Consider the following 72089-nt stretch of genomic DNA (forward strand, 5'->3'; position numbering starts at 1 on the left):
AGCAAAGTGAGGTGTCCTAACACCACTGTGAGGTCAGACAGCTTTATTGAGAACATCTCAGACTGACAATGGAGTCATATGGTCAAGGAATGGCCCTGTATAGGTGGAGGAGATCCAAGATTTATTATACTTTCATTGCACCCACGCCTTGATGTCATAACATTTTATGATTTTAGGGGTGAATTTTTTTTAGCACATCTTTACCAGACCACAGAGATATAACTCACTTCTGGTCGTAATTTACTGAGGCAGCGTTTCAAAGCATTAATCTGAACCTGCTCCTACGTGAAACATAACGGCACGTCCATCGCTGCTTCTCTTGAATATTTGGTTCTGGTTTGGATTTTTTCAGGGGGTTGCAGTCTTTAGCTAGGCCTACAGCGTGAGTGAGTCACAGATTTACTCTTCCCCAACAGTATTCAATAGCTACTAAAAATCAGCTCTAATAGTTCACATCTCTTGGACTTTAGCTGAGCTCAAACGACAGGGAGAGATTACAGTTTGTTCTTTAGTGTGTACACCTCAACTAGCTCCCTATCTCCTTACCTCACCAGGTTATGATGGACACACACATACAGTCAGTACAAGACCATTAGAGAGAAAGCATTTGGATCAGGAGTCTTAAGTCGTTTGTCCTAATCATGACGGATGGTCTACTCTCTATCGTGGAGAAGTGTACAGGCCTCATATTTAATGATGATGTCATTTCTAAAAATTTATCTTGGTTTTCCGATTATTCAAACAAACGGTAAAGCACACAAAGGTTCAGATCATTTTAAAAGGCTTGACCAGGGCCTAAGATGAATGCTTATGGAGTCTACTGATAACAGAGAGACCGAGAGCAAACTGTCTGATGAAGAGCTCTACTTTTACAGCCTGAATTAGTAGGGGACTGTGTGAGGGAGTAGACCTTTTTTAACTTCATACTCCATACTGTCACTGCTACTGGGTTATGGTGCACGAATTGCAGTGCCATAAAGTAGACTAACTGGCTCCTACACAGAACATATGTAATGGTCCCAAGTCCTATCTTTTGGTATACAATTGAATCTCTGAATATTTCTATGCTCTATGGCTTTTCTGCAGGTCCTACATGCTGTATTGAATCTCATTATCATAGCCTATAGTGTTCATACTTACTCAACCGATCATGGAATTCAATTAAACCTTCCCTAGCATTGCTTACACTGTTTAAATGCTACAAAAACACAGCATTGTCTGCAGTACATCTTCAATTGTATTAGTCAGTCAGCGATTTCTATAACACCAGTGCAATGGCTGCCCGTGATTTGGTGCATCAGTGCTCCCTCTAGTGGTGTTAAATTAGCTTTGACACACCAGCACTGAGCTGAGAAAAGAGCTGAGGCTCAATTCCATCCAAACCGCAGTTATTTAATTACAGTATTTACACAGTAATGGTCAAATAATATCACAGATTGGTTTTGTGTACGGTAAAAACCTTCTACAGTATAACTCATATTTCTAGTAATACTAGTACTACCACCAGTCTGTTACTTGCCTGCCTTGGCATTGGAATCATTTTATAAATATTTACCTCATAATTTAACTTATATTATACACCAGTCTGACATTATGAGTAAAAGCTGTCATTTATATCTGTCATAAAGGTGAGATAAAATGATCCAATATTAGGCTGCAAATCATATCTTCACCTTACCATTAAACATTTTTTTCTCCATGAAACAGCTTTCAAAACCTCTTTTCAAAGATTGCTCAACATTGAAACCCGCCATTAAGCAATATTTTCAGTTTTTTTCACTCTCTTCCAAATAGCTCAATTATCCGTGGGAGCTCTGATCCCTCAGCTCTTGGTTCTGAAGCCGGTAAACCTCCTTTGTTAATGAGCCGAGACCGAGAAATGACTATAGCAGCCTCTTTGAATGGCAGAATGGCAGGGTGAGACAGGTACAAAAGCTTCCTAAATGGAATGGATGGATCTAGGCCTTTACCGCAGGGCAAGCCTAGAGTTGGCCACCTTGCCACACACAGACTCTCCTGACTCTCCACAATCAAAGTCCCACACCCTACCTCCCCCACAACGGAATGAGTGAATTGCAGCATCCCGGATTTTGAATGGGGTTGAAGGGGGTGTTTGAAGGAGCAGGTAGCCTTTTCAGATGGCGGTGACTGTGGGTGTTCCCCTCTTGGTCGGAGGGTGTGTAGCCTGTTAGGGCAGGAGAGGAAAGCTCTGGGGCGGGGATGGCTGGGATGGTGGCCCCAGGACTCAGCGAGTATGGGGATTAGGTATAGGCCACTTGACAGGATAGGCCTGTCTGTCTATTTGTCTGTGGGCTGGGTTGATTTCAGGGGAAACGGTGATGAGAGGAGCAGGGTGCTTTAGAAAGTGGAGTGATGGAGGTGTGGTGGTGCCTGGATTAGGGGATTTGATTGAAAAGCGTTAGCAATCAGCATGGCTGTTTTTGCTGCATTACTTTTTTCTTTCGCTCTTGGATTTTTGTTTGTTTCAGTGGGGTATGGTTAGTATGGTTGTGCGTGTGTGTGCGTGACCATGATCTTTCAATAAAAGGATTGATCTACACTTTATATACTTTCAAATTAAACTAAATAAATAAACAAATTCAATGTGTAAATAACTAATAATTGGTTTGAGGGTCAAATTGATTTTGGTCGCATTGTTGTTATTAGCTCTCTATATTGTTGTTATTAAATAAATTCCTAGCATTTGAGATCTTCCTGCAGACATAAACAAAACCTGCTCTTTTGACTTTGTCCTACTTAATTAAGTCCTAATCACTTGAAGGAGGGGAGTCCTGTTTGTTTTCTATCACACTAACCCTGGGACCACACTCAATTAAAGCCCTAGGATTTGCCACGAGAGATCCACCAGTTTGATGGTGTCTCAACTTGGACACTGGTGTCTGTCACTCACAGAACAGTCTTTAGAAATGCTAGAAGTCAAAATGGGAAAAAGTAATAGGCCAATACAATACAACAGTAAGCTATAGGCTTCTGGATATAACATTTCCCTCTAGTGGGTGCTACAGTACCTACAGGTATACCATGTTTAGATTCAGACTGCTTTTTCAGCGATATTACAAAAATGGCAAATCAAAATGGGATGGAAGTAATGTAAAGCTAGGAAAGGACTTATGTTATGTTAGCTTATGTTACGATGGACATATGTGTGAGATATTTCTATAAAATCAGAGTAAAATATTCCTACCCTCCCAATGATCAATGACAGAGGCTGACATTCATATCAAGGCCAGATTTTCGCAATGTTTGCTCAAGGAACATCCTCTCAACCAAATGTGTTTGCTCATACTCCCCAGACATGTGGGCTGGGGACTGAAATATCAAACAGGACAACTGTTTAACGGGATGTGCATGACGTGCACACACGATGAAAGAACTCCTGTGCATATACAGACACAACACCCCCCACACATACATATTCACCCAGTACAGTTCCTAGATTGTGGTGGCCCTTATCTCCATTACGAATAGATTGTTCAAATCATTCAAGAGACACTGCTTTGGGTAAAAAAGGATCAGTCCTATTGTACCATGGGACGGAGGCAAAATTACCCCATGTGCCAGGGGGATCTAATGTAATTAGTAGTGTTGACTTAAACCATGTGTCCCTGCCGTCTGTGAAATGGCACTGGCTGCATCCACCGGCATCCTACCATTCAAGGCAGTGTTTGTTTTCAGAATTTGCCCTCCTCCCAAACCCCCTTCCCCCCACCTTCCATATCACTAATTAAAGTAAATCAATAGGAGTAAGAAAGAGAAGGGGGGACGGAAAAAGAGATGTGTTTGGAGAACAGATTGAACTCTACCGGCAAATCAAAAGTCAAAAGAGACATTGGGAGGCTGGCAAAATATACATTATTTATGAGGCGAGAGAGGAGAGGGCCACATAGTGAGTTTGTTTACAAGATTAGTGATTGGCCTGCTTATTAGCTTTAGCGCCCATCTGAGGAGCTTCCTTCCTTTTCAGTTGCCTCATTGGCTATGCTGTCTGTGTAGCAGTGCTAATTTATGTTAACCTCAAATATGATCAATTTAATATGAGAGGCTTTCACTCTAACTAATCCAGCCAGGAAAGATGGAGTTGTGTTGGTGAAGTGAAAGGGGATGAGGGGAGGAAGGGGCGGGTGCACGGAGGAACGTGTGTTTGTGTTCACCTATCTTCTCTAACTTCCAGCCTATACGGTTCTTCTCACAAACTGCTTGTTTGACTTTTTGATTTTGACTCTGTACCTTGGGACTGGAATGACATTCCCTATCTGTGTATCTTGTGCCCAGGATGATATTAAGCAAATCTGCCGATGCTCTAAGCGGGAATCTAAAAGTATAAGCAAACATGAACAGGAGAAGTTCCAGCTCACTCGAGCAGATCTGCTTTTGCTGAAACAACATGGCTCGGATAGAGGCCGGATGGGTTGTTGGTTTTCACTGTATGTGGTAAGAGTACTCTCCACATCCTAAAGTCCCCTGACAGAATTTCACATTCAAGAATAAATCCTTATTTTAAGGTCAAATGTGTTTGTGTTAAAAACATAACTCAAGTTGATTGTCCTTTTCGTGCTTTGCCTGAAACCAACCATCTTCCAAAAGTCATTCAATCTTTCTGCTGTGTTCTTCTCAAAAACGAATCAAAGCTAAGTGGGCCAGGCTGTAATGTATGCCTAGTTCCTGAACAGAAATGCCAGGCAACAACAACAACAGATCAACAACAAAGACATACAATGGGTGTATAGGCCTACCTTGAGCTTGAGACACCTCTTTGGCGTGAGGACAAGCTCAATTGAACGTATTGATGGTGTAAATTGTGAAATGTTTCTGTTAAGGCTGTGTATAATTGAAATCTGTGGGAGGCAGACAGTGAGTGATGGCCACAAGCCTCTGTAGCGTATAATTTGGGTTTTGTTTTGTTTTTACCATGACCACAAGCCAAAGTAACATTTCAACTGTATTTAGTTGCAACCGTATTTAGGGACGGGCGCTAATCCATTTTGTGGACTGGAAAAAGGCCAAGGAATAGTGTTTTGGGAAGCTGATTTTTGGACTACACTGATCTGTCAGTGGGGAATCCATTACTCACGATCTACTCATCTCAATATTTGTTTTATCGTACCACAATGAAATTAATTTTTGATGAATGTTACCAATTTGAGTGTATCAAGTGTCATATTTTAAAAATACAACTGTAATGCTTGCACACGCACACACACATACACACAAATGAGGGTGACAGGAAGCATACCGGTTAAGAGCGTTGGGCCAGTAACCGAAAGGTCGGTGGTTTGAATCCCCGAGCCGACTAGGTGAAAATGTATGTGCCCTTGTGCAAGGCACTTAACCCTAATTACTCCTGTAATTCGCTCTGGATAAGAGTGACTGCAATGTAAATTCCCACTAATGATCTTAAAAAACATTCCCCGTAATTAACCAAATTCCTGCTCTCCATTAAAAAGGGGGCATGCCTGGTTTTTGGATCTAAAGAAACACAGTATTCCCCTGGCTTGTGAAGTTCTTCCCCAGGATTAGGGGGTAAACACGGAAGGCTGAGAAAGCTGTCTTATCCCACTCCATCTCCCAACCACATGCTATGATGATGTTGAGTGAACAGTTGAGAAGAGGGGTTTACTGAGTAGGCCTATAGGCCATCATCATAGACTCCCTCTCTCATCTTCGAGCCTTTCAGGTGAATATTACACAAATGAGAAGATAGAGATTGTGGCTCCCAGAATGTTTAGGATTGGGATTGGGGATAATGCTCTTCGAAAGTCTCTTTCTTTCTCCAGTTTTCAGAGTGTTCTGAGAACACTAGGTCTACTCTTATAAACTTTCAAACAGCTCTAACCAACTTCAAGTCCATACAGTTGTCCAGCTCTTAGTTTACAAGGTCAAAGGAGAGTTGAACTATAGTTTTAATTTTAAATTAAAACAAATACTACATTTTAAAAAAGTACAGTTGTGCCTATGGTGGCTAGCTAGTTGGCTTTACTGTCGCTTGGTGTAGTCAGACCATATTGGGATCTAGCTAGTTAAAAACATTTCACCAAATCAGGTAAAAGGTTTGTCAAAAATAGTATTTTCTCACCTCACTCAGCAAACATCACTCTCAAACATCTTTCAAAATGACCATTGGAGATTTGAACTTTGAGTGACCATCTATCATTGCTAGCAATTTGGCTAAATTATGCTAGCTAATTGTAGTATTTTGTGACATTTGTATGACATTTGTGTGACAACTAAGAGTTATCAGATGTTTGTATGACAATAATATGGAGTTTGAGTTTAAAAATGTATTTGTTTGGTAATCATAGTTTCTCATATTCAAAAACATTTCCATTCAAATTGCATCTGTTTTTAATATAGTGTCTGTCATTTTGTGTTTTACCTATAACTTCTATTTTTAAACCGGTAAAAGCAAGTAAATATTACTTCATATTTGAATCACACTTTAAAATGTATATTAACTGTATTGAATGTTTTTTTTTATGTCCCCAGTATAACAAAAAAAAGGGAGTAGCCTATCACAGACCATATTGACAACAAGCCACGTCTTCAGGTGACTCATTATTTACTACGTCAATTACAGCGAGGGATAGGGATCAAACCAGACAGAGGCGTGGCACGGACATACAGTAGTAATCTCACAATTACTACTTTACTGTTGTTGACAGACACAACAACAGCTTAGCCTGTCATGCAGAAAAGTGTGTGTGTGTGTGTGTGTGTGTGTGTGTGTGTGTGTGTGTGTGTGTGTGTGTGTGTGTGTGTGTGTGTGTGTGTGTGTGTGTGTGTGTGTGTGTGTGTGTGTGTGTGTGTGTGTGTGTGTGTGTGTGTGTGTGTGTGCGCAAAGAGAAAGAATACGCATTGTGAAACAAGTGTGGGTTGCTATAATCCTGTTTAAGGCCTTTGTTGTCTATCCTTTGCTGACTCATAGTAAGAAGCTGACAGGCTGAAATAGGTATATCAAGAGTGGTCCATGCACAATAGGCTAAAGCTATATTCTGACAAACAACATAACAGACTAAACAGAATAGATATGACAAGAAATACACTCCTCCAATGTCCACGTCTTCAAAACAATCCAACGGCTTGACCTCACACGACACAGAGAGGCTTGGGTCCATTTAATTATAATTATATTCTATAATATAGGATTATATTCTATATTCTATCATTGTATTTCTATGCTCGGGCCTGGGGTTTCCTCCATTGATGCAGAGTGTGCCAGTGACAAAGAAGCTAAAGCCTTGTAACGGTCTAAGAGCAAGGTGGGGATGTCACAGGCTATGCCTGGCCTTAGCAGTAATGGCCAGGATCTGCTGATTAAACAGGGGCCTCCACTGCTAGTCTTTAGTGACTTAAATTGCGTGTTCTTCCATAGCAGTTGCGGCTTTGTATCCATCCCACTATCTCTCTCTCTCACTTTCCTCTCTCTTTCTTTAAGAAACTCTCTCAAACAGGTACATGTATTTCCTCCTCTATGACGATTAAGGGTGAGAGCTCAGTGAGTATGCTCTACTCCGTGTTCATTAAACATGTCACATTTGTTGTTTTACTTTGTGGGTTTAAGCCTAAAGGATAATGCAACAAAATTCAACCTCCATAAATATTGTTTTGGTGCTAAAAATCCCAGGCAAAATGGGTTATCTTTTACCACTGTGGATTTATTTTCCTAATCCAATCCAATCCAATCCAATCCAATCCAATCTGAAGACTGAACAATACATGTTCTTCACGTACCCATGTCTGAATTTGCATGCAGGTTTTTACCATATAGGGTCACACCTATCTGAATAACTGTGACTTAACTTTATCTTTAACTTACATGTAATAGTAGAAAATAGACAGAGACATTCATCAGAAGAGAAATCACCAAGGTGTGTCTACATGTGAACCACAACTAACGGCCTACAGTACCTCCTCTTGATTATGCTACATTGGATGCTCTTGTATTCATTGTCGTGCTTCAGTACCAGATGTACAATCACCACTGTCTGGTCAGTCATTCATCATCTTTCATAATTTACCCATTCATTAAAAAGATGCCGTTTCTATGGAATGTGGCATTAAATAGCCCACGTCTTCAAAAGAGCAGCAGGCCTGAACGTAGAATAACATAGTAAATGGGTCTTATGGAGTTTTGCACATCCTGGAAATGTGTGCATCTCACACATGCAATCATTGGTATGAGTAAAGTCTCATACACTGACTAACCCACACTAAGAAGTTCATAAGTACACAGTGCTCAATCTTTAATTTACATTTCTACTCAAAATCATAAAGTGCCCATAGTTTTGAGTTCTAGAACCTGGTTGGTTTGTGCCACCATCTGTGTCATATATACAAGAATATTCTAATTAAGGAGGAAATCTCTTGATCCCAATCTAAATATTGTGGAAGACAATGCAGCCCTTTGACATTTTTTTCCTACGAGGGTCTGTTTGTTCACCATGCAGTATTTACCCACGCTGGCATTTCTGTTGTTTGTAAATTTTCCTTATGAGTCTCTAATATCTGTCGGGAATGAAGCAAACACTAACAACACCTCGACTGCAGGTTGAAAGCTTGATATTTGTGGGAAAACAGAAAATATAATTACATTTCGTCATGAATTTTTATTTAAACATAGACTTCGAGTCCGAATGGTACCTTCCTCAGGATTGTCACTTCTCCTGTGGAAATACTATTGAAGTTTGAAATACATGTTCTACTATACTCATGAGATGGATTTACAGGCAGACATTGTAGATTGGTTCACTCATCATTATATTACAACTGAATGTTTTGATCAAGTAGTGAAATCATTTGTATTGCAATACAGTGCCTACGTATTCTCATAGTAAAACAAAAAAGACAGATCTCATAATTCACATGAAGATAAAAACATGGACGGATTGAAGGAGATCAGTGGTTGAGATGGTTGATGCTTTAAGAGACGTGACTCCGCAGCATATTACACAGAGAGATACATGATGAAATAGGGAACGAGATATGGCCCAAGTCTCTAAAACATGTAGTGCGGTAGTGATGTATGTAATCCAAACACCAGTTCCTTGGTGTATCGGTGTCTTAGCACAGTGACAATCTAAAGGTTGAGAAATTCAAACACACCCTAAAGAAAAGAAGACAGACTTCTAGACTTCAACATGGATATTTTCCCACAGATGAGACAGACACATAGACATTTGTCCCCAAAGCAAGCCTTATAAATCTGGAAGGGTGGGCTCATCCAACATTTATAAATGAGAGTGCCAAGTCACATAAGCACCTGTCAAAACTTGTCTCCTCCTTTCTTCTCTCGCCTTTTGATCTCTCTCTCTCTCCCCCCTCGTACCCATACCCCATTCTCTCTCCCTTTTTCTCTTTTTTGCTAACTTTGGAAGCTTTGGATCTCTGATTGATTACACACAGAACGCAGAGCTGAATGTGGAGAGGGGAGGCACCGGTTCATTTTCCATTTTAAATAAAGATGGAAAAGCAGGGAAACTGCCAAGGGTATTCATTTGATCTGAATGGAACTTCAATAAAGCACATTTCGAGACAGCTATTTCAGTTCATCATTGGGAGGCATTCCCCAAGCAACGTTTTGTCTTAGGCCCTGACAGGCTGCAACTGTTATTTTTTCCCGCCAGAGCGCTCTATATTAAATCAATATGTAATATTACCAAGGTCGAAACTATACCCTGGCCACATGAAGCATATATTTCTCAACCGCTGGTGACACTGTCCCATTTGTCTCTCTGTGGCAAAACATTCTCGCTGCTTCTTCCACCTTCTCCTCAATGCAAATGTATGTAATACTTTAATTTATTTGACATTGAATCCCCTTGGGGAAATTTGTCTTGTGTCTCCCATTAAACAAGCATAGCATTACGTACTAGCAAGCTCTATTAAGTGTTACATAGGGGGGAAAGTTGAAGTTCTTTGATTGTATCAAGTGAATAGCTTTTGCCTGAATTAATAGTTGAAAATTTTCCATGATTGAATAAAACCATTGATTGTCACAATTAATGAAGTCTCTATCGGTGACAATACTAGACATTTCAACACTGAGGCTCAATCAATTTAGTCACAGTAGGGTCTAATATATCCGTCAGTATTTGATTCATTCTCTGCTTGAGGATGGCGTCATCAGAGGCTTTTTGTGGGGTGTGCCTGCCATCTACTGGTAGATATAGCCAATGCAGGGACAACATAAAAATCAGCTGTGCACAGAACATGTAATGCATTTAAAGTCATGATATAACATATCTGATACATTTCACTCATAACAGAATCCCATAATAGAATCTGGACCCTTAATAGGTCCAAAGTGGAGTAGACCTACAACTAAAACAACCTGATTAAATAACAGTTAAATCAATACACATGTCGATACAAATATAAAACTATTCAAATCTTCCATTACAGTGAAATTACGGGAATACAATGAGGTCGGTATTGGGCATTTCCTAAGTTTCAGTGCACTTTGTAGAGATAATTAAAATATTTGGACCGTAGGAGCCTAGATAGTAATTAGAAGGTAGTTTATAAGCGATATGGCTTAACAAGCATATGGCTTATCTGAAGTCCCTGGTCAGGATAATAATCAACCTATGAAATTCATCTTCCTCCAGCTGGCTAAGGCTTGTCAGTACCACCTTTTGATAATTGTTCGAATGATAGACGGGGATGGTGAGAAAGTGGTCAAAGAACAAAAACCCATAGGTGAGCTAAAGAGCATTTATTTGAGACAGCTACAATGTATCACATCCTGTAATGTTTTTTTATTTATGTTTTATTGACCTGGCCAAGATAAAGCAAAGCAGTTCGACACATACAACAACACAGACTTACACATGGAGTAAAACAAACATACAGTCAATAATACAGTATTAAAATAAGTCTATATACAATGTGAGCAAATGAGGTGAGATAAGGGAGGTAAAGGCAAAAAGGCCATGGTGGCAAAGTAAATACAATATAGCAAGTAAAACACTGGAATGGTAGATTTGTAGTGGAAGAAAATGCAAAGTAGAAATAGAAATAATGGGGTGCAAAGGAGCAAAATAAATAAATAAATAAATAAATAAATACAGTAGGGGAAGTGGTAGTTGTTGGGCTAAATTATAGATGGGCTATGTACAGGTGCAGTGATCTGTGAGCTGCTCTGACAGCTGGTGCTTAAAGCTAGTGAGGGAGATAAGTGTTTCCAGTTTCAGAGATTTTTGTAGTTCGTTCCAGTCATTGGCAGCAGAGAACTGGAAGGAGAGACGGCCAAAGGAGGAGTTGGCTTTAGGGGTGACCAGAGAGATATACCTGCTGGAGCGCGTGCTACAGGTGGGTGCTGCTATGGTGACCAGTGATCGGAGATAAGGGGGGACTTTACTTAGCAGGGTCTTGTAGATGACCTGGAGCCAGTGGGATTGGCGACGAGTATGAAGCGAGGGCCAGCCAACGAGAGCCTACAGGTCGCAGTGGTGGGTAGTATATGGGGCTTTGGTGACAAAACGGATGGCACTGTGATAGACTGCATCCAGTTTATTGAGTAGGGTATTGGAGGCTATTTTGTAAATGACATCGCCGAAGTCGAGGAGCGGTAGGATGGTCAGTATTACGAGGGTATGTTTGGCAGCATGAGTGAAGGATGCTTTGTTGCGAAATAGGAAGCCAATTCTAGATTTAACTTTGGATTGGAGATGTTTGATGTGAGTCTGGAAGGAGAGCTTACAGTCTAAGCAGACACCTAGGTATTTGTAGTTGTCCACATATTCTAAGTCAGAAGCGTCCAGAGTAGTGATGCTGGACGGGCGGGCAGGTGCAGGCAGTGATCGGTTGAAGAGCATGCATTTAGTTTTACTTGTATTTAATAGCAGTTGGAGGCCACAGAAGGTGAGTTGTATGGCATTGAAGCTCGTCTGGAGGGTTGTTAACACAGTGTCCAAAGAAGGGCCAGAAGTATACAGAATGGTGTCGTCTGCGTAGAGGTGGATCAGAGACTCACCAGCAGCAAGAGCGACATCTTTGATGTAGACAGAGAAAAGAGTTGGCCCAAGAATTGAACCCTGTGGCACCACCATAGAGACTACCAGAGGCCCGGACAACAGGTCATCCGATTTGACACATTGAACTCTATCAGAGAAGTAGTTGGTGAACCAGGCGAGGCAATCATTTGAGAAACCAAGGCTATTGAGTCTGCCGATGAGGATGTGGTGATTGACAGAGTCGAAAGCCTTGGCCAGGTCAATGAATACGGCAGCACAGTATTGTTTCTTATCGATGGCGGTTACGATATCGTTTAGGACCTTGAGCGTGGCTGAGGTGCACCCATGACCAGCTCTGAAACCAGATTGCATAGCATAGCAGAGAAGGTGCGGTGGGATTCGAAATGGTCGGTAATCTGTTTGTTGACTTGGCTTTTCGAAGACCTTAGAAAGGCAGGGTAGGATAGATATAGGTCTGTAGCAGTTTGTGTCAAGAGTGTCCCCTCCTTTGAAGAGGGAGATGACAGCAACTGCTTTCCAATCTTTGGGAATCTCAGACGACACGAAAGAGAGGTTGAACAGGCTAGTAATAGGGGTTGCAACAATTTCGGCAGATAATTTTAGAAAGAAAGGGTCCAGATTTTGCAGGTCTTTCAGAACATCAGCTGACTGGATTTGGGAGAAAGAGAAATGGGGAAGGCTTGGTTGAATAGCTGTGGGGGGTGCAGTGCTGTTGACCGCGGTAGGGGTAGCCAGGTGGAAAGCATGGCCAGCCGTAGAAAAATGCTTATTGAAATTAAATTATAGTGGATTTATGTGTATATGTGTTTATGTGTATGTGTTACCACATACAGTATTGTATTGATGTGGAAGTTCTCCCTTATGACTTAATAAAAGGCAGTCACTGAAAGACTCCATCCTCTTTAGCCAACAACTAAAGGCACAACTACACTAAGACATAATATGAGTTATTTGTAAGTAATTCTACTCTACAACTCCTGCTCTGAAGCTGTGATGTAATTATCCCATGTTAAGTATGTGGGACATAACTCAGCTATCCAGTGACTGAGCGCACACACACACACACACACACACACACACTTTCAGAACCCTCACCTCTTCCCGCTGTGCAGGAGGTCAAAGGCCTCATTGATCTGATCCAGGGACAGAGTTCATCCAGCTTCAGTTTCTTATTCATGTACTCCTCAATGAGTTTGGGGACGCTCTTCAATAGCACTAACAATGTTTAGATCAGCTAAACTTAGTCTAGATTTTACATGTCTCTCCTAGTCAACCCCCCCCCCCCCCTTTGCCCTCAGAACAGCCTCAGTTCGTTGGGGCATAGACTCTACAAGGTGTTGAAAGCGGTACAAAGGGATGCTGGCCCAGCTTGACTCCAATGCTTCCAACAGTTGTATCAAGTTGGCTGAATGTCCTTTGGGTGATGGACAATTCTTGATACACATGGTAGACTGTTGAGTGTGAAAAACCCAGCAGCGCTGCAGTTCTTGACACAAACCGGTGAGCCTGGCACCTACTACCATACCCTGTTCAAAGGCACTTAAATATTTTGTCTTGCCCATTCACCCTCTGAATGGCACACTTACACAATCCATGTCTCAATTGTCTCAAGGATTGAAAATCCTTCTTTAACCTTTCTCCTCCCCTTCATCTACACTGATTGAAGTGAATTTAACAAGTGACATCTATAAGGGATCATAGCTTTCACCTGGATTCACCTGGATTCACCTGGTCAGTTAACCCAACCAAACATGCCACCAGGGGTCTTTCCACAGTCCCCAGGTCCAGAACAAATTCAAGGAAACGTACAGAATTATACAGTCACGAGTGCATGGAACTCCCTTCCATGTTATTTAGTGCAAGTGAACAGCAAACCTGGTTTCAAAAAACAAATAAAGCAACACCTCACGGCACAACACCTCTCCCCCATGTGACCTACTTGTTGTGTGTATGTACTGACATGTACAGTGTATGTGTAACTGATAGACAAACACACACACACACACGTTAATGTTTTTAAATATATGTCAATTGAAAAGTATTTTGTCTGCAATGTATTTTTTGTTATATGTCGGACCCCAGTAAGACTAGCTGTCGCCATTGGCGTCAGCTAATGGGGATCCTAATAAATCAAATCAAAGAGCAGGTGTTCTTAATGTGTTGTATACTCAGTGTATATCTGGCCCTTTTGGATACTGATTTATTTTTTATTTAACCTTTATTTAACTATGCAAGTCAGTTAAGAACAAATTCTTATTTACAATGACCGCCTACCCCGGCCATACCCTAACTCAGACGACGTTGGGCCAATTGCGCGTCGCCCTATGGCACTACCAATCACGGCCGGTTGTAATACAGCCTGGAATCAAACCAGGGTCTGTAGTATGCCTCTAGCACTGAGATGCAGTGCCTTAGACCGCTGCGCGGCTTGGGAGCCACACTGATACCACTAGACTTCAGCTTGCCGATTTACAAGGAAGGTTTGTGGCCACACAATCCGTCTTACATGTAGCCTAATTGCTTTGTATTTTACCATTTGACGGAATAGAAATGTGACTTGCTGAATGCCAACCATGACAGTCACATTCCCAATAAACTTCAGGGCGAAGTCCACCCCTCCGTTGTTCATCTCCACCAGCACCTTCTGGATGGGCTTGCTGTGGCCCTTGGGGTTCACAAACTCAGTGGCCCCAAATGCCTCCGCCTTGTTAAACTTGTCCGGGTTGATATCCACCTTGCAGCCCATGACTGTAGCTAGGCCCACGGCCTCCTACCTGAACACTACACATTTGGAGCCGGGCTCGACATGAAGAGGGATAAGGAACAACTTCATAATTATATTGACATCTCATTTAAGCCTGTTGAGACACAAGACTGCACTAAGCAATTAACAGCACTGAGAAGACTTATTTTGTTTTGTCTTAGCGTGAATGCATGGGGTTTGAAGCCTTATTTAATGCCATTCATACGTTGGCTAAGTTTGTCATGATTATACGCCCATGAGTATGGCAGAAGTCTGAAATTCCTAACATGGCAGTGTTGAGAGCGGCACCGTAACCAGACACTAGCGGTTCTGGGGGCGGGCAGTGCCAATGTGACAACAATTTTGGACCCCCTTGTGGCCCCCCTAAGGGGGACTACTTTGTAGTGGGGGTCAATTCCATCAAGTCAGTTGAATTAGACGTGTGTGCTGTATTCTTTAATAAAAAGGTACGCCTATGGCATACCCTCATACCCCCTCAATTCCAGTCTTATTTTTAATAGGCCTATTCGCACGGGAATAGCATTACTACAGAACGTCGGTTATGTAATTATAGCATGTCTGTTTTTCCAGTGGACAATACTGACGGGATTAGTTTTACCAAACTGCCCCTGTAATATGATTTTTTCCCTCATTCCAAAATCGACCATTATGACGGAAGCCTGGCGGCTCTTCTAGGCATGACGATATTTCATATGTCTAGGGATAGCCTAATACTGGGCTAATGGCCGTCAGTCCCATGTTTATTTTATCCAAACTGGGTGCAGCACCTAGTTAAACTCTGGGATATCCCTAAAAACACAGGGATGACTGGATAATAGTGTTTTAGAGCCCTATTCGCACGGGACTAGTATCACTAGAGAACGTTGGTTATGCATGTATTACCCCAGAATTTACTTCATTCCAGAGGACGATAAGAGACGGGATTAGTTTCCAAACTAACCCATGTAATTAGTTCTTTTTTCCCCCTCAATATATTGAAAGATGACGAAAGCCTGTAGGTTTTTTTCTAGGCGTGAAAATATTTCCGGACGATAACAGGCAACACTGATAACTCAACAAGTTTTAAAAACCATACCAAACAATCTTTGGTATAGTGTCGCCATAATATTTGAATTGAGGAAGTGTGATCATAATCATTAGGATATTTTAGCGATCCGCAGTAGAAGTCCTAAATGCCCCCCCAGCCTTCAGATGAGATAAACAGCGCACTTGCACTTCATATGCATTTTTAGGCTATGAATGAGAAAGTTAACTTGTAATTTCCAAATGTTTACCTCAGTTGTATGCTGCTTTGCGATCTACTAACAAGAGTTGCATTAAATAGGCGCAATATTTTTATGATGCATTTGGCGATGTTCAATTCATTTGCACATAACATAAACAAAAGCATTCACTGGGAAAGTTGGTACATGTAGGCCCTTCATATATAGACAATGCGCAGCACTTCATCCAATTGATCGAATCAGTTGTTTTCTTGCTCAAACCGTGAGCAACACCTGCCAAATAGTGATGGGTCGTTCACGAACAAGTCGGGTCTAAGAGCCGGCTCTTATAGGCATATCAGAAGAGCCGAATCTATTTATAAAAATATATGAAAATGAAGATATGAATAATCAAAATATTTAAATGAATAGAATTAACTAATTCAAAGAATGAAAAAATAAATAAAATAATATAGTCTTACATGCTCAAGGGCACACACATTCATTCTGACTGTGCTCAGACTCACACCCTGACTAAACCGCTCGCCGTTGCAAAATAAATTTAGGAATATATGTTATTCAATTACTGCACCCACACTGCTCACGCGCTTCAACGAGCGTCTGCTTTGCCATGGGCTAAAATAGAAGTCATTCCTATTTCTGACGCAGATCGCTGCATGTCCTGCCTCTCCCATCTCCTCATTGGTTTATAGAAGCAGGTACCCACGTGCCATCTCCTCATTAGTTATACCCACGTGGGGGTTGAAAGACGAACAGTTTTGCCGGTTGTCGCGGTAATACTATGAAAGTGTAGATGCCAATCACCATATAAGTTCAAAGACGAAAAAGCCTGGAAGGAGGAGAGATGACTAGAAACGATTCGGTTGACAGTTTTATGTGTGGATTAATTGTCAGAGTAGAGGACCTTGTGCATTTCAGGTAAAATAACAACTCAATGTTTATATCCCAGGACAAATTAGCTAGCAACAACAAGCTAGCTAAATAGGACAAATTAGCTAGCAAGTGCAAGCTGCCATACCTGTCCCCAAATGAATGTCATTGCTTCAGAGTTTGTTTTGATATTTTAACCTGCGTGTCGTGATCGCGTTTGGTGTAGGGGGACAAAATGAATTTATGCACGATAGCGCACGATGGCGCATGCGCGCAGCCGGTTTGGGTTCCGTGTAACAGCCTCACCTGTTGTTCTTGTCAATCAGACACACACACAGGCTTCAGTGCGGGAAAGAGTCCAAAATGCTACTGCAGTTTGTCTTACCACTGACTGCTGGACATCAAGGGTAACCACTTCTTACATGTTGGTTACATGTCACTTCATTGAAGATTTTTCGGTGTCTAGCTGTCTTCTGGACTGCTTTGAGTTCAGAGACAGACACACCCCAGAGAACTTGGCAGAGGAACTGTTGAGAGTGGCGAGAGAAGATAGAAAAGTTGTGTTAGCGACAATGCAGCTAACATAACCAAAGCCATGAAAATGTTAAAATGGACCCATCATCCATGTCTTGCCCACACAAACAACCTGATTGTAAGATATGCTCTGAAGGTGATGAAGCCCATTGTGGACAAAGTGAAAGAAGCTGTGGAATACTTCCACAGGAGCACAGTAGGTGCTGAAAAACTAAAGTCTACACAATGCCAGGTGGGGATGCCTGAGCTGAGGCCAAAACAAGACTGCACTACAAGGTGGAATTCAACATGTTATATGTTGAAGCAGTTTCTTGAGTCAAAGGATGCCATCATCTTTACCCTGGCCGTTGTCAATGCACCTGTTGATGCTCTGACCCAAGAGGAATGGGAGGTGGTGGAGGAGGTGTGCAGAGTCCTGGAACCCTTTGAGCAGGTCACTGTGGAGATCAGTGGAGAGAGGTACGGTAAGCAGTTATTACTACATCATTATTTAATCCAGTATTACAGTTGAAGTCGGAAGTTTACATGCACCTTAGCCAAATACATTTAAACTCAGTTTTTCACAATTCCTGACATTTAATCCTAGTAAAAATTCCCTGTGTTAGGTCAGTTAGGATCACCATTTTATTTTAAGAATGTGAAATGTCAGAATAATAGTAGAGTATGATTTATTTCAGCTTGTGTTTCTTTCATCACATTCCCAGTGGGACAGAAGTTTACATACACTCAATTAGTATTTGGTAGCATTGCCTTTAAATTGTTTAACTTGGGTCAAACATTTCGGGTAGCCTTCCACAAGCTTCCCACAATAAGTTGGGTGAATTTTGGCCCATTCCTCCTGACAGAGTTGGTGTAACTGAATCAGGTTTGTAGGCCTCCTTGCTCGCACACACTTTTTCAGTTCTGCCCACAAATTTTCTGTAGGGTTGAGGTCAGGGCCTTGTGATGGCCACTCCAATACCTTGACTTTGTTGTCCTTATTTCACTTATAATTCTCTATATCACAATTTCAGTGGGTCAGAAGTTTACATACACAAAGTTGACTGTGCCTTTAAACAGCTTGGAAAATTCCAGAAAATTATGTAATGGCTTTAGAAGCTTCTGTTAGGCTAATTGACATCATTTGAGCTGGTGGAAGAACAAGGCCTCTGTCTACCCACGGCTTACTAAAGTCATGACAGGGAGACTCTGCATAGTGGCCACATCCGTTCCCTCTGAGAGGGTCTTCTCGAAAACGTGACAAATAATTACTGAGAGAAGAAACCGCATCAGCCCCTCTAAAGTGAGGCAGCTTGCATTTCTGAATGCAAATCTCTCATCAAAGCAAAACATGGTCAGCATTACTGTGTGCTGCTGGTTATAACATGACAATAAAGAAGAGAGAGAGAAGAGGGACCAGTTTAATGTTTTAAGTGGGATGCTGCAGTTTTGCACATTGTTATTGATTTTTCTTTGATATGGTGCAATATTCTATTATTATGTTCTTCAGATTGTATTAGTTTTGAATTGTTACATTTATAAGCACTTTGTTGATATACATTAAAAAAAGTTATACTTTAAATGCACATGTGTAATAGTGTCCTTTTTTACATTTATTTCAATTTGTGGGATGCTAAATTGTTAATTATTTGTATTTGATATGGTGCAATATTCAATTATGCTGTTCAGATTGTATTCGTTTTGAATACAAAACAATACACTTTGTTTATATACATAAAACAGTTATACTTTAAATACAAATGTTTAATAGCCTTCTTTTTCATAACAAACCAATGCATTTTTAAATACATTGTGGTTATCCCTCAAAACACAGGGACGTCAATTCGCACTGGACTAGTATGGGTATCAGAGGACTTTGGAGTTCGCCAAAACTTTCTGGAATTGGTACACTCCTGCCATGTAAAAATGACTGCCATGCAGTGGTGTGTATTCATGGACGCCAAGGGTAAATTTACCAACTAAATAAATCATTACACGTAAAATATTTTATCTTTCGTCTCTGTGTTTCATAATATTCCTTCAATTCGCAAGAGGCTGAATGTATCTCACAGGACAAAGCATTGGAGCGAGCGAAACAGCATCCCTCTGTCTCTCTACCTGTCGGCCATCTATCTGATGCTGTCTGGTCCAAACGAGTATGACATTGTTGCCGCCCGTTGCATTGAATGCAAGGGAAGCCAGCGAGCATTTGGCCTCCCTTGAAAAAAATAGTATTCAAAATTAGCCAATCAGCTTTGAGCTAAACTGAGCGAGCTCAACTGTGAATGGTCCTGGCGAGAGAAAAAAATGGTTAAGGGAAGCCAGCTTGGATTTGGCTTCACTCCTATCAAATCACTTTGAGAGCATACATCATTAACAGAAACAACTTGAATTGTTGTATCTCTTTGTGTTGTCCTCAGGTAGCTACATTTGTCCGTTTCCTAAATTAGCCATGGCTGGGGATAGGAATTTGGACTTATGGTTTTACTTAATTATCCATGGACAATGAGTCAACAGAGACTGTACTTTCTCAAAAAGCTGGGATCTTTTAATGTTAATTGCACTATACTGAGTCTGTTCTACAAATCTTTCATTGAGAGTATTTTAACTTTTTGTATTGTTTGTTGGTTTGGCAATTCCACTGTCAGCCAGAGAAATATGCTGAGAAGGATTATCACCACAGCAAGCAAGGTACTTGGAGTCAAACTGACAGGCCTGGATGAGATCTTTAAAGGCATGGCCCTCCACAAGGCTCACAAAATCATTTTAGACCCAAGCCACCCCCTGTACCCGGACTTTGAACTACTCCACTCTGGGCACAGGTATAGGGCACCTCTCGGCAGTAAAAACAGAACTAGACAATCATTTGTTCCAGGTGTGATATCCCTCCTAAATAGCTCGGGCTAATGTTCCTATCGACCCAGTAAAGCCAGCAGGCTAGTCTTTTTTTATTGGTATGTAACTGTTATGAAAGTTGCATTGTCAATTTGTTTTGTTATTTAAACGCCACTTTAAACGTGTACATGACACTGCAACAAAATTTCCTCATGGGGACAATAAAGTCAGTAAAGTAATGATTATAACGGCGATTCTGATCCAACCATTCATCAATACATTGTTGTGCCCCTGGCCTGAGGATGGAAGTTCAATATGTACAGCAGCTAGATGTAGAAGGCTAATGTTAACTAGCTAACGTTCCACATTAATGGAAGTTAGGCTAGTGAGCAAGCATTTTAGCCAGGTAGCCTAGGACAACAAAAAACACTGTAAGACAGAGTGATAGATGGTTTTGTCAACATGAAAGAGAGGAGGATGGCATTGGCGCTTCTCTACAAGTAGGGTGAATCAACATGTTTTTCTACTTCTGCCACTGTCTTCTTATTGTCTCAGCCTTTAGGCCTACATATCACGGTCACAAGGCATATGAATTAATAGCAAACAATGCAATTATCACAACACATAGTGTAGGTTGTAATATGGGGGGGCTTCCCCATTGATTTTACCCACGCACCGCTACTGCTGCCATGGCAGATTTGGACGGGACTCAAATGACAGATGTCTGTTTTTACATTACCTGACCTCCCCCAGTAAAACTAATCCCATCCGAATAGGGTTTAGGGTTGGGATAATAACCTTCCTGCCAAGTAAAAATGACTGACATGGCAGATTCGGACTGGACTAAAATTACAGATGTGGCGACTTGTGCTCATGCACATAATTACATTACCTGAGCTCCCCCAGTAAAACTAATCCCATCCGAATAGCCTACCTCCATGTCAGTGAAGGGCTGTTATTTAAAGAGTGCATTGTGGGTGGAGGAATTTAATGACAAACTATGGATATAGCAGACTAGCCTAATTTCGATTGTAAAAGAGGTACGCCTATCTCTTATTTATTAAATAAGAAAAAAATAGGCTACAACACAAAGCCCTCTTGTTAGTAAAGTCTAATTAAAATGAAGGTTTAAATGAATTATGCCAACTTGAATGTGCCTACTTTCAGCACCATGTGTGTCCATTTCCAATTAATTGTGCCGCTGCTGTTGCTTGAAGTTTCAGCACCACAATGTAAATGACTTAAATCTGTCTTATTGTGAGGTCAATAACTATGATAAATACATCCTGGGCAAGAAACATATTGTTTTATAAAATCAATTATAGTAGTAGAAAGCTATCAAACTTGACCTCCGGTCTTCCTCATCTTCACACTCTTCTCAAACTGAACAGAACATAGGCTATAAACTAGTTCCTCGCAAGAGGACTGGGCCTAATCAAAAAAAATTGTGGGAGAAACCTTTGACTCTCCTCCTGAACTGCCACCATAACCCTACACAGCACAGCCATTGTTTAAGCAGCACGAAAACAGCTTTTTATCAGCAAGAGCAGAGCAGGAGGGGGCTCAGGGTTGGAATATATACATTGCATTGCCAGGCACAACTCCAACACCATCATTAAGTTTGCCGACGACACAACAGTGGTAGGCCTGATCGTACGGCCCAGTACATCACTGGGGCCAAGCTTCCTGCCATCCAGGACCTCTATACCAGGCGGTGTCAGAGGAAGGCCCTAAACATTGTCAAAGAGTTCAGCCACCCTAGTCATAGACTGTTCTCGCTGCTACCGCAGGGCAAGCGGTACCAGAGCGCCAAGTCTAGGTCCAAAAGGCTTCTGAACAGCTTCTACCCCGAAGTCATAAGACTCATGAACAGCTAATCAAATGGATACCCAGACTATAATTTGTCCCCCACACTTAATAGCCTATAGGCGAACATGATATTGAGTGCCCAGTGCCCATCAGATAATCAGGGATGAGGGGCGGCATCAGGCACACATAAGAACGTAATTCTAAAACACGGAGAAATGTATTATAAAATATATGAAAATAATACTAAATCCTCCCCTTGACTGAAATTGAGAAGAAAAAAATCCTCAAGGTAACCATTCTGTTAATGTCGATCTGACCCTAACAAGACATACACATCATTGCTTACCTGGCCCTCAATATTCATTTTGGCTTCTTCTAGATGTGAGTCTAGAGGGGAAATGCACATCAACAAGTAGGCTGATAAATAGAAATATGTCAAACATGTACACATTCCACACGATAGCTCTGGTACAGGTTGTTACACGAGGCTTGAGGCTCAAGATGCATATAACGGGCTCTGGACCACCAGAGCTGTACAAAAATGCAGTTTTACAACAATAAGTCGTTTTTAAAAAGCATTATTGTGAAACAATTAGCCCAGTCTATGTAAAGTATAAATGTCTCAAAAGTATTGGTAACTTGGTAGCAATTCCAGTGTTGTGAGCCTTTCTTTTTGGTATCAATTCGTCTGTGTATTAGGAGAATTTTCGCAGCGTGAATTAAGCACATTTGTTTTACGACAGTCAAAGTTTTACGACAGTCCAGTTATCTTCTGTTTTTCAGTGTGGTCGCTAGTTAACTCAGCCACAAAGTCAAAACCCCCGCCCATTCCTACATTTTATTTGATTAAAATCAGATTTTAAACCTAACCGTATGCCTAATATTAATCTTAAATTAAGACAAAAAAAACGTTTTTGTTTTCATTCATTTTTACGATATAGGCAATTTTAACTTTGTGGCTGTGGTAACTAGTGCTTCAGTTCTGGTTTTGATTTACAGCACCACAAAAAAGCCACATGCGTTTGCATCGCGTGGAAATAGTTTTTGGTACAATTCGCTCCGGCAGCTGATCTTATTTGTTCTACGAAGGTAGCTATGTTTTTCAAATATATATTTTTTGTATTTCATCAGTCGCAAGAGGCTACCACAATGTGCTCAGCAAAGCATAACGTGATAGTCTTTTGATATGTTGTAAATAAGAAATCCATGTTGGCTAACCCTTGCTAAGTCGAGTTAACTGTTAGCTAGCTTGTTCAATTGATCCCTTCTGTAAAGTTGCAGTGTAACAGTAGTTGCTTAATTTGTTAATGTCAACGAAAACGTTACAGCCATTCCAAGTAGCTGTACTGATAACTGGTATCAATCGGAAACGTGATATAATGCATCGATCAAGTCAATGAATTAGCTAACTTACCTAACTAAGTTACGTAGTTAGCGCAGGGGTTCTCAAACCTTTTTGGGGCTGGGGACCCCGTTTGTTACAAATTCATCAGGGATCCCCTCATAATCAGAACACAACTTGAGAGAGGAAAACGTGGCATACAAGTACTGTAGTTTTACTATAACTTCAGCAGTGCATTGCTGGATGAACCAAGTCTCGGGCCTTGCAAGGAACTCTTGGCATCGGAGAGTTTAAAGTTTTCAAGCTAATATCCGGCAATTGTACACATTTTTGTCCCTTGTCAGAGAGCTTTGCTGTTGCAGCGTTAAAGCTAATATCCTGCCATAATACTACACATTTCTACTCTATCTATGGGGTTCAGGGTTGATTTGTTATGCTCTGCCCGCTCAGTTTTTCACAAGAAAATGGCCAAAAATAGAATCAGCTCACCTGCTTTTACTCTATGATTTGAGTATTAGATCTAAAATGTTTTTTTTGTTTATAGAAAAAAATATTTAAAAAGGAATAGTTTCACCAAGAGCACGACTGATATGGGACTTTTGGATCCGAGTGAAAATATTATTCAATAACCGATATATCTGCTAATATAATAAAAATGGCTGGAATAAAAAAATACAATTAAAAAAACTCTTATATCTGATTTAATAAATTTGAGGAATTAACAATGCAGGCACCACATACAATTTGGGGTCACCGGTATGACAATCTTTTAAAATAGAAAATGTGTTACTCTAGTGAAAGGAGGATAAACTGCACTGATTCCAGCAAAAACATTTACAAGGCTCTGAAGACTGAACTGCCTCACTCACACCAGCCACCTTGAAAACAACTACGCAGGACACATTTTCAATGTATTGGTATTTAGCACTAACCCTAAGTGAACGGCATAAAGTACTCTCACAGCTAGTTAGCAGGCTAGATGGTGGAAAAATGTGCATTTGGACCAGTCCCTGACAAGTGACATCGCAAACATCAAAACATAGCTACGAAGTGTTGCTTTGTAACCTGGTGTGTTTTTTTGTCTCCCAAAACATTTTAATGACAGAGCTTGAGGAATACCCTTTGCAGACCTACCCAACATGACCTGGCAAGCTTCTATCTATTCAGCACTCACCTCTCTGACTGATGTGTATATAGTTGTGTTGGTATAGTGTCCAGTCTTGCAGTAGAGGGCAAAAGCAAGATGGGCTTATAGCCATGCAAAGAGTGCCCTCTTCAGGACAAATAATGAAATGTGAAAATATAATTCTATGAAGAACAGCTTTTTTTTTATTAGCTAAGTTATGCGCCAAACACTAAATTTGGTGCAAAACTTTATTCACTTGGCACATTTTCTATACAGAGATACTGAAAAATAACAACGAGAGAGCGAATCATAGTGTTTTTACGTATTACAATCATTTTATAGCCTAGGTTTCATTTACAAACATTATTGGAGATTCAATAGACACATGCACATTAATGCTGAGCTGCCATCTTCGAGAAACAGAAATGAGCAAAAAGTTGGTTTCTGTTTCATTAACGTTTTATTGAAAAAGTATGGATTTAAGTATTGACCTTGGGAGAATCAATGTAGTAGGAGCTAGATTCCACAAAGCCTGGTCTCTGCTCCACTCTGTTGGGGAAATTCATCATAAACTTCCTTCACGATGGAGGTGGTGTTTAGTCCGCTAATCAAAATGCTGAATTTTGGCACTTTAGCAAGGCTTTATTCCCCAATTTCCCCCCCCCCCCCCATGTGGTCTATATTAAAGGGTACTTAATTTAAATAACAGGCTTTTCAAGTTCAATATTGGTGCAAAATTTCTGCTTATCAAATGGATTCAAAAAGCATGTTTTTCGTGGAACAACCCATTATATTGTTAGGTCGCTGGTTAGAATTCCTGAGCCAGCAAGGTGAAAAGGCATCCCTTGGACAAAATGTAATGTTAGTAATATTCGTTTAAAAACTGTCAAATGTTTTCAAAAATGTTCATTTCAAAATGTATTTTTTTAATCAAAATATTTTGCCATCTGGCCGCAAGACTCCCTGCAGTACCTTCGCGTGCCCCTGGGGACCCCGTTTTGAGAAGCACTGGCATAGCTAGCAAGTTTTATTATGGCATTGAGATAGCCAGGCATTTGGAAAAGTTTATTACTGACATTGTTTGAGAAACATTTCTTGTCTTTGAAAATGAAATGCAATGAATTGTTGCTACGTCACTTAGCTAATATCATCTCCTATCTATTACAGGCGCACAAGAACATGTCTTTCCGAGGAGGTGGTGGAAGAGGTGGCCGTGGCGGCGGATTCAACCGTGGTGGAGGGGGAAGAGGCGGATACGGTGGTGGGGGTGGAGGATATGGGGGTCGAGGTGGCGGCGGTGGTTTCCGAGGTGGTGGACGAGGAGGCTTTCAGGACTATGGCCCTCCAGAATATGTTGTTGGTAAGCTGAATGATTTGGCAATGTGATGATGCACCCATATTGATTAATCACTTTCTCGTGATGCAGGGGGCATTGTTGATGCTTGGCATCCTGAATTTACTCCAGTTGTCTATTAATGTCTATGTTGTCTGCCAGGTGTTGCAACCTCCGTTGTCGTAGGTTTACTTGCAGGTGATGATCCATGTTTTTTTTTCTGTACTGACCATATGTCCTTGCTTTTTCCTCCAGCACTAGGGGAGTTTATGCACCCCTGTGAGGATGAAATTGTGTGCAAGTGTGTAACGGAGGAGAACAAAGTTCCCTACTTCAACGCGCCTGTGTACTTGGAAAACAAGGAGCAGATCGGGAAGGTGGATGAAATCTTCGGTCAGCTACGTGACTTTGTATCCTTTCAATGTTTTGTTGTCTAACCTGTATCGTATTTGTGGTTGGTTTTTGTCATTACATTCTTCAGTGATACAAAATACTACTCTCAATGTAAAAAGTTGCACGCTAAGATAATTTTCCTACTGTTTAAGACTGAATTTCATGTCATTTGTGACACTAGTTGGCCCCTTAACCTAAAGCTACAGTATTTCTCTGTCAAACTCTCTGATAATATGAAGGCATCCTCGTTCAAAAAATTACAGAAGGTAAGGTATATCAGTTTGTTACATGTAGCAGAGCTTTACCAGTAGTTGCTTAAAGACTTTTTTTTTTGTCTATGATACCCAATCTGGCATCAGTGTGGTTATCTGAGAATGAGGAGCTTTTTGAATGGCAGTGCATTCATGCTTCTCGTGCTTTTTGGAACAGAAATTACAGAAACACCTCCCTCAACTCTCCTGTCAACCAATCATCTGTGAATCAAACACGTATTCACATATCTTTGCTTGCTTTTTTTGTTTTTTTGCAGGAGCTCAGTGCGGCCTCTCTGCACAGCCAATGTGTACTTCTGTTTTTGCCACAGTTGCATCATAATCCCCCTGCAGAACTTTTGCGCCATGGACACTGAATTGACCATAAATCTGCTTTAGTTATTGCATATAAATGTCTTGACCTGTATTGTGTAACATCATATTCTGGTCCACAGTTCTACGTAGATCCAATGAAACTCCTACCACTACAGAGGTTTCTTCCCAGACCCCCAGGTGAGAAGGGTCCTCCAAGGGGAGGCAGAGGAGGTAGAGGTGGAAGAGGAGGTCCCCGCGGAGGTAAGAGTGAAATGTCTACCGCTCAGCCCCATTGGTGTTTTTTCTCTTGTGAATAAAGGTGGAAGAATGCTAGTCCATTGATATTCAAACAAAATGAATTTGTCCCAGGTGGATTCCGTGGTGGCAGGGGTGGTGGTGACCGTGGCGGATTTGGAAGAGGAGGCTTCGGTGGTGGGCGGGGAGGAGGAGGAGGATTCAGAGGAAGGGGAGGTGGAGGCGGGCGAGGATTCAGAGGTGAGTCCAAATCCTGGAAAAGGAATCCAAGTGACTGTGAATAGACAATTTGCTGTTTTTAGATTTCATGATGCGTGTTCCTGTGGCGTTGATGCCTTTTTCTGTCATCCAGGTGGCAGATGATGACAAACACTGTATACCTCGTGGGATCCTCACCAAGTGTCAATCCCTACAGGAAGCAAATCAGTGCAACGCAATGCTGGAGCTTGGCTCTGTTGGACTTGACATGGAGAACAAACATTGCATCTTTTTATACTGCTCAATTATCAATTTGTTTTGTTTTTGTATACCAATCTATGATGCATGTGTGAATGAATGGCTTTTTATTTAATGAACCATGAAAGCACTCTGCTGTCACAGGGAATAGTATCATTAATATCCCAGTTTTTGCAACTCTTCAACATTGTTCACACTGGATGGTTTCGGGGTACATTTAGGATGTGGCACTGTATTATACTGTTGAATATGATTGAGAGCTTTCATGTTGGAGTGCAATGTTGATAAGAGACAGAAATTGATAATACCTTGAATTTTATAAGACATATAAGGCTTGGTTTTGTAAGTGGAAGATAGGATGGACATTAGTATTCATTACAATCAGTGGAAAATATTGTATTTACCCCAGAAATCCAATGTGGTTACAGAGTACTGCCACCTTTTGTAAAGAAAAGCCTTTGATTAAACAGTGCTCTGTAGAAGATTCTCCCCTTTTTATTTGGACAACTAACTTAATGTCTTGTATTTTTGCTCATGCAAATAAACAAGTGTTCCAGAATCGGAACAATACCACCTCCAAATTCAGGGTGATTTTGTGTTCGTTTCAACACCTTTTGTCAACTAGTCATGTACCGAAAGAAAAATCGGTTGCTAGTACTACTGCTGAAAGCAAATAATCCAACAGTTCTCTGCAAAGGCTAATTATTAATCTTTGAAATTTGTTAGCTGTTTGTGTGGATTAAATGTGATCATTTATGTCTTCACCATACATTTTTGTCATTCTCATTTCTGTAAAGCTCATTGGTGTCCCATATCAAGCTGTAATGTGTCTTCTAAATGGCTACTGTGACTAATCTTGTGAGATACATCTCCTTGCTGTAATAATAGCTGTGTGGTCAACAGATGAGATATACTCCACAGGAAATTAGGAAATTACATTGCAGTGTCATGTCAATGCCTCACTTCAGGGGCCGATATCATTGTTCAGTTTGTGTGCCTGATGCCCCTTATGTGAGTACTATCTGTGGAGAGGCCAAGGCTTTTTTTTGGCACAGCTAGGTGGGTAGCATTCACCTCCCATAAAGGGTTGCTGGTTCAAGCATAACCCTAAACCAATAGACAATGTGATCTACTGTATAATAAGGTTTGCTATAATTGGACAATATCCTCCAATAAATGTCATGGCCGTGTGCATTCACTGCAAATGTGGTTGGCTGAGGAGTTCCAAAAATCATGGAACATAACGTCATGGACGCCAACACCTGTCCTGATTGGTCGAGACTAGTTCTTGAACTGCCACTGCAACCAGCCCTTTCTCTCGTGCTGAAGAAAGAACATGGAGGCAGCTGGGAAGGTAAGCTCAAAGTATATGAAAAATCAACATTGAATACGTTTACATTTTTCGCTTTTAAAATGTTTAATGTTTAACGTTTTGCCGTTGAAAGGACATTAAAGCGTGTATTTTGCTCGCAAAGGCAGATTTTGAAAGGACAGTGAACTGTCCGTAGAAGTTCCACGAATATCCAGCGAGCGATTCCAAGAAACATTGTAGTGTGTTTCATTTTAAGCGGATGTGAATGAAGTTAAACTGCCGTTATGCAATTAGAGGGGTCATGGACTTTGAATGAATCTAGGTAGGCAATAGCCGACCTAACTCCACTATTTACGATGGAGTTGTGGGTGAACTGGAGCTCCGATGTCACATACAATTACGTTTTTATTAAAAACTATTGATTTCAGCACTCAAAGATAGCCCGCAATTGAACCATAATATGGATTTACAGTAGACGTTCAATATGACGATTCACGTCTCCAACTCAATCATCAAGTTTTCTGACGACAAAACAGTGGTAGGCCTGATTCCCAACAACGACGAGACAGCATACAGGGAGTAAGTAGGTGGAGAGCCCTGGCAGAGTGATGGGAGCAAACGAAGCTCTACCTAAAAAAATAAAAAACAAGACTTCAGGAGACAGCAGAAATAAGACGCTTCATCGACAGGTTGCAGTGGAGAGGGTCAAAAGCTTAAAGTTCATCGGTGTGCACATCACTGACAACCTGAAATGGTCCCTTCACACATACAGTGTGGAGAAGGCGCAACAGCGCCTCTTCAACATCGGAAGGCTGAAGAAATTTGGCTTGGTCCCCAAGACCCTCACAAGCTTCTACAAATGCACCATTGAAAGCAATTTGTTGGGCTGTATTACCGCCTGGTACGGCAACCACACTGTCAGCAAAGCACACTGCCTTCCCTCCAGGATATCAACAGCACCTGATGTCACAGGAAGGCCAATAAGATCATTACTTCAGCCACCCAAGCCACGGCCTGTTCACCCTGCTACCATCTAGAAGATGGAGACAGTACAGGTGCATCAAAGCTGGGGCTGAGGGACTGGAAAAACAGCTTCTTTCTCCAGGCCATCAGACTGTTAAATATTCACCACTAGCCAGCCTCCGCCCAGTACTCTGCCCTGATCTTAATCACTGTTACTAGCCGGCTACCACCCGACACCTTAGCCTGCTGCCCTATGTACATAGCAGAGGGGGCAGGTAGGAGGAAGGGCTAATTGTAATGGCTGGAATGAAATCAACGGAATGGTAGTAATTAAAACGCATCACACACATGGAAATAACGTGTTCCATTGATTCCATTACAATGTGCTTGTCTTCTTATAGCTCCTCCCACCAGCCTCCTCTGGTACATAGACAAACACTGGTCACTTTTTAATAATGTTTACATACTGTTTCACCCACTTTTCTATGTATAGATGGTAAAAAATTCCACATTAACTTTTAACAAGGCACACCTGTTAATTGAAATGCATTCCAGGTGACTACCTCATGAAGCTGGTTGAGAGAATGCAAAGAGTGTGCAAAGCTGTCATCAAGGCAAGGGGTGGCTACTTTGAAGAATCTCAAATATAAAGTATATTTTGATAGGTTATGACCTAATGATTTTATTTCAATTCACTGATTTCCTTATATGAACTCTAACTCAGTAAAACCAATGAAATTGTTCTGTGTTGCATTTATATTTTTGTTCAGTATACTACAATTTATTATGGGTCTTTTTGTGACTAACTAAAATAGAGAGTAGTAGAGACCACATTGCTTTGGCCTCTCAGGACAGTAACATCAGCTAGAATCACAAACGGTTCATTGCTGTTTGAAGTTGTCTCATGTTTGAACCAGTCCCCTCCAGATTAAACTATAGATTGTATACTGGCTTTAGTAGGCCTGGCTCTAGGCTACAGATTAAAGTCCATCCAACTGCTAAGAGGCCCAGTCACTGCACATTCCATCTTCAATCACTGACCACCACCCTCTCTTCAACTGCACTCAGCACAGGCACCCCAATCAATCTTCCAAATCATATTTTCTGTGTATGAAGTTGACACATTGAGCTTCTCTCTTCCAGGTGATCAAGTGCAAGGCAGCAGTAGCTTGGGAGGCTGGGAAACCTCTGTCCATTGAGGAGGTGGAGGTGGCCCCACCGAAGGCCAACGAAGTGCGCATCAAGGTAACCCTTCCCTTTGCCAAAAATGTGTAAGACTAATGCTCCTGTATTGTACTTGCATTACATGTCCAGCAACAACATAACCAACAACCTCATCCTGCGGTAGACTGCTGTATCTTTGGTTTGTGTGTGTGATACAATATATATTCCTAGAACCATGTCAGTGAGCTCTCGATCTGTAAAACATAACATGCTGTTTGAGGCAGGCAGGGCTGAACTGTTTAGCAGCTGGAATACCGTGGGGAGCTTCTTGTGTTTCCCTGTCTCCCCGCCCAAATAGATTCAGTAGGCCAGCTGTGAGGAAGTCATCTTTGGAATATGTTCCACAGGGCCTATCTGGCCCAGTGTTTAGACTAGAGAACGTCATTATGGTGTACTCTATAAGCATTTTATCACATTCCTCTAATAGCTAGCCATCTGTCTTCCACCTTTGAGACAACCATGTTTCTATGATCAACATAGCAGGTGCAGATGTTGGTATTGTACTGTAGGGAATAGTCCTGGTGGGTTGAGACGTGGTTCAACAATTAGGGATGTTTTAGGCTAGTTGGCACACATGCTTCCTAGCCTACTGGGTGTGATGAATTAATGAACTAATGGCAATGTTGTCTTTCAGCTCTTTGCGACAGGGGTTTGTCACACAGATGCCTTCACCTTGAGTGGCAGTGACCCCGAGGGACTTTTCCCTGTCATCCTGGGTCATGAGGGTGCCGGGACAGTCGAAAGCGTGGGAGAGGGAGTCACCAAGTTCAAACCAGGTGAGGGACTGTGAATATCAACAAATATATTATCCCTAAAACAGCGGTTAGAGCATTGGGCCAGTAACCAAAAGGTCGCTGGTTCAAATTCCTGAGCCGACAAGGTGAAAAATCTGTCTATGTACTTGAGAAAGGCACTTAAGTCTAATTTGCACCAGGGGCGCGTACTACTATGGCTGACCCTGTCAACACATTTCACTGCACCTATAGTGTATTCATACCACTTGACTCATTCCACATTTTGTTGTGTTACAGCCTGAATTAAAAATGGATTTAATAGATTTTTTTCCCCACCCTCATTTACATAAGTGTTCACACTCCTGAGTCTACATGTTAGAATCACCTTTCGCAGCGATTACAGCTGTGAGTCTTTCTGGGTAAATCTCTAAAGCTCTGTCAAGTTGGTTGTTGATCATTGCTAGACAGCCATTTTCAAGTCTTGCTATAGATTTTCAAGCTGATTAAAGTCAAAATTGTAACTAGTCCACTCAGGAACATTCAATGTTGTCTTGGTAACCAACTCCATTTTATTTTTGTCCTTGTGTTTTAGGATCTTGGCCTGCTGAAAGGTGAATTTGTCTCCTACTGTCTGTTGGAAAGAGTTGTTTTAGCATAAAGATAAACGGAATAGAGCTAAGCACAGGCAAAATCCTAGAGGAGAACCTGGCTTTATGCTAAAACAACTCCCTAGTACTTGCCGATGACGAGCATACCCATAACATGATACAGCCACCACCATGCTTGAAAATATGGAGTGGTACTCTGTGATGTGTTGTCTTGGACTTGCCGCAAGTATAACGCTTTGTATTCAGAACAAACGTTTCTTTGCCACATTCTTGCAGTATTACTTTAGTGCCTTTTTGCAAACAGGATGCATGTTTTGGAATATATTTTATGTACAGGCTTCCTTCTTCACTCTATTTAGGTTAGTATTGTGGAGTAACTGCAATGTTGTTGATCCATCCTTAGGAGAAAACTGTAAAGTCTAACTGTTTTAAAGTCACCATTGGCTCTCCGGCAACTGAGTTAGGAAGGACACCTGTATCTTTGTAGTGACTGGGTGTATAGATACACCATCTGTAGTGTAATTAATAACTTAACCATGCTCAAAGGGATATTCAATGTCTCCTTTTAAAATGTTTGCCCATCTACCAAAAAGTGCCCTTCTTTGCGAGGCATTGGAAAACCTCCCTGGTCTTTGTGGCCGAATCTGTGTTTGAAATTCACTGCTCGACTGAGGGACTTTACAATTATCTGTATGTGTTGGGTACAGAGATGAGGTAGTCATTCAAAAATCAAGTTCAGCACTATTATTGCACACACAGTGAATCCATGCACCTTTATTATGTGACTTGTTAAGCACACTTTTACTCCTGAACTTATTTAGGCTTGCCATAACTAAGGGGTTGAATACTTATTAACTCAAGACATTTCATCTTTTCATTTTTATTAACTTGTAAACATTTCTAAAAACATATTTCCACTTTGACATGATGGGATATTGTGTGTGTGTGTGTAGGCCAGTGACACAAAATCTACATGTATTTCCTTTTTAAATTCAGGCTGTAACACAACAAAATGTGGAAAAAGTCAAGGGCTGCGAATACTTTCTGAAGGCTCTGTATCTGGTGTATGTGGCAATAAAAATAAAAATAAACGATTTTATTTTAGCCCAGAACTAACATTCCAGAATCAAATAATGCAAGGATTTGATCAGTTGAATCAGATGACCAGTCGAATCAGATGTTTAGGTACTGGGCTGGAATGAAATTATGTTTGAATGAAATCGTCCTCCTGAACTGTATCCTTACTAAAAGTCATTTTTATCTCCTAGGTGACACCGTCATCCCATTGTATGTGCCACAGTGTGGTGAGTGCAAATTCTGCAAAAACCCCAAGACCAACCTCTGCGGGAAGATCAGGTAATTAGAAGGGAATCTGGCCCGTCATTAGTGCAGGATGAGTCAATTATAGCTTGGAAGGTTGAGGTCAAGCTCATTCTATTTTCAAAGTCAGCCAGGTAGGCAATGAAGGACTGAGCATATCTGTAATGACAGTTAGAATAATCTCAGATATAGTAGGACCGTATGCTACTCCAGTCTTGGGATTCAAGTAGCTGCTGTGCGGGCAAAGAAGCAACAAGTGTTGCGAACACCAACATTGCAACTTAAACCAAATCAAGGCCAAATTCTGTCAGGCAGAGGTCTGAAATAGCCTCTGAAATAGTTGACAAAAATGTTTCACGCAGGGGCCCCCCTTCCAGCATTGGGGAACATCCTACATAAACAGGTTACACCTCTGTTGTTGGTGGAGAGAATTTTGCAGGTTTAAAGCTTGTTTCCTGCAATTCTACGTGTTTTCTCATGCTGCGCAAAGAAAATGTTTTAAAGCAAATTTTCTTGCAGTTCTTTACTTTTTTTCCACATCTAATGTGTATTCACGTGATATTTGGGTGACAAAATTGCTACAATATCTGTGGGCTAAAAAACCTAAATAAAACAAGGTTGGCTGACATGGGCTAGTTGATCTGGACATTTCAGACAAGTTATAATTAGCCCTCTAAGCTATGCAATGACTAACATGACAAGATCAACTGATGATGTACTACCCAATTTTGAAATTGCACCTTATACTATTACAACTGGCTGTTACTGATAATTATTTGCCCCCTCTCCAGAATAACCCAGGGCCGGGGTCTGATGCCTGACAGCACCTCGCGGTTCACCTGCAAGGGCAAGCAGCTGTTCCACTTCATGGGGACCAGCACCTTCTCTGAATACACAGTGGTGGCTGACATATCGGTGGCCAAGGTGGATGAGAAGGCCCCCCTGGACAAGGTGTGCTTGCTGGGCTGCGGCATCTCCACGGGCTACGGAGCTGCCCTCAACACTGCCAAGGTTGGTGGGTGACGCCAGGCTGCAAGACAAAGTACCTTGTCTAGAAGTGGAAAGCACAAGCGAAGAGTTACAGCTTTGTGTCATTTGGTTTTATCACTTTGTTTTCTATCCTCTGTAAATTAACTTTCTACTGGTGCAAATACTTAGTTAATATGTACACTGGTTGCAAATGAATAGGCAATGATCATCATAATAACACACATCTGACACTAAGATTGTATCACTTTGTTTTACTGATAAAAGCCATTCTGGAACTCTTGCGTTCCCAACCTACCTCCAGGTTGAGCCTGGCTCCACCTGTGCCATTTTCGGCCTGGGCGCCATCGGCCTTGCTGTCATCATGGGCTGCAAGGCTGCCGGGGCGACCAGGATAATCGGGGTGGACATAAACCCAGACAAGTTTGACATGGGCAAAGAGTTTGGGGCCACCGAGTTGGTGAACCCCAAGGACCACAGCAAGCCCATCCAGGAGGTGCTGGTGGAGATGACTGACGGTGGGGTGGACTACTCCTTTGAATGCATCGGCAACGTGGCTATTATGGTAAGACTGTCCATTTTAATAAAGTTAATAATGTCACATTAATAAATTGTTTTGCTGTCTCTCAATTCAATTATCTTCTTATGTCTCTTCCTTCACAAGAGAATACTTTTTTCAAACGATATGAACAGAAAATATTTTATATTTATATGGAACAATAAAACTGAGAATATTTTAATAAAATATGTTACTGATTTTAAGAGGGTGGGCTAAAACGGACTAATTTAAAGGCCCTGGATGTGACCTTGAATGTGTCCTGGATACAGAAACTATATTCCAATCCAAACTGGATTTCAACTAAATTAACTAATGGCGCCATTCTGATTTTCACACAAAACCTCCTACCTTTTCTTAAACATTTCTCTACCAAAACAACAGTATTTTTAGCAGTGCATCTCCATTCCTCCAGGAGGCAATAAAAGCATGGTTACAGTTACAATTCCATCTACCTGAAAACCCTGAGGAAATTCTTCAGCAACTTATTTGGTACAACACAAATATTGAAATTGATGGACAACCTATTTGTTGGCAACCTTTTTATTGAAAAACACATTTATTTTCTAAATGACATTGTGGACGAGGATGGAACGTTGCTTGATTTTGGAACATTGTGTCGAACCTATGGGGGTATTTAAACAAGTCATATATGCTGAGTTGGTGTCTGCTATACCCCCCACATGGAAGGTTAAGATGAAGATAGAAAACCACAACATAACTGTGTGCCGTCCTTGCTACAGGTTCAAGGCTGGCTTTCCCATCACTCCATCAAGCAACATATTAACCCTCAGCTTATCATCTTTGGTGACCTCAATGTCCATAGTTACGAAATGAACAACACAATATTTTCTGCTAGGTAAAATATTAATATTCAATTTGTTAACTTCTATGGGCTACGTGGGACGCTACCACCTGCAGGACACAGCCAGTGAAATATCAGGGCGGCAAATTCAAAACAACAAAATGTCATAATTCAACTTTCTCAAACATACACCATTTTAAAGATACACTTCTCCTTGATGTAAGCACATTGTCCGATTTTCAAAAAGGCTTTACAGCGAAAGCAAAACATTAGATTATGTTAGAGTACATAGACAAAAATAATCCCACAGCCATTTTCCAAGCAAGGACATGTGTCACAAAAACCCAAAACGCAGCTAAATGAAGCACTAACCTTTGACGATCTTTATCAGATGACACTCCTAGGACATTATGTTACACAATACATGTATGTTTTGTTCGATAAAGTTCATATTTATGTCCAAAAACAGCATTTTACATTGCCGCGTGATATTCAGAAAATGTATTCCCACCAAAACGTCCGGTGACTGTGCACATCAATTTACAAAAACACTCATCATAAACGTTGACAAAATATATAACAATTATTTAAAGAATTATGGATAGACTACTCCTGGATGCAACCACTGTGTCAGATTTTAAAATGTCTTTTATGGAGAAAGCAATTTTTTTTCAATATTCTGAGTACATAGCTCGCCATCACAGCAAGCTATACAGACACCCGCCAAGTTTGGGGCAACCTAAACTCAGAATTAGTATTATAAATATTCTCTTACCTTTGCTGATCTTCGTCAGAATGCACTCCCAGGACTGCTACTTCCACAAATGTTTTTGTTCGAAATAATCCATATTTATGTCCAAATACCTCTGTTTTGTTCATGCATTCAGAGCACTATCCAAAGGCATAACGCGTGAGCGCGGTACCAGAGACAAAGTCAAAATGTTCCATTACCGTACTTAGAAGCATGTCAAACACTGTTTAAAATCAATCTTTATGGTATTTTTAAAGTAAAATTGCGATAATATTCCAACCGGAAAATAGCATATTCATTCAAGAAGAAAAAGAAGGAACGGCGGGATTGCGCATATCCAATCCCTTTGTCTCCAGGCAGTCCACTCAGTGACTGAGCTCCTATTATCTGCCCAGTGACAGGAGAATGCTGAAAGAACTTTCTGAAGGCTGTTGACAGCCAATGAAAGCTTTAGGAAGTGCAACGTGACCCCACAGAAACTGTAGTTTCGAAAGGGACTAGAAAGAACTACAGTTCTCAGATCCTCCACTTCCTGGTTGACTTTTTCTCAGGTTTTTGCCTGCCATAGGAGTTCTGTTATACTCAGACACCATTCAAACAGTTTTAGAAACTTCAGAGTGTTTTCTATCCAAAACTACTAATGATATGCATATTCTAGTTTCTGGGCCAGAGTAGTAACCAGTTTAATTTATACTGCCCCCTACACCTCAACAGGTTAAGACACCGATTCATCCTTGAAAGTACAATTACTATTAGAAAACAGAAAATTCAACAGCATCAAAGAAAGTGGGAGTGTTGGTTAACTCTTTAGGCATATTTATTTGACTAAGTTGACTAGAGTTCTATTGAACAATGTTAATTACAGCAAATATACTATGTTATTATAAGGGCAAAATGTTCCATTTTTAAAAATTTTATTTCACCTTTATTTAACAAGGTAAGCTAGTTGAGAACAAGTTCTCATTTGCAACTGCGACCTGGCCAAGATAAAGCATAGCAATTCGAGACACACAACAACAGAGTTACACATGGAATAAACAAAACATACAGTCAATAATACAGTAGAACAAAAGAAAACAAAAGTCTATATACAGTGAGTGCAAATGAGGTAAGATAAGGGAGTTAAGGCAATAAATAGGCCATGGTGGCAAAGTAATTACAATATAGCAATTAAACACTGGAATGGTAGATGTGCAGAAGATGAATGTGCAAGTAGAGATACTGGGGTGCAAAGGAGCTAAATAAATAAATACAGTATGGGGATGAGGTAGGTAGATGGGCTGTTTACAGATGGTCTATGTACAGGTGCAGTGATCTGTGAGCTGCTCTGACAGCTGGTGCTTAAAGCTAGTCAGGGAGATTTGAGTCTCCAGCTTCAGAGATTTTTGCAGTTCGTTCCAGTCATTGGCAGCAGAGAACTGGGGAAAAAAAGACGACCAAAGGAGGAATTGGCTTTGGGGGTGACCAGTGAGATATACCTGCTGGAGCGTGTGCTACGAGTGGGTGCTGTTATGGTAACCAGTGAGCTGAGATAAGGCGGGGCTTTACCTAGCAGAGACTTGTAGATAACCTGTAGCCAGTGGGTTTGGCGACGAGTATGAAGCGAGGGCCAACCAACGAGAGCGTACAGGTCGCAGTGGTGGGTAGTGTATGGGGCTTTGGTGACAAAACGGATGGCATTGTGATAGACTGCATCCGATTTGTTGAGTAGCGTGTTGGAGGCTATTTTATAGATGACATCACCGAAGTCGAGGATCGGTAGGATGGTCAGTTTTACGAGGGTGTGTTTGGCAGCATGAGTGAAGGATGCTTTGTTGTGATATAGGAAACCAATTCTAGATTTAATTTTGGATTGGAGATACTTAATGTGAGTCTGGAAGGAGGGGTTTACAGTCTAACCAGACACATTAGGTATTTGTAGTTGTCCATGTTTTCTAAGTCAGAGCCGTCCAGAGTAGTGATGCTGGACGGGCGGGCAGGTGCGGGCAGTGATCGATTGAATAGCATGCATTTAGTTTACTTGCGTTTAAGAGCAGTTGGAGGCCACAGAAGGAGCGTTGTATGGCATTGAAGCTCGTCTGGGAGGTTAGTAAGTGTCCAAAGAGGGGCCAGAAGTATACAGGATGGTGTCGTCTGCGTAGAGGTGGATCAGAGAATCACCAGCTGCAAGAGCGACATCATTGATGTATACAGAGAAGAGAGTCGGCCCGAGATTTGAACCCTGTGGCACGCCCATAGAGACTGCCAGAGGTCCGGACAACAGGCCCTCCGATTCGACACACTGAACTCTATCAGAGAAGTAGTTGGTAAACCAGGCGAGGCAATCATTTGAGAAACCAAGGCTGTCGAGTCTGCCAATTAGAATGTGGTGATTGACAGAGTCGAAAGCCTTGGCCAGGTCGATGAATACGGCTGCACAGTAATGGCTCTTATCGATGGCGGTTACAATGTCGTTTAGGACCTTGAGCGTGGCTGAGGTGCACCCGTGACCAGCTCTGAAACCAGATTACATAGCGGAGAAGGTACGGTGGGATTCGAAATGGTCGGTAATCTGTTTTTTAACTCGGCTTTCGAAGACCTTAGAAAGACAGACAGACAGGCTTAGAAAGATATATGCCGTGGAATGTAAGCTAACAATGTTTTGTCCTTATTTCTTTTTGTATTAGGCTACACCATGGCATTGTTGTCATGTCTGTCGGTCTATTGTTATGTACATTGTCCTCAGTTCTTATTGTTGTCTAACAAAATAAAGACTCTCCAACACTATGGAAGGTGTTATACTCTTCACCACCAGAGGTCATTGTAGGAGGTACTTCAGGCTTGGACCACAACTGCAAAATACATGTCACTTTGCTAAGCAGATGAGTATTTAGGGAAGCCGATCTTCTGATGATGCTCAATTTGTTGTTTCAGAGGGCAGCTCTGGAGGCGTGCCACAAAGGCTGGGGCGAGAGCATCATCATCGGGGTGGCAGGCGCGGGACAGGAGATCTCCACACGTCCGTTCCAGCTGGTTACCGGCCGTGTGTGGAGGGGCACAGCATTTGGAGGTTAATGTCGTGGATGATTTTCATGAGAAACCTTGCCTTTTTTTGACGTAAATGTATTTTACTCTGTAAAGTCACCTATTTTTTGGGGGGATAAATGAGCAGTAATGTGGCACTAGTTATGAGACTTTTTTTAATGGAAGTATGACAATGCAGTAAGGTAATACATAGATTCCTCATTATGTTTTCCTATTCCTTTGTCCAAGGCTGGAAGAGTGTGGATAGCGTCCCCAAACTAGTGACTGACTACATGAACAAGAAGCTGAAGGTGGATGAGTTTGTGACCCACACCTTGCCCTTTGACCAGATCAATGAGGGCTTTGACCTGATGCATGCTGGAAAGAGGTAAATAGATCGGGTGTTGCATCATATTACATCAGTGTGATGTTAGTTTATAAAAATTTATACTTCCAACACAAAGTATATTAAAGGCCTTTAAAGCTGTATGCTAATCACCATATTTTAATTTGTCCTTTACAGCATCCGTACCGTCTTGAAGTTCTGAAGTGCCTCCCTGCCATGTTGAGCAACACACTCACCTCCAGGCCTTTATAAAACAATCACCGTTCATACACTGTAGCACTTAACCCTGTGCACTTAATGTCATTCAACTTTCAGAATTCTCTCTCCAGTCCAGTTGCGTACATATGTGGCTCCGTCCATGTCAAAATTAGGATCAATAAAAAATGTCAGAAAAGCAATAGTCCTCTCGTGTTTTCTTTACAGTTTGAAATGAAATGTGCCGTAGGTACTGGCTATACTTTTGAAAATATTTTTTTTCTGGATGGCTCAGAAATTGGACAAAGGACTTTCCAGACTAAAACTCTATCCATTTAATCCTATTGAAGTCTGTCAATCATCCAGAGCTACACAACCAAATGGTTTACTTATGCGACATTGATTTGATTGATCATGGATGCATCATTGATAGGGACTTAACAGGTAAAATATGATGGAGCAGGCACTATTTTGAGCAGATTATTGGCATGTTTTGATATATACTGATGTAAGATTGTCACTGAGTCACCCTGGTATCAAAGCATATGAAAATGATTAATGGAGACTAAATAAAATGTCTGCATTGTGTACAGATGAAGTGGTAATAAAATAGGTGGGTAAACCCTAATGCCTTAAACTAGTGTAAAAATAAAGCGATTCACAAAATAGTGGTCATCGACTTAATTACTGTACTTTGCAAGTGTTCCAAGCAATTTTGAAGTTGAAGAGCTCACATCTGAGCATGCGCAGTTAGGTTTACCATACTTGGTTGTCACGTTGGAAAGCGCAATCCAATCCGCTTTTATGTTTCACATTACAGAATTGTGAATCAGATAATCAGAAGATGGCGACAGCTGAGTCGGTGAGTGATTGCATTAACTACATTTTGTAAGATAATGGGCAGTTTCAGGTTAGTTATTCTCAAATATATAAAAGGTGATATATTAGCTAGTGATGCAAATGTATGGTGGGTGTTGCTGCGAGTGCACGACCACCGCAAATGTGAGAATGATTGTTGGAATGTTCGACTCTTCGAGGGCTCCTAAGTGAAACACGAGCTGTCGCTAGCTAATCGATTGTGCATGCTGGAGTTGGGCATATAGCAAGTTACAAGACGTCTCAATGTTAGTCACTATATCTTCATAAGTATTGAAGGTTAAAAATATCCATGCCCAGCAGTGTTAACGGTACTAGTAACAGGCACGGTCTAGTAACAGGCACGGTCGCCACCGCCCCTTCAAGAAAGGTGGCTAGTCAGTTGACCTTCTTGGTGCGTTCCAGGGACAACTTGTACCATTTGGGCGTGAAATGGTTTATCTCAAATGCTAGGTCGCTTTTTGAGATCTCTTCCCCCATCTCTCCAGGAATCAAGTTTGAATCCCCCTAATTCTGAGGGTAAAAAAAGTGAAGCAACTGGTCAAGAAGTTGTAAATCCTGAAGATTACATCAAACATCCACTACAAAATAGGTAAGTACTATAGCTGCTTAACCTAGCTAGTTCCACATGAAAATACATAACTAGCTATATCCATTGGGATATCAGTATGCACTAATGTTAATTCCTGACTATGGTTTCTACCAGCTTGTCAGGCATGGGTTAAAACATTACAGGAAGCACTGTATATCCCTAAAAGTGTACTGTGGCCGCTGATCTGCACCATTTATCCACAGACCACTTGCCCTGTTACCACAAGGTTGCTGGTTCAAGTACAGCTCATCTTATTATATGCCATTTAACAGACACTTTTATCCAAAGCAACTTAGTCATGACTGAATGCATTTTACATATGGGTGCCCCCAGCGGGAATCGAACCCGCAAGCGCCATGCTCAACCAGCCACACAGGACCAACATCTTCCCCCTCAATCCCTACACAATGTAAGAAACGTACATAGTAAACTGAAAACTGTCATAAGGTTGACTGGGAGTGTGTTTTGCCTGATGCATTGTCAATATACACTTATAGGCTATAGACAGGTTGGTTGTTCAGCAACAAAACCCACGCATGTGCAACTATGGGGCAAAACTGACAGGGTTGGCTTAGAATGTTTAAATATATTTTACATGCCGTCTCCAAATATTCATTGAAAATATAAATACATTTGCACAATGAGCTCTTGTCTTTCAAATACATCGTTGGTTAGCTAGCTAGTGAATTCTTGACATATTAGCATTGAATTTAAATCAGTCAAACACCTGTTGCTAGCTATCTGACCGTTCAGAATCATAACAAATCATGGCTTCCGGCCACATTGATGCTCACGTTATTTTTGTGACGTCAGCCAATCTGTCTATAGTGTTGACATAAAATCGTTGTATTTTGTTTGCTATACAGATGGGCTCTGTGGTTCTTTAAGAATGACAAAACGAAAACCTGGCAAGCAAACCTCCGTCTCATCTCCAAGTTTGACACGGTGGAAGACTTCTGGGCGTTAGTATTTTATTGGAGAAAGTCACCTACAACATCTTACATACATTCAGACTGAGTGACTTACTGCGTCACTACTATGCCTTTCCTCCTGTTTTCCCAGTCTGTATAATCACATCCAACTATCAAGTAACTTGATCTCTGGCTGTGACTACTCACTTTTCAAGGTAAGGATGATTTTTTTTTCCCTTTCTGGAATATCACACATGCTCCTTTTTCTTCCATACACTATGACAGGGAGTTGTCACATCTCCCAAGGTCTCGTTTCAGCCTGTGGCTTTAGCTTTCACTGCAAGGGTTACGACCCCACCCAAGGAGGTCAGTCTGCCCTAAATAGACCACTACTCAGACTGTTAAACAGCCTCTATCAGTCATAATTCAATGGCATGATCTTATACTAGTATTGCTTGGCTGCTTTTCACTTCAGTCAGCTTTCAGTTCCGTTCCTTATGTCGAACTGGATTCCAGTTTTAGGTTTCATCTATTCCTCTTAAGTAACAACCAAACATACAGAAACTGAGAACAGAGTTGTTCTTGGGTATAGCTTAATCCCTTTATCTGAAAACCAGTTTAATCCAAAGCCCATCTATCATGTAGTATCAAGTTTTGCAACCAAAACAAGCAAATGTCGAGGCTGATCTTTGCAGACAAGCAACCCCTGACCTATAAAGGCAAAAAAAGTAATGAATTGAACTTTGCCCTTCAACCCCTGAGCCTGGTCTGTTTTTGTGCTGCAGGATGGTGTCGAGCCCATGTGGGAGGACGAGAGGAACAAGCGTGGCGGCAGATGGCTCATCACACTTTCCAAACAGCAGCGCAGGGCCGACCTCGACCGCTTCTGGCTGGAAACAGTTAGTACCCCACCCCTACAGGCCTGATTACACGCACAAAGGGCAGAACTACACTAAGATATATTAACTATTTGTATGTAACCCTACTCTGTAAAAGTTGGTGTATTTATCTCATGTTAAGTGTGTGGGACATAACTCTGCTATCTAGTCGCCTCTCTCTCTCTCTCTCACACACACACACACACAATATATATTCACAGACTTTTTCCCAGAAGTACATCTACAAATGCATTACTTGGACATGCAATACATGTCTCAGAAAGTTGATTATGTCTAGCTGTCATTAAAGTATTAAAACATCTGGCTGTCCATGTGCGTTTCAGCTCCTGTGCCTAGTGGGTGAAGCCTTCGATGACCACAGTGATGACGTATGCGGGGCAGTAGTCAACATCCGAACGAAAGGAGACAAACTTGCGATATGGACAACAGACTACGAAAACAAGGATGCCATTACACACATAGGGTGAGCTGGCATTGCCATACCATTTAGTTAGCCCTGAAAGATGTTGACCATCTCTTGTTTTTATCCATATCCAGATATTTTTACTAGACTGTGTATTTTCCCTCCTCTGTAGACAAGGGTGGAAGGAGAGGTTAGGCGTGCCACACAAGGTGATCATCGGATATCAATCACACGCGGACACTGCCACCAAGAGTGGTTCCACCACCAAGAACAAGTTTGTCGTCTAAGTATTTTTATTTTTTTGGGTTGGTAGATTTTCCTTTCCGTTTCCATGGCGTTTGTTGAAATGCTGTTGCAAAGTTTAATCTGCTACCCAATTGAAACCAGAGCTTCAACACAGACAATTGCCTTTACTCAATCAATTGTAATATGATTTCACGACAAAATGGTCTCATTCATATTTGCCCTAAAACAAACCTATACCTTCGATGAAGGGTGGAATAACCATGAGAATTGAAATACCCCCCAAAAAGTTAACTATGTTCTTTTTTATGCGCCATTTCACTTTTCTTACTGAGGATATACTAGGAGGCTTTTTGTTGATATGTTTTATGTTTAACAGCATCACACTCGTAGCTGCCAGGGATTTTTTCTGCGTAAGCGGGTTTTCGGGACGCCTAATTCCAAACTGTAAAAAAAATATTTAAAAAATATATATATTAGTACCAGTCAAAAGTTTGGACACACCTACTCATTCAAGGGTTTTTCTTTATTTTTACTATTTTCTACATTGTAAAATGTAGAAAATATAGTGAAGACATCAACTATAAAATATCACACATGGAATCATGTAGTACCCCAAAGAGTGTTAAACAAACCAAAATATATTTTATATTTAAGATTCTTCAAATAGCCACCCTTTGCCTTAATGACAGCTTGGCACACTCTTGGCATTCTCTCACCCTGCTTCATCTGGAATGCAGTCTTGAAGGAGTTCCCACAAATGCTGAGCACTATTATACATTTTCGGAATGTAATTTTGCTTAAAAAGCAAAAACCAAATAAGGATGTATAGATTATATTAAATAAAAAACATATTTTATCAATCATCAAAATAAACGCTGAACAGTCAGGAGAATAATAAGAAATTCCCAACTCATCCCAAGCCATCTCAATTGGGTTGAGGTCAGGTGATTGTGGAAGCCAGATCATCTGATGCAGCACTCATCACTCTCCTCCTTGGTCAAATAGCCCTTACCCAGCCTGGAGGTGTGTTGGGTCATTGTCATGTTGAAAAACAAATGATAGTCCCACTAAGCACAAACCAGATAGGATGGCGTATTGCTGCAGAATGTTGTGGTAGCCATGCTGGTTAAGCGTGCCTTGAATTCTTAATAAATCACTGGCTGTTCCAAGCAAAGCACTGTCACACCACCTCGTCCATGCTTCACGGTGGGAACCACTCAGGCGAAGATCTGTTCACCTACACTTTGTCTCACTAAGACACAGCGGTTGGAACCAAAAATCTCAAATTTGGACTCATCAGACGAAAGGACAGATTTCCACCGGTCTAATGTCCATTGCTTGTGTTTCTTGGCCCAAGCAAGTTTGTTCTTCTGTTTGGCGAAGGCCTGATTCACGCAGTCTCCTCTGAACAGTTGATGTTGAGATGTCTGTTACTTGAACTCTGTGAAGCATTTATTCTGGGTAGCAATTTCTGAGGCTGGTAACTAATGAACTTATCCTCTGTAGCAGAGGTAACTCTGGGTCTTCCTTTCCTGTGGCAGTCCTCATGAGAGCCATTTTAATCATAGTGCTTGATGGTTCTTGCGACTGCACTTGAAGACACTTTCAAAGTTCTTGATATTTTCCGGATTGACTGACCGTCTTAAAGTAATGATGGACTGTCATTTCTCTTTGCTTATTTGAGCTTTTCTTGCCATAATATGGACTTGGTATTTTACCAAATAGGGTTATCTTCTGTATACCACCCATACCTTGACACAACACAACTGATTGGCTCAAATGCATTAAGGAGGAAAGAAATTCTACAAATTAACTTTAACAAAGCACACCAGTTAATTGAAATGCATTCCAGGTGACTACATCATGAAGCTGGTTGAGAGAATGCCAAGAGTGTGCAAAGCTGTCATCAAGGCAAAGGGTGGCTACTTTGAAGAATCTCAAATGAAAATTATATTTTTTGGGTTATTACATGATTCCATATGTTATTTCATAGTTTTGATGTCTTCACTATTATTCTACAATGTATAAAATAGTAAAAATACAGAAAAACCCTGGAATGAGGTGTTTCCAAACTTTAGACTGTTAGTGTATGTGTAAAATATATATATATATATACACTCATTCATTCATTTTCGGAATATAAACTTAAGCAGCAATATAATATCATCTTTGAGAACTAACAATTATCAAAATAAACACTGAACAGTCAGGGGAATTTAAAATTCCCAAAACAATTTATCAGTATTTGTTATTAAGTTTGACCAGAATAAGACAGTTTTAGCCATGGGAAAATGCATAGAATTACAGTTTGTTCTTTAACTGCCAAATGTTCTCTTGGGTCCATGGCAAAATGTTTAGAATTGGAAGAAATTAACTTTAAAACTGCAGAAATGTAAACCAAAAAACATCAATATTGGGGGCCTAAAATTTGTTTACTAAATTCAGCAGCACTGACCACGCCCCCTTTCCACGCCCACCACTTAACCCTGGCTGCGCTTTTTTGGGATCAAAAAGGAGCTTATCTTTTTGCCAAATGTAGTTTGTTTTACCAGATCTAAAGAAGTGCTGTAGTTTTGTCCATTGAATCTCAGTTCATTATTTTCAATTGATTTAGCCTTACGTGGTCAGAGTTGACTGATACGATAGTTTGCTTTCAGTAAAATGTTCACAACTTTTCGTATTGCAGATCTATTTAGTGTTATTTTTTTTCTGTCACAATATTGTATTCTTCATGTAAACCTGTATTGTTTTTTTAAAAAACATTTTCTAAGCACATCAAGATGCTTTGATAAAGTGTATGTAAAACTACTTGTATTCATCGGAGGTGTATTAGGTGTAACTGAATGCCTTGTTTTGGCACCTTGTCTTGCTCCTATGAACATGGTACAAAAGATGACTGTAAATAAATGTAAAGTATGTTGTCTTGAAGCTGGAAATTGAGAGATTATTCTGTTTAAATGGATGTTGATGCCTGTAGTCTTGTTCAAAACTACTGTTTCAGAGAAGCTTTCTGCATCAAGCCCCACCAGACTCAGTGCAATCGTATGCCTAAAAAGGTGATCAAGGTATTTTAATTATTTTCCATGAGCCATTCAAAAGAACACATCAAGATAAACCTCTTAATGAAGCACTCCAGGATCTTAAGCACAAAAAATGTGTAACATATTGTATGAATTCGAATCGTAACAAATCACCCAAATTGCAAGAAAAGAGTAACATCTTTTAGCAGGATCTAATATAAGATATGGATGACTTAATACACAATTTGACATACTACACAAAAAACAAGGACCACTTTTAGCTCCTGAGCACCACTTTCAAAACTACTGGCTGGCTGAAATTATACCAAAGTTTCAGAGTGCGTTAAGTCTCATTTTCATGCAAATATTCTAAAATCCGCAAAAGGAAAATGTGCATTTTCCAACCAGTGGTGTTTCTACAAAACAGACTTGCTATGGATAAAAGTCAGTGTGTGATGTAGTGCACACAAAATGTACTCTTTTGCTTAAGTTTTCATTTACTGAATAAAAATCTGCTCCTTTCTGATGTGTGGATGTACTGCAATACCTAAGATTTCTTGGTAGCCCTGATTTATTTTTATTTCACCTTTATTTAAAAGGTAGGCTAGTTGAGAACAAGTTCTCATTTGCAACTGCGATCTAGCCAAGATAAAGCATAGCAATTCGACACATACAACAACAGTTACACATGGAATAAACAAAACATACAGTCAATAATACAGTAGAACAAAAGAAAACAAAGTCTATATACAGTGAGTGCAAATGAGGTAAGATAAGGGAGTTAAGGCAATAAATAGGCCATGGTGGTGAAGTAATTACAATATATCAATTAAACACTGGAATGGTAGATGTGCAGAAGATGAATGTGCAAGTAGAGATACTGGGGTGCAAAGGAGCAAGATAAATAAATAAATACAGTATGGGGATGAGGTAGGTAGATAGATGGGCTATGTACAGGTGCAGTGATCTGTGAGCCGCTCTGACAGCTGGTGCTTAAAGCTAGTGAGGGAGATATGTCTCCAGCTTCAGAGATTCTTGCAGTTTGTTCCAGTCATTGGCAGCAGAGAACTGGAAGGAAAGATGACCAAAGGAGGAATTGGCTTTGGGGGTGACCAGTGAGATATACCTGCTGGAGCGCGTGCTACGAGTGGGTGCTGCTATGGTGACCAGTGAGCTGAGATAAGGCGGGGCTTTACCTAGCAGAGACTTGTAGATGACCTGGAGCCAGTGGGTTTGGTGACGAGTATGAAGCGAGTGTGTATGGGGCTTTGGTGACAAAACGGATGGCATTGTGATAGACTGCATCCAATTTGTTGAGTAGAGTGTTGGAGGCTATTTTATAGATGACATCACCAAAGTTGAGGATCGGTAGGATGGTCAGTTTTACGAGGGTATGTTTGACAGCATGAGTGAAGGATGCTTTGTTGCGATATAGGAAGCCGATTCTAGATTTAATTTTGGATTGGAGATGCTTAATGTGAGTCTGGAAGGAGAGTTTACAGTCTAACCAGACACCTAGGTATTTGTAGTTGTCAGAGCCGTCCAGAGTAGTGATGCTGGACGGGCGAGCAGGTGCGGGTAGTGATCGATTGAATAGCATGCATTTAGTTTTACTTGCGTTTAAGAGCAGTTGGAGGCCACGGAAGGAGAGTTGTATGGCATTGAAGCTCGTCTGGAGGTTAGTTAACACTGTGTCCAAAGAGGGGCCAGAAGTATACAGAATGGTGTTGTCTGCGTAGAGGTGGATCAGAGAATCACCAGCAAAAGGAGCGACATCATTGATGTATACAGAGAAGAGAGTCGGCCCGAGAATTGATCAACACCTATAATTAATGACAAGCCATTTCCTTCCACAAAACATGTCATTAATCATTTCTGATATCAGACAAATTGAGAAGAACAGACCAGACGAGCGAATATGGTGTTAATCCGTGCGAACTTGTTTAATAAAGCTATAGAGGGAAACCTTTTATGTACGTTTAACTGTAACCACCTGAAGTCATCCAGCTAGTTTAAGTTTTCCTTTTTGTTTGCAGATTAGCCAATAGTGTATGAAATATAGACTATGAAATGTTCAGAATCTTTGAAATGTAGTACACATGCCGCCCAATTCTGATATTTGTTTCACAAATTTTTCTTTTGACCAATCAGATCAGCTCTGAAAAAGATCTGTCAAAATACCAATTAGTGGAAAAAATCTGACTTAGGCTACCTGTGTAAACGCAGGCTTAGATCTGATTGTTGTGTGGCCATGCATTACACTATTTTAAACTGATTTGGGATCCATCACACATTTCTGGGCTTGCATGTAATGCCAGGTGTACACTACACGACTTTCTAAATCCTAACATCGCTGAGCATCTCACATTTAACAACCGTCTTTCCTGTAGTTTTTTGTCTTGCCAACGTAGTGGGGTGTGCACTTACCAATCTGGCACAGACAGGATGTCACACACTATAAGATTGATTGTGAGGATTCTCGATACCTCGCTGACTCGCGAAAACAGTGATGCGCCTCATAAACATTTTCAGTCAGACATTCACACTTGGCATACAGAGTTGAAATATCTAGCCAACATTTTGAATTGAATAACATTGCTTGTGAACTTAAGAGCTGTAATGATTTGTCGCTTTGGGTAAAGGCAAGTACAAACGCATACTAATAGTAGTCATCGTTTGAGAGTACACTAGGCATGGGCAAATGGCGGCCCGCGGACGCAGTCGAGGTCTCAACTTACTGTTGCGAGTTAGAATAGTAGAATACACAGGGTAATTTGGGTCTGAGAGTTAGAATAGTAGAATACACAGGGTGCAATTTTGAAATGTGGTTGTGCATCAGCAGTTTTTCTCTTGTCAGTCATTGACAGTCACTCAATTAGCCCATGTCAGCAAATTTTTTTTTAGTAGATTGGTAAGTTAGCGGCCAGCTATCGAAACTTGTAGTCGGCCTAATCATTGTCAAATTACCGACCGGGGGGTTCCCCATTGATTTTGTTAGTCACTCTCACTCAGATATCATATTAAAAAAAATGTGTATAATTGCAGGAAATTAGCTGTAAAACTACTAATTTCCCTCTGCCGAGTAGAATTACATGACATGAGTTATAAAATTGCTAAATCTTTTCTCCGCCCCATGGAGAAATGTGTAGAATTGCATGAAAAAAAAAGGATGTCTGTTGTCAAGAGGGGGGTCGCAAATTTTTTTTGCTCACCAGGTAGGGGAGCGGTGGGTTTGGGGTGTGGTATGGATGTGGGTATGCAAACCCGCGAGTCACTGCGGCCCCTCATGATGAGTTGAGGTTTTTTGTGGCCCCCACTCCCATCAAAGTTGCCCATCCCTGGTCTACACATTCTGCATGATGCGAAACAATGTCATCAACTCACTGGCTTTTCTCTGGCGAGCTCTCATTGGCTGTTGCTGACCATCGTTCTCAAATCTTGTCATTGCACATCTCACACTACAGGAGTATTGCAGATTTTGTGCTGATAAAGTCAAACATGTTTGAAAATATTGGGACATCTGGGACTGCTCAAATGCTCTGACCCTCTCACATAAAACAACCGTTGGTGATGGGTAGGCAAAGACATGGGGATTTTGTCTCCAATATCCAAAACTGTCTTGGACGGCTAAATCGGGGCCAAGATCGTGTAGTGTACAGCCAACATAAATCCTAACGTCGGTCGTAAACTCCGATCAAGACGTCGCAGGTCGCATAATGTGAGCGGGTGAAAGATGTGCGATTATGGGTCTAAACTCCCAATCTGCATCTTAGGTCCCAATTATTTTTCTGACATGCCAAAAATGTTTGTTGTATCTTGTGTAGTGGGGTGGTACTACTGGAGTGCTATGATGCGACTTGCAACTTGTACAGGCAGGCCACGACACATCTGGAAAGCACAGGACAGGGAGGGGTCTTGACAGGTCTCAATGTGAGCAAATTGGTGTAATGTGAGCACACCGACCGCAGACTTCAGGATGACAAGATTATGCAGACAATTCGCATAATGTAAGTTGCTCCAACGATGTAAAGACTTTTCATCGTTGTCTGACGTATTCCTAGCTTGGCAGTTCCGAGTGCATTTCGTTAAGAAAGCACTAACACACCAGTAGATGGCACTAGGTATACTAACAAGGCTAATCTGAGGCAATTTCCTGTTTGGAGTTGATAAAAGGAAGGGTGTATCTAGCTGAGATTTCCTAAAAACACTTTGATACTCCTATGACAGGAAGTTACTTTTTCGTAGCAGGTTAGGAGAATTAGGTTAGGGTTAGGAAAAGGGTTAGGGTTAGCAAAAAATCTCTCCTAACCTGCTATGAAAACTCACTTCTGGTCGTAGCTCTATCGAAGTGGCGTGTTTTTAGGGAGTCCCTTGTCTAGCAACTGGTTTGGGTATGATGTGCTTCTGCACATGGAGACTGTATGGACCAATGTGGGACCTCAGTTCTTTTGAATGACCTTGTATTTAGTGTATTTGTGTCAGCTCAATTTAAACCATTGAAGTACCAAGCAACGTTGGAGCTGGTTGGCCTAGATTAGTGGTTCCCAACCAGGGGTACTAGGACCTCTTGGTGTACTTGGCCTATGCATAGGGGGTACTTGAGAAAGCTTATGAGACCATAGGCTTACTGGTAAAATGCACATGAGGGGGTACTTCAAGGGTACTCCGGGCAGAGAAAAATAGTTAGTGGTACAGTAACCGAAAAAGTTTGGGAACTGCTGGCCTAGATGGACTAAACTACCAAGCAACGTTGGAGCTGGTTGGCCTAGATGGACTAAACTACCAAGCAACGTTGGAGCTGGTTGGCCTAGATGGACTAAACTACCAAGCAACGTTGGAGCTGGTTGGCCTAGATGGACTAAACTACCAAGCAACGTTGGAGCTGGTTGGCCTAGATGGACTAAACTACCAAGCAACGTTGGAGCTGGTTGGCCTAGATGGACTAAACTACCAAGCAACGTTGGAGCTGGTTGGCCTAGATGGACTAAACTACCAAGCAACGTTGGAGCTGGTTGGCCTAGATGGACTAAACTACCAAGCAACGTTGGAGCTGGTTGGCCTTGATGGACTAAACTACCAAGCAACGTTGGAGCTGGTTGGCCTAGATGGACTAAACTACAAAGTAACATTGGAACTGGTTGGCCTTGGTGAGCTGGGGCAAACTTAGTGATTTGGAGGCCCCAGGCAGAGGCCAATCTGAGCCCCCCCCCCCCCACACACACACACACACACACACACACACACACCTCAAAACAGCGCCCCTCTGTCTTACTTGTGTGTGTCACATTGTGACGACCCTCCCACTCTGTCTGCCGTATTCTCTCTTGTTCTTGTTTCTTTATTAGGAGGCCGGTGGGCGGAGTTGGAAGGGTCGTCAGATGAATGGGAAACACCTGGGCTCAGGTGTTTCCCAGGATAAATGGACCTCTTCCCCATTCATTGAGGAGACTCTCTCCACACAGACACCTTATTGTTTTTGGTTGTGTCGTTTTGTGGTTTTCTTGGTTATTTGCTTTGGCACCTTTCAACACTCTGCATTATTACATTCAAGTATGCAACACACTCACTTACATTACTGATTACACATGCCATTGTTATCTTCTTAGTTGCTTTATTTAATAAATATATATTTTTGATACACCTTGTCTCCACGTTGTCTCCCTTTTGTTACGAACCCTGAGCCGGTTCGTAACAAGTGGGGGCTCATCCGGGATTTTGAACGGATTGTGTTTGGGAGAAAACGTGGAGGTATGTTAAATTCCGTAGGTACTTTGTTTGTATATTTTGTTAGTTTGAGTTTGGTGCTCAGTACTGGTTGCCTTTGTTGGTTTTGTTTGTGTGCTGTGTTGGAGAGAGTACATTGGTTAGTTTCCAGGCCTCTGCCCAGCCTGGAAACACTTGTTCTACTCGCTGTGGGAACATTGGTCTGAGGTGAGTACAATCAGCTGTGTACCTCGGTGGGAGATTTGGATAGGGTAGTGAAACTTACTACCGGAGCTATAGCCTTTTTCCCCTGATAGGCTTAGCGACGTGTTTCATTGTTGGAATATGTTGGGCATTGTTAAAGTTTGTTATTTTTGTGTGGTGTCTGTGGACTGAGCAGTTGTCTCGGGAGCACATCCGTGGCTTGGTGGAATCTACCAGCGTGCTGGGGGGTTACTTCCTCGCCAGCGGGCTAAAGTGCATAATTACCCACCGCAAATCTGCATGAAGACTAGGGTTGAGTTATTGTAGGTTTGGGGAAGCTCCATATCTCATCTCTTTTCTGTGGTACCAGTGTGATTGTTATTTCTCTTGTTGTGGTCTGGTGTGCTCAGAGGGGTTGAGTGAGATTTTTTTTTTTTTTTTTCTCTCTCTCTGACTATGGCGTCTAATGTAGACGAGTTCATTCGCTTTCCATCAGAGGAACTGTTAGACTTATGTACTAAAGAACAGCTGTTGAAGGTTGCTGAACACTACAAAATTGAAATTAGTGATAAACGTCTAAAAAATTCCATTAGGTTAATATTGAAGGCCAATCTGATGGAGAGTGGTATTCTTGACGTTACCACTGGGGCAGTCTCTGCTGAGGACTCGCCGTCTCCCCGATATGTCACAATTACCGCCCCATCGGTTAGTCCTAGTAATCTTCTTTTTGAACAGCAGAAAGAGCTGCTTCTGTTACAGCAAGAGCACGATCGTGTAAAATATGAAAAGGAATTGGCTGCTGATCAGTTAAAATATGAAAAGGAATTGGAATTTAAACAGGATATGGAGCGTGCAGATCGGTTGAAATATGAAAAGGAATTGGCTGCTGATCAGTTAAAACATGAAAAAGAATTGACTGCTGATCAGTTAAAATATGAAAAGGAGTTGGAATTTAAACAGGATAAGGAGCGTGCAGATCGTGTAAAATATGAAAAGGAATTGGCTGCTGATCAGTTAAAATATGAAAAGGAATTGGCTGCTGATCAGTTAAAACATGAAAAGGAATTGGAATTTAAACAGGATATCGAGCGTGCTAAAATCAAGCTGCAACAAGAGCGACTAGAGTTGGTTAGGGAAGGAAAGCTCTCAGGAGAGAGTTTGCTCTGGGAAGGTGACCCAGAATTACTTAGGAATCGTTCCTCTTTTGGTCGTGCCCCGGACACATTTGACATTGTTGGGAATTTACGGTTGTTGCCTCAGTTTAATGAAAAGGATCCTGAGACATTCTTTTTGTTGTTTGAGCGTGTTGCTAACGCTAGGAGTTGGCCTGATTCTGATCGCGCTTTGATGTTGCAATGTGTGCTGACTGGTAAAGCGCAGGAAGCATATTCAGCTCTTAGTGTAGCCGACAGTGTCATTTATGATAAGGTTAAAACGGCGGTGTTACAGATTTACGAATTGGTTCCTGAGGCTTACCGCCAACGATTTAGAACTTTAAAAAGGGATGATAAACAAACTCATGTTGAGTTTGTGCGACAATTATCTTCACAGTTTAATCGCTGGTGTTCCGCCTCTGCAGTTATGACTTTCCAAGGGCTGTGTGAGCTGATTATGTTAGAGCAATTTAAGGACACAGTCCCTGATCGTATAGCCACGTATATTAACGAACGGAAAGTTAAAACTGTCGCTGAAGCTGCGGTTTTGGCAGATGAATATGTTTTGACTCACAAAACTGTTTTTGTAGAGCCCCGTATACGGAGTGAGTGGAGACGTTCGGAGAGATTTGGACCTCGGTCACCGAGATACTCTGGTTCACGGGCAGAGTTTTATTCAACTAGGGTTGAGCCTGACTCCCGTGGTAAAACTGACTTTGGTCAAGAGTGTCACTACTGTCAAAGCTCAGGTCATTGGAAAAACGAATGTCCGGTTCTTAGGTCTAGGGATAAGTTCAGTACAGGTACTTATGTTAAATCTAAGCCTACGGCGTTAGCTGCGCCTGTTCCACATCAGTTCACTCCTGACACATTGTCTCATGCCCAGGGGCAGGTGAAAGTCCATATTGATCCAGACTATTTACCTTTCATTACGGAGGGTTTTGTGTCTCTGTTAGGAAGTAAGAACCTAGTGCCAGTGAAGATCCTAAGAGACACAGGTGCCTCTGAATCATTTGTGTTGGAATCTCTGTTACCCTTCTCTGCTGAGACTGATTCAGGGAATAGCGTGCTAATTAGGGGAATAGGTTTGAACACTCTGTCAGTTCCATTGCATAGATTAATGTTGGATTGTGGACTGGTGAAAGGTGAGGTTGTTGTGGGGGTGCGTCCTTCATTGCCTATTGAGGGTATTGACGTTATCCTTGGGAATAACTTGGCTGGTGAGCGTGTGTGGCCTGTTGTGTCTCCAGCTCTAGTGGTTTCCACTACACCGGTAATTGTAGGGATTCCTGATGAGAGTGCGCAGAGTTTCCCAGAGGTGTTCTCTGCGTGTGCAGTGACGCGTTCTATGATCCATGGCGATCTAGTTACTGCGTCGGTAAATGAGAATACCACAAAGACGTCTATCACTGTTTTCCCCGTTATTCCGTTAACTGTACCCCGCTCCGATCTAATCGATGCGCAACGGACTGACCCCACATTAGAGAAGTTGCGTGACCAAATTGTGCCTGTGGAACAGTTGGGAGATGTTGCACATGGATATTTTCTCCAAGAGGATGTCCTGATGAGAAAGTGGATGTCTCATGGTAGTTGTTTTCTGGGGGAGGCGATTAGTCAGGTTGTTGTACCAGTTAAGCTTCGTGAGTTGGTTTTGACCACTTCTCACAATGATGTTGCTGGACATATGGGTGTGAGGAAAACCTACAATCGTATATTAAGACATTTCTTTTGGCCTGGATTGAAGAGAGATGTTTCTGAGTTTATCAAAACTTGTCACACCTGTCAATTAACTGGTAAACCTAATCAAGCTATTAAGCCGGTACCACTGTTTCCTATTCCGGTACTCAGCCAACCTTTTGAGTACCTGATTATTGATTGTGTTGGTCCTCTGCCTCGTTCTAAAAAAGGTAGTAATTACTTGTTGACTGTGATGTGTCAGACCACTAGGTTTCCGGCTGCTTATCCTCTCCGGTCTATCACGACTAAGTCTGTGTTAAAAGCTTTGACTCAGTTTTTCTCACTTTTTGGAATCCCTAAGGTCATTCAGAGTGATCAAGGATCAAATTTCACCTCTACTCTCTTTGGTCAGGTTTTACAACAGCTCCATATTAAACATAATTTGTCTAGCGCCTATCATGCGCAAAGTCAGGGAGCACTGGAACGTTTCCATCAAACACTTAAGTCTTTGTTGAGAGCTTATTGTACTGAGATGGATAAGGATTGGGAGGAGGGGTTGCCTTGGTTACTGTTAGCCGCTAGGGAGGTTTCACAGGAGAGCACAGGTTTCAGTCCAAATGACCTTGTGTTTGGACATAGGGTGCGTGGACTTTTATCTGTTCTCCAGGATGATTGGAAGTCTCCCGAGCCTCCTCAGTCCTTGTTATCGTATGTGTGTGATTTCCGGCGACGCTTGTATGCCGCTGGTGAAATGGCGAAAGAAAAGCTATCATCTTCACAGGAAAGGATGAAGGGCATATTTGATCGTCGAACTGAGCCTCGTCACTTTAGTCCAGGTGACCAGGTTCTTGCTCTGCTGCCAATTATTGGTTCTCCTTTTCAAGCCAAGTTTCAAGGTCCATATACAGTGGTGCGCCAGTACACTGAGCAGAATTATCTAGTTGCCACTCCAGAACGGAGAAAAGCACACCAACTGTGCCATGTAAATTTGTTAAAACCCTATTATGCACGTTCAACGGAGACTGAACAGTGGGAGTCTAAAGAGGACTGTAAACCTGTTCTTTTGGCTGATACCGTTACATCCTTTGGTTCTTCTCATGCTAGGTCTGTGCATGATGAGGAAGATGTTCCTAGTCCCGATGATTGCATACTGCAGGGTAGATTAAAAAATTCTGAGACACTGGATATTTTGGATGGCCCTTTCACTCAGCTACCTGTTGATGGGCGGAAAGAGCTGGTTGTTCTGATTCGGAAAATTCCAGGTTTGTTTTCTGTGACACATACACGTACAAACTTGATAGAGCATGATATTGACACTGGAAATGCTGACCCCATTCGTCAGCGGTTCTATAGAGTCTCTGTAGAGAAACTGCGTTGTCTGGATGCTGAGGTCAGGTACATGCTGGAGAGTAAGATAGCAGAGCCTTCTTTCTCTAGTTGGGCTTCTCCCTGTATCTTGGTCAGTAAAACGGATGGAACGGACCACCGTAATGTAAACGGAGTTACTAAGCCGGATTAATTTCCTCTTCCTTAGATGGAGGATGGCGTTGATCAAGTCGGCGCAGTTAAGTTTGTGAGCAAATTTGATCTATTATTGTGCCATTGGCAGGTGCCACTGACGAGTAGGGCATATGACATTTTTGCCTGTATTACACCCTCTAGTCTGTACTCGTATTCGTTATGAGTTTAGTGACTATGAATCGTTGGCGTGACTATGAATCGTTGGGAAATGTTGGTTGCGTTTGTAGCTGATGTAGTCTTTTGTGTGCCCTGTTCCTGAGTGTTATGTGAGTGATCATTGTTTGGGTTGTCATGTTCTAACTTTCCCGTCTGTTCCCTCCTGGTCTTGTGTTCTCCTTTCCTCTTAAATGTTGCTTCCTGTACATAAAGGTTGCTGAGGACTGGGGAGAAGGAGGTTGGTTGGGGCAAGTGGAAAGTGAACATGTAACCTCTTGTAAATTTGGGACGCAGAGGCTGATACGTTGTTCCGGGGTCCTTGTTGGTCCCCGGTTTTATGGGGGGGGGGGGTGACGACCCTCCCACTCTGTCTGCCGTATTCTCTCTTGTTCTTGTTTCTTTATTAGGAGGCCGGTGGGCGGAGTTGGAAGGGTCGTCAGATGAATGGGAAACACCTGGGCTCAGGTGTTTCCCAGGATAAATGGACCTCTTCCCCATTCATTGAGGAGACTCTCTCCACACAGACACCTTATTGTTTTTGGTTGTGTCGTTTTGTGGTTTTCTTGGTTATTTGCTTTGGCACCTTTCAACACTCTGCATTATTACATTCAAGTATGCAACACACTCACTTACACTACTGATTACTGATTACACATGCCATTGTTATCTTCTTAGTTGCTTTATTTAATAAATATATATTTTTGATACACCTTGTCTCCACGTTGTCTCCCTTTTGTTACGAACCCTGAGCCGGTTCGTAACACATATATCTGATGCTGTCGGGCCAAAAAAAGAGTATAACATGCCATACTCTTTTTGGCCAGACAGCATCAGACCCATTGGCTACACATACATGTCGTCTGACTCGATAACGATGGTAGTATTATCAGCAGCACCTGTCTTTTAATAAAGAAATGTATATTGTACCCCCCCTAGATTCTAAGGGCCCGGGGTTGGGTTTCTACTAAGCTAGCCTCTTCGAGAACCAGGCTTCCCTAATACGGCTAAGCCTGGGGAAGTTCATGGCAGAAAAATAGATAAATAGGGATGGAGACCCTGTGTAAATTGGTGCCGCCTCACTACATGTCAAACCTATCAAATGCCTTGATTGGGCGGAGCTACATTAGTGCTCAGCAAATTAGTATCGTAGGTGCAACATTGTACCGGTATGTCGATTTTGTGTATAAGCGCACTTCTGACAACAATGACTTTTTTCCCCAAGGTTTTTCCTCCAGGTTTTCTTAAATTCTCTGCAATGTTGCAAACTAGCATACGGAACAACTTTCTGCAAAATGTGTCCTTCCCAGTCTGAAAACAGTGACAAATATAACATGTAGCACCAACGGACATGTTCCCCGAGAGTTATATTTCATTTAGCACCCCTGTAGGTATAAATAAAAATATGTAAAACAATTATTTGACGAAACATTGAATTTGGCCTTAATGCTATTAAGAATGAATGGAATTCTACAGTATTTCAATTAAATGTTTCGAGGACAAAATTAAATGCATTTAAGCATTTTTGTTGTAGTGGGGACAGTAACATTAGCAAACTCAAAAACTAATATCTAAGGAAATTGAATTTAAAAGTATTTATTAAGGTGTCTAATAGAATAAATGTGTGGATGCAGACCCACAAGCCACTACGGCCCCTCATGATGAGTTGCCTGTTAGTTCAGTCCATTTAAAGCATATTAAAAAAAGTATAAATCTGTCTTTTTAAGCTAGAGATACCTACTTTTTGCATGGGGTACGTCTCAATCTACCGCGTTTGTCAGACCAGGAGATATCTCGAAAATCGGTCTTCTCACGAAAACGTCTGTAACGTCCAACTGGTTTGGTCGACTGATATTACCCCTCTATGGAAAGAACACAATGGTGTTCTCCGTTTTGCTCTACGACCCCCACAAGTTTCAGGGGACTCGTCTGAAGGTAACCCGGTACCGGGCTGAAAAATGAAAGGACATGAATATGTTATGGTAATTCCACTGTAAAAAAAAAAGAAATCACTCCAGAGTTTTTTTTTGTATATATCTCAGATATAGGACCGATACTTCAAAACATACATCCTTTTGATTACAGTTTTACTATCCGTTTTCCATGCATGAATCACTTATTCAATGAGTTTCTACAGGTTAAGGAGGACTGCTCCTATTATATAGTGCCAATATGGCCAACCAATGGCTTCAAAGCCTCTCAATGGCCATACATAGCATAAACAAATCAGGCTTTATATACATCAATGGTTGAAACCTGCTATAAATGTGTAACCTGCTATAAGTGTGTGCAAAATAAGTATAAGTCAGCTTAACTTCTCCAACTTCTGACCTCAACTGGAGACCTGTGCCCCCCTTTTGTAGACCCGTGGACAAATAAAAAAAGACAATAAAATAATATATGCAGTACCAGTCAAACGTTTGGACACATCTACTCATTAAAGGGTTTTTCTTTATTTTTACTATTTATCTACATTGTAGAATAATAGTGAAGACATCAAAACTATGAAATAACACATATGGAATCATGTAGTAACCAAAAAAGTGTTAAACAAATCAAAACATACTTTATATTTTAGATTCTTCAAAGTAGCCACCCTTTTCCTTGATGACAGCTTTGCACATGCTTGGCATTCTCTCAACCAGCTTCACCTGGAATGCTTTTCCAACAGTCTTGAAGGAGCTCCCACATATGCTGAGCACTTGTTGACTGCTTTTCCTTCACTCTGTGGTCCAACACATCCCAAACCATCTCAATTGGGTTGAGGTCAGGTAATTATGGAGGCCAGATCATCTAATGCAGCACTCCATCACTCTCCTTACACATCCTGGAGGTTTGTTGGGTCATTATCCTGTTGAAAAGCAAATGATAGTCCCACTAAGCGCAATCCAAATGGGATAGCGTATTGCTGCAGAATGCTGTGGTAGCCATGCTGATTAAGTGTGCCTTGAGTTCTAAATAAATCAGTGACAGTGTCACCAGCAAAGCACCCCCACACCATCACACCTCCTCCAGGCTTCAGGGTGGGAACCACACATGCGGAGATCATCCGTTCACCTACTCTGCGTCTCACAAAGACACGACTGTTGGAATCAAAAATCTCACATTTGGACTCATCAGACCAAAGGACAGATTCCACCATTCTAATGTCCATTGCTCGTATTTCTTGGACCAAGCAAGTCTCTTCTTCTTATTGGTGTCTTTTAGTAGTGGTTTCTTTGCAGCTATTCGACCATGAAGGCCTGATTCACGCAGTCTCCTCTGAACAGTTGATGTTGAGATGTGTCTGTTACTTGAACTCTGAACCATTTATTTGGGCTGCAATTTTTGAGGCTGGCAATGAATTTATCCTCTACAGCAGAGGCAACTCTGGGTTGTCATTTCCTGTGGCGGTCCTCATTAGAGCCAGTTTCATCATAGTGCTTGATGGTTTTTGCGACTGCACTTGAAGAAACTTTCAAAGTTCTTGAAATGTTCCTGATTGACTGACCTTCATGTTTTAAAGTAATGACGGACTGTTGTTTCTATTTGCTTATTTGAGCTGTTCTTGACATAATATGGACTTGGTCTTTTACCAAATAGGGCTATCTTCCGTACACCACCCATACCTTGTCACAACACAACAGATTGTCTCAAATGCAATAAGAAGGAAAGAAATTCCACAAATTAACTTTTAACAAGGCACACCTGTTAATTGAAATGCATTCCAGGCAAAGGGTGGCTACATTTTTTGTTTACTACATGATTCCATATGTGTTATTTCATAGTTTTGATATCACTATTATTCTACAATGTAGAAAATAGTAAAAAAATTATTAAAAAAAACCCTGAAATGAGTAGGTGGTACTGCATATATATATATATATATATATATATATATACAGTGAGGGAAAAAATTATTTGATTCCCTGCTGATTTTGTACGTTTGCCCACTGACAAAGAAATGATCGGTCTATAATTTTAATGGTAGGTTTATTTGAACAGTGAGAGACAGAATAACAACAAAAAAATCCTGAAAAACGCATGTCAAAAATGTTATAAATTGATTTGCATTTTAATGAGGGAAATAAGTATTTGACCCCTCTGCAAAACATGACTTAGTACTTGGTGGCAAAACCCTTGTTGGCAATCACAGAGGTCAGACGTTTCTTGCAGTTGGCCACCAGGTTTGCACACATCTCATGAGGGATTTTGTCCCACTCCTCTTTGCAGATCTTCTCCAAGTCATTAAGGTTTTGAGGCTGACGTTTGGCAACTCGAACCTTCAGCTCCCTCCACAGATTTTCTATGGGATTAAGGTCTGGAGACTGGTTAGGCCACTCCAGGACCTTAATGTGCTTCTTCTTGAGCCACTCCTTTGTTGCCTTGGCCGTGTGTTTTGGGTCATTGTCATGCTGGAATACCCATCCACGACCCATTTTCAATGCCCTGGCTGAGGGAAGGAGGTTCTCACCCAAGATTTGACGGTACATGGCCCCGTCCATCGTCCCTTTGATGCGGTGAAGTTGTCCTGTCCCCTTAGCAGAAAAACACCCCCAAAGCATAATGTTTCCACCTCCATGTTTGACAGTGGGGATGGTGTTCTTGGGGTCATAGGCAGCATTCCTCCTCCTCCAAACACGGCGAGTTGAGTTAATGCCAAAGAGCTCCATTTTGGTCTCAACTGACCACAACACTTCTCCTCTGAATCATTCAGATGTTGCCCTCGCTAGAAGCCTGTGTTTCAGACATAAGGAAGTGGATGGCTGCAAATTTTCTACTTTTAAACTCGGACAAAACAGAGATGCTTGTCCTAGGTCCCAAGAAACAAAGAGATCTTCTGTTGAATCTGACAATTAATCTGGATGGTTGTACAGTCGTCTCAAATAAAACTGTGAAGGACCTCGGCGTTACTCTGGACCCTGATCTCTCTTTTGAAGAACATATCAAGACTGCTTCAAGGACAGCTTTTTTCCATCTACGTAACATTGCAAAAATCAGAAACTTTCTGTCCAAAAATGACGCAGAAAAATTAATCCATGCTTTTGTTACTTCTAGGCTCGACTACTGCAATGCTCTACTTTCCGGCTACCCGGATAAAGCACTAAACAAACTTCAGTTAGTGCTAAATACGGCTGCTAGAATCCTGACTAGAACCAAAAAATTTGATCATATTACTCCAGTGCTAGCCTCCCTACACTGGCTTCCTGTTAAGGCAAGGGCTGATTTCAAGGTTTTACTGCTAACCTACAAAGCATTACATGGGCTTGCTCCTACCTATCTTTCCGATTTGGTCCTGCCGTACATACCTACACGTACGCTACGGTCACAAGACGCAGGCCTCCTAATTGTCCCTAGAATTTCTAAGCAAACGGCTGGAGGTAGGGCTTTCTCCTATAGAGCTCCATTTTTATGGAATGGTCTGCCTACCCATGTGAGAGACGCAGACTCAGTCTCAACCTTTAAGTCTTTACTGAAGACTTATCTCTTCAGTAGGTCCTATGATTAAGTATAGTCTGGCCCAGGAGTGTGAAGGTGAACGGAAAGGCTGGAGCAACGAACCGCCCTTGCTGTCTCTGCCTTGTCGGTTCCCCTCTTCCCACTGGGATTCTCTGCCTCTAACCCTTTTACAGGGGCTGAGTCACTGACTTACTGGTGTTCTTCCATGCCGTCCATGGGAGGGGTGTGTCACTTGAGTAGGTTGAGCCACTGACGTGGTCTTCCTGTCTGGGTTGGCGCCCCCCCCTTGGGTTGTGCCGTGGCGGAGATCTTTGTGGGCTATACTCGGCCTTGTCTTCGGACGGTAAGTTGGTGGTTGTAGATATCCCTCTAGTGGTGTGGGGGCTGTGCTTTGGCAAAGTGGGTGGGGTTATATCCTGCCTGTTTGGCCCTGTCCGGGGGTACCATCGGATGGGGCCACAGTGTCTTCTGATCCCTCCTGTCTCAGCCTCCAGTATTTATGCTGCAGTAGTTTATGTGCCGGGGGGCTGGGGTCAGTCTGTTACATCTGGAGTATTCTCTTGTCTTATCCGGTGTCCTGTGTGAATGTAAATATGCTCTCTCTAATTCTCTCTTCTCTTCTCTCTTTCTTTCTTTCTCTCGGAGGACCTGAGCCCTAGGACCATGCCTCAGGACTACCTGGCATGATGACTCCTTGCTGTCCCCAGTCCACCTGGCCATGCTGCTGCTCCAGTTTCAACTGTTCTGCCTGCGGCTACGGAACCCTGACCTGTTCACCGGACGTGCTTGTTGCACCCTCGACAATTACTATGATTATTATTATTTGACCATGCTGGTCATTTACGAACATTTAACATCTTGACCATGTTCTGTTATAATATCCACCCGGCACAGCCAGAAGAGGACTGGCCACCCCTCATAGCCTGGTTCCTCTCTAGGTTTCTTCCTAGGTTTTTGGCCTTTCTCAGGAGTTTTTCCTAGGGAGTTTTTCCCAGCCACCGTGCTTCTTTCACATGCATTGCTTGCTGTTTGGGGTTTTAGGCTGGGTTTCTGTACAGCACTTTGAGATTTCAGCTGATGTACGAAGGGCTATATAAATAAATTTGATTTGATTTGATTTGAGATGTTCATTGGCAAACTTCAGACGGGCATGTATATGTGCTTTCTTGAGCAGGGGGACATTGCGCGCGCTGCAGGATTTCAGTCCTTCACGGCGTAGTGTGTTACCAATTGTTTTCTTGGTGACTATGGTCCCAGCTGCCTTGAGATCATTGACAAGATCCTCCCGTGTAGTTCTGGGCTGATTCCTCACCGTTCTCATGGTCATTGCAACTCCACGAGGGGAGATCTTGCATGGAGCCCCAGGCCGAGGGAGATTGACAGTTCTTTTGTGTTTCTTCCATTTGCGAATAATCGCACCAACGGTTGCCACCTTCTCACCAAGCTGCTTGGCGATGGTCTTGTAGCCCATTTCAGCCTTGTGTAGGTCTACAATCTTGTCCCTGACATCCTTGGAGAGCTCTTTGGTCTTGGCCATGGTGGAGAGTTTGGAATCTGATTGATTGATTGCTTCTGTGGACAGGTGTCTTTTATACAGGGAACAAGCTGAAATTAGGAGCACTCTCTTTAAGAGTGTGCTCCCAATCTCAGCTCGTTACCTGTATAAAAGACACCTGGGAGCCAGAAATCTTTCTGATTGAGAGGGGGTCAAATACTTATTGCCCTCAATAAAATGCAAATCATTTTATAACATTTTTGACATGCATTTTTCTGGATTTTTTTGTTTTTATTCTGTCTCACTGTTCAAATAAACCTACCATTAAAATTATAGACTGATCATTTCTTTGTCAGTGGGCAAACGTACAAAATCAGCAGGGGATCAAATGCTTTTTTCCCTCACTGTATGTATATATATATATATATATATATAAAATAAAAAAAATTGTAATTCTTCATCAAGGCTGGATAGCTGGTTTAGTCACTCTCCTGAACAAACCCCAGTGTTGACATCCTCCTGGATCATGGGAAATTCACTGAAATCTGAAGTTATTTCCATCATCCACATGGAGGCAGTATGGGCCTGTAATGCCAAAATATGTCCACCCTGGCGTCACAATGGGATTTGATGAGCTGTTAGCGTCTGTTGCTATATCAACGGCTAACTCCATCTGTGTACTCTTCTAGCTTGTATGACTTTCCATTGTGAAGACTTGTTTTGAAAAAAGAAAATTAGGATTCCAATCACAGACTGTCTCCATTTCCACTGATGCACCTGGGAAAGAGATATCTGTAAATAGCAGCTGGAGTGCATTTTCTTTTTTCAGTCCCACTTTTCAATTTCCCCCCATTGCCTTAGGCAACTATCAACTTCCTGCTAGGGCAACTTGTGTATCGCGTACCAAGCGGGACAGAGAGAGAGTCAAGCATTGCACTGCTCTCCAAGCTATTTTTTCTTCTTCTATGGGTCGATTGAACACAGATGAGTTCCAACCCCATGCACTCAACACACTATCCAGGCATGCTCAACATAAGAGGCTCCAAGTAGTTATAGTCTAGCGGTCCTCAAGAGGTGTAGCCTAAGTCCCCTTCTGGCTCCCATGTAAGGATTGGTCACCTGCCTTCCAGTTCGAGAGTGAGATTGTTCAGTCCCACTATGCTTTGGCTGTCTCGGGAGACTGGATTGAAGTGGCCCAGAGGGTCACTAGACTTACTGTTATTCAAGACGTAGCTGGCAGTTTCTCACAGCTTCTCATAGCTGTAATGATCTCAGCCTGTTTCTATCTCACTCTCATTGTGGGATGACAAACGCACTTCTACTTGTTAATCTTGTAACTGAGACGTCTGGTTCTGGGACCTACATTTACATGTAATGGATGTGCTTGGCAGAATATGAGGCAGTTTATAAAATGCAAGGCTTGTGTTTATGCTAATTGCACACACACACACACACACACACACACACACACACACACACGCCTATATACACACAGAGACAAGCTCTTAAAGTTTAAAAAGTGTTTGACCTCCAAAGAAACAAATAACTAATGCATTTCCGTTCAAGGAGTGGTGGAGAGTTTATATTGCCCCAAATCCCTAGACAGAGAGTTTGTATAGCTCTGTTTTTCGCTCTGTTTCTCTCTGTTTCTCTCTGTTCTTTTCTCTCTGTTTCTCTCTCTCTGCTTCTCTCTGTTTCTCTCACTCTCTGCTTCTCTCTCTGTTTCTCTCTGTTTCTCTCTATCTATACTTTCTATCTGTTTCTCTCTCTCACTTTATCTGTTTCTCTCTCTCTTGGCCAGTTTCTCCCACTCTCTTTCTCAGCGTCTCTCTCTCTCTGTTTCTCTCTCTCTCTCTCTCTGTTTCTCTCTATCTATTCTTTCTATGTTTTTCTCTCTCTGTTTCTCTCACTCTCTGCTTCTCTATCTATTCTCTCTGTCTGTTTCTCTCTCTCTTGGTTGGTTTCTCTTTCTTCTCTCCTCTGTTCTCTCTTCTCTGTCTGTTTCTCTCTCTTTTTCATCTCTCTCTCTTCTCTGCTCTGTTCTCTCTTTTTTCTCTCTCTGTCTGTTTTTCTTTTATCTGTTTCTCTCTCCCTCCCACCTCCCTCTCTTCCTCTCCATGTATAACTGTACAGATGTGTGCATTAACTAGCCCAGATCAGATGTCAGGGGCATGCAGTTATTTAGTTAGATGAGCCTCCATCAGTGTCTGCAGACAGTAACTGCCTGGTGCCATGGTGTGGAAGGCTGAAAGCCAACTATCCCCAGGCGTGAGATATATTTCCCAAAGCCTCCCCTATCATCCATCAGTCAGAATTTTCTGACCCACTTTTACACTGGTGTTGTTTGAAGGTGCTTCATATTTCTGTAACTGGGTAGAACCGTTGCCCTAATGTGACCGCATCCTTGTTGGTCTGCTAGTGCCAGGCGTATGTGATTGTTAATTAAGGGCGTGATGGTTAATTATGGACATGATCGTTAATTAAGCCATCCTGTTTGTGTCATTCAGCGGATCCCCTTACTATGTGCAGGCTGGCGTGCCTTGGGAGGACGGGTGTGGCGACCGTGGCCTCTGGTACGCGTTCCCCTTCTCCCATGGCACGCCTCCCTAGGTATGTCTTTTGTGTGTTGGCCAGAAACGTAATAAATTGATTGACGATTGAATGCCTATGTCAAATTAAATCAAATCACATTTTATTGGTCACATACACGTGTTCAGCAAATGTTATTACGGGTGTAGTGAAATGCTTGTGTTTCTAGCTCCGACTAAATCTAACAAATATCTAACAATTTCACAACATATACCCAATACACACAAATCTAAGTAAAGGAATGGAATTAAGAATATATAAATATAAATGGACGAGCAATGTCAGAGCGGCATAGACTAAGATACAGCAGAATATAATAGAACACAGTATATACACATGAGATTAGTAATGAAAATATGTAAACATTATTAAAGTGACTAGTGTTTTATTTGTTCAGGTGGCCAGTAATTTCAAGTCTATGTATTTAGGCAGCAGCCTCTAATGTGCTAGTGATGGCTATTTAACAGTCTGATGGCCTTGTGATAGAAGCTGTTTTTCAGTCTCTCGGTCCCAGCTTTGATGCACCTGTATTGACCTCGCCTTCTGGATGATAGCGGGGTGAACAGGCAGTGGCTCGGTTTGTTGTTGTCCTTGATGATCTTTTTGTCCTTCCTGTGACATTAGGTGCTGTAAGAGTCCTGGAGGGCAGGTAGTTTGCCCCTGGTGATGTGTTGGGCAGACCTGCGGTTGCGGGCAGTGCCGTACCAGGTGGGGATACAGCCCGACAGGAAATGTCTTCAGCCTCCTGAGGTTGAAGAAGCGCTGTTGCGCCTTCTTCACCACACTGTCTGTGTGGGTGGATCATTTCAGTTTGTCAGTGATGTGTACGCTGAGGAACTTGAAGCTTTCCCCCTTTTCCACTGTGGTCCGGTCGATGTGGCTAGGGGGTGTGCAACTATGAGACTTTGAGATGATCTAATCCTGTTGTGTGTGCCAGCAGTGATTGTATGGAGCACTAGGCACTGAAGATCGCGTCTATGAGAAGCTTTCATTGAGTTGCTTGAGTAATTAAGATTGTGAATAAAACATATATTTTTATATATTTCTGACCTGTTCATTCCAGTGCTCCACTCCCTGATGTAAAGAACCTATGTATTTTAGATTAGTCCCGAAGACCTCACATGTAAAAAAAATATGGTATAGTATGGCTATAGGAATAGATATTTTATGTGTATATCCCCCATGTTACATTTATATCAGGTAATGCCTGGGATGAGGCAGTGAAAATGCTTTCTGTACATCCTCCTGATCTTCAACAGACGCGGTCAGATATCTAGTCTAGATAGTGGTGGTGTTTCATATCCAGCACATAGTATGTCAGTGTATTTAGATTATGTGGTGGAAGTTGGAACATATGGGAGAAGTCTAGAGATCACTAGGATAGCTTATGTTCCCATTGGTGTAAATGTATAGCCCTAATCTACACAATGCCATGAAAGCTGAACATGATGTTTAATGGAAAAAAATCTGTGAAAAAAAAAAATCTGCATTGTGTTTTATCTTTTATTCTACCCTACTACTGTTCACTAAATATTTCAACTATTTTAGAAAGGTAACATTTATTTATTTATTTCACCTTTCTTTAACCAGGTAGGCAAGTTGAGAACAAGTTCTCATTTACAATTGCGACCTGGCCAAGATAGAGCAAAGCAGTTCGACACATACAACAACACAGAGTTACACATGGAGTAAAACAAACATAGAGTCAATAATACAGTAGAAAAATAAGTCTATATACAATGTGAGCAAATGAGGTGAGATAAGGGAGGTAAAGGCAAACTAGGCCATGGTGGCAAAGTAAATACAATATACCAAGTAAAACACTGGAATGGTAGATTTGTAGTGGAAGAAAGTGCAAAGTAGAAATAGAAATAATGGGGTGCAAAGGAGCAAAACAAATAAATAAATAAATACAGTATGGGGAAGTGGTAGTTGTATGGGCTAAATTATAGATGGGATATGTACAGGTGCAGTGATCTGTGAGCTGCTCTGACAGCTGGTGCTTAAAGCTAGTGAGAGAGATAAGTGTTTCCAGTTTCTCCAGTCATTGGCAGCAGAGAACTAGAAGGAGAGACGGCCAAAAGAGGAATTGGCTTTGGGGGTGACCAGAGAGATATACCTGCTGGAGCGCGTGCTACAGGTGGGTGCTGCTATGGTGACCAGTGAGCGGAGATAAGGGGGGGCTTTACCTAGCAGGATCTTGTAGATGACCTGGAGCCAGTGGGTTTGGCGACGAGTATGAAGCGAGGGCCAGCCAACGAGAGCGTACAGGTCGCAGCGGTGGGTAGTATATGGGGCTTTGGTGACAAAACGGATGGCACTGTGATAGACTGCATCCCGTTTATTGAGTAGGGTATTGGAGGCTATTTTGTAAATGACATCGCCGAAGTCGAGGATCGGTAGGATGGTCAGTTTTACGAGGGTATGTTTGGCAGCATGAGTGAAGGATGCTTTGTTGCGAAATAGGAAGCCAATTCTAGATTTAACTTTGGATTGGAGATGCTTAATGTGAGTCTGGAAAGAGAGTTTACAGTCTAACCAGACACCTAGGTATTTGTAGTTGTCCACATATTCTAAGTCAGAACCGTCCAGAGTAGTGATGCTGGACGGGCGGGCAGGTGCAGGCAGCGATCAATTGAAGAGCATGCATTTAGTTTTACTTGTATTTAAGAGCAGTTGGAGGCCACGGAAGGAGAGTTGTATGGCATTGAAGCTCGTCTGGAGGGTTGTTAACACAGTGTCCAAAGAAGGGCCAGAAGTATACAGAATGGTGTCATCTGCGTAGAGGTGGATCAGAGACTCACCAGCAGCAAGAGCGACATCATTGATGTATACAGAGAAAAGAGTTGGCCCAAGAATTGAACCCTGTGGCATCCCATAGAGACTACCAGAGGCCCGGACAACAGGTCATCCGATTTGACACATTGAACTCTATCAGAGTAGTAGTTGGTGAACCAGGCGAGGCAATCATTTGAGAAACCAAGGCTATTGAGTCTGCCGATGAGGATGTGGTGATTGACAAAGTCGAAAGCCTTGGCCAGGTCAATGAATACGGCAGCACAGTATTGTTTCTTATCGATGGCGGTTACGATATTGTTTAGGACCTTGAGCGTGGCTGAGGTGCACCCATAACCAGCTCTGAAACCAGATTGCATAGCAGAGAAGGTTCGGTGGGATTCAAAATGGTCGGTAATCTGTTTGTTGACTTGGCTTTCGAAGACCTTAGAAAGGCAGGGTAGGATAGATATAGGTCTGTAGCAGTTTGGATCTAGAGTGTCTCCACCTTTGAAGATGGGGATGACAGCAGCTGTTTTCCAATCTTTTGGAATCTCAGACGACACGAAAGAGAGGTTGAACAGGCTAGTACTAGGGGTTGCAACAATTTCGGCAGATAGTTTTAGAAAGAAAGGGTCCAGATTGTCTAGACCGGCTGATTTGTAGGGGTCCAGTTTTTGCAGCTTTTTCAGAACTTCAGCTGACTGGATTTGGGAGAAGGAGAAATAGGGAAGGCTTGGGCGAGTAGCTGTGGATGTGCAGTGCTGTTGACCACGGTAGGGGTAGCCAGGTGGAAAGCATGGCCAGCCGTAGAAAAATGCTTATTGAAATTTTCAATTATAATGGATTTATCGGAGGTGACAGAGTTTCCTATCCTCAGTGCAGTGGGCAGCTGGGAGGAGGTGTTCTTATTCTCCATGGACTTTACAGTGTCCCAGAACTTTTTGGAGTTTGTGTTGCAGGAAGCAAATTTCTGCTTGAAAAAGCTGGCCTTGGCTTTTCTAACGGCCTGTGTATATTGGTTTCTAACTTCCCTGAAAAGTTGCATATCACGGGGGCTGTTCGATGCTAATGCAGAACGCCACAAGATGTTTCTGTGTTGGTTAAGGGCAGTCAGGTCTGGAGAGAACCAAGGGCTATATCTGTTCCTGGTTCTAAATTTCTTGAATGGGGCATGTTTATTTAAGATGGTGAGGAAGGGATTAAAAAAAAATAACCAGGCATCCTCTGCTGACGGGATGAGGTCAAAATCCTTCCAGGATACCCGGGCCAGGTCGATTAGAAAGGCTTGCTTACTGAAATGTTTTGGGGAGCGTTTGACAGTGATGAGTGGAGGTCGTTTGACCACTGACCCATTACGGATGCAGGCAATGAGGCAGTGATCGCTGAGATCTTGGTTGAAAACAGCAGAGGTGTATTTAGAGGGAAAGTTGGTTAGGATGATATCTATGAAGGTGCCTGTGTTTACGGCTTTGGGGTGGTACCTGGTAGGTTCATTGATAATTTGTGTGAGATTGAGGGCATCAAGCTTAGATTGTAGGATGGCTGGGGTGTTAAGCATGTCCCAGTTTTGGTCACCTAGCAGCATGAGCTCTGAAGATAGATGGGGGGCAATCAGTTCACATATGGTGTCCAGAACATAGCTGGGGGCTGAGGGGGGTCTATAGCAGGCGGCAACGGTGAGAGACTTGTTTTTAGAGAGATGGATTTTTAAAAGTAGAAGTTCAAATTGCTTGGGTACAGACCTGGATAGTAGGACAGAACTCTGCAGGCTATCTCTGCAGTAGATTGCAACACCACCCCATTTGGCCGTTCTATCTTGTCTGAAAATGTTGTAGTTAGGGATGAAGATTTCAGAGTTTTTGGTGGACTTCCTAAGCCAGGATTCAGACACGGTTAGGACATCCGGGTTGGCAGAGTGTGCTAAAGCAGGAGTAGGATAAGGGTACGGCTAAAGGCTATGAAAATTGGTCGTCTATGACGTCTGCAATAGAGAGTAAAAGGAGCAGGTTTCTGGGGCGATAAAATAGCTTCAAGGTATAATGTACAGACAAAGGTATGGTAGGATGTGAATACAGTGGAGGTAAACCTAGACATTGAGTGATGATGAGAGAGATATTGTCTCTAGAAATATCATTGAAACAAGAAGA

General features: G+C 41.8%; 3 protein-coding genes across 5 annotated transcripts; all 3 read left to right on the forward strand.

The window, feature by feature from the left end:
• Positions 1 to 22989: 22989 nt before the first annotated feature.
• Positions 22990 to 28245, forward strand: LOC115170875 (H/ACA ribonucleoprotein complex subunit 1). Its single transcript, XM_029727213.1, has 7 exons — positions 22990 to 23096; positions 25643 to 25835; positions 26064 to 26218; positions 26408 to 26467; positions 26908 to 27028; positions 27137 to 27262; positions 27375 to 28245. The coding sequence occupies exons 2-7, from the start codon at positions 25655 to 25657 to the stop codon at positions 27383 to 27385; spliced, it is 654 nt and encodes a 217-aa protein (XP_029583073.1). The 5' UTR covers positions 22990 to 23096; positions 25643 to 25654; the 3' UTR covers positions 27386 to 28245.
• A 491-nt stretch (positions 28246 to 28736) lies between these two features.
• On the forward strand, positions 28737 to 40485 carry LOC115170864 (alcohol dehydrogenase class-3). The gene is made up of 9 exons (XM_029727202.1): positions 28737 to 28832; positions 30897 to 30998; positions 31612 to 31753; positions 33588 to 33675; positions 34431 to 34650; positions 34931 to 35191; positions 39652 to 39787; positions 39991 to 40129; positions 40265 to 40485. Exons 1-9 carry the CDS (start codon positions 28815 to 28817, stop codon positions 40287 to 40289), a joined length of 1131 nt encoding a protein of 376 aa, XP_029583062.1. The 5' UTR covers positions 28737 to 28814; the 3' UTR covers positions 40290 to 40485.
• An 87-nt stretch (positions 40486 to 40572) lies between these two features.
• On the forward strand, positions 40573 to 44663 carry eif4ea (eukaryotic translation initiation factor 4ea). 3 transcript variants are annotated; one of them, XM_029727233.1, is made up of 8 exons: positions 40573 to 40726; positions 41103 to 41144; positions 41647 to 41750; positions 42617 to 42712; positions 42813 to 42876; positions 43447 to 43560; positions 43884 to 44023; positions 44136 to 44663. In XM_029727233.1, exons 2-8 carry the CDS (start codon positions 41127 to 41129, stop codon positions 44248 to 44250), a joined length of 651 nt encoding a protein of 216 aa, XP_029583093.1. In that variant the 5' UTR covers positions 40573 to 40726; positions 41103 to 41126; the 3' UTR covers positions 44251 to 44663. The 3 variants fall into 3 exon arrangements, with proteins under 3 accessions (XP_029583093.1, XP_029583086.1, XP_029583103.1); XM_029727226.1 differs by lacking the exon at positions 40573 to 40726 and having other exon boundaries at positions 41074 to 41144; XM_029727243.1 differs by lacking the exons at positions 40573 to 40726; positions 41103 to 41144 and adding an exon at positions 42084 to 42159 and having other exon boundaries at positions 41646 to 41750.
• Positions 44664 to 72089: the final 27426 nt, after the last annotated feature.

The sequence above is a fragment of the Salmo trutta genome, chromosome 3 (assembly GCF_901001165.1).
Source record: "Salmo trutta chromosome 3, fSalTru1.1, whole genome shotgun sequence".
Classification (NCBI taxonomy): domain Eukaryota; kingdom Metazoa; phylum Chordata; class Actinopteri; order Salmoniformes; family Salmonidae; genus Salmo; species Salmo trutta.

Excerpts from the sequence above, each read along its gene's own strand:
- LOC115170875 (XM_029727213.1), top strand. The coding sequence starts at position 25,655 with ATGTCTTTCCGAGGAGGTGGTGGAAGAGGTGGCCGTGGCGGCGGATTC. Across the intron at positions 25,836-26,063 it reads CCCTCCAGAATATGTTGTTG|CACTAGGGGAGTTTATGCAC; the intron begins GTAAGCTGAATG and ends TTTTTCCTCCAG. Across the intron at positions 26,219-26,407 it reads TCGGTCAGCTACGTGACTTT|TATTTCTCTGTCAAACTCTC; the intron begins GTATCCTTTCAA and ends CTAAAGCTACAG.
- LOC115170864 (XM_029727202.1), top strand. Across the intron at positions 33,676-34,430 it reads AACCTCTGCGGGAAGATCAG|AATAACCCAGGGCCGGGGTC; the intron begins GTAATTAGAAGG and ends CCCCCTCTCCAG. Across the intron at positions 34,651-34,930 it reads CTGCCCTCAACACTGCCAAG|GTTGAGCCTGGCTCCACCTG; the intron begins GTTGGTGGGTGA and ends ACCTACCTCCAG.
- eif4ea (XM_029727233.1), top strand. Across the intron at positions 41,751-42,616 it reads AAACATCCACTACAAAATAG|ATGGGCTCTGTGGTTCTTTA; the intron begins GTAAGTACTATA and ends TTTGCTATACAG. Across the intron at positions 44,024-44,135 it reads GATGCCATTACACACATAGG|ACAAGGGTGGAAGGAGAGGT; the intron begins GTGAGCTGGCAT and ends CCTCCTCTGTAG.